At 44.2% G+C, this 72,089-nt stretch overlaps 1 protein-coding gene across 1 annotated transcript; it reads left to right on the forward strand.

Annotated features, from left to right (window-relative positions):
- Positions 1 to 4,985: 4,985 nt before the first annotated feature.
- On the forward strand, positions 4,986 to 46,620 carry LOC147106242 (F-actin-capping protein subunit alpha-2). Its single transcript, XM_086009174.1, has 10 exons — positions 4,986 to 5,092; positions 23,073 to 23,136; positions 35,973 to 36,024; positions 36,911 to 36,974; positions 37,972 to 38,178; positions 39,674 to 39,753; positions 42,248 to 42,326; positions 43,693 to 43,764; positions 44,525 to 44,587; positions 45,635 to 46,620. Exons 1-10 carry the CDS (start codon positions 5,054 to 5,056, stop codon positions 45,773 to 45,775), a joined length of 861 nt encoding a protein of 286 aa, XP_085865300.1. The 5' UTR covers positions 4,986 to 5,053; the 3' UTR covers positions 45,776 to 46,620.
- Positions 46,621 to 72,089: the final 25,469 nt, after the last annotated feature.

The following is a 72,089-nucleotide window of genomic DNA, read 5'->3' on the forward strand; positions in this document are numbered from 1 at the left end:
TGAGCGCTTGCCCAACGGAGGTATCTGCCAGCAGCATGGGAACCATTTATTTCCTTTTACCATGGACCTCAGATTCGGATGAGGAGCAGCCATGGCAGCAGCAAAACCAGGCAGCTCAGCAGTAACAGCAGCAGGAGCACCAACCTCCTGCTCACCCACCTGATGCTGCACAGGGCAGAAGGCGCCAGCGCATGGAAGCATGTCGCCGCAGGAGATAACCCTCTCTCAGGGTTTACAGACAGAGGATGAGCTACCTCAACATGACTGAGCAGCAGTGCCAAAGGAGGCTGAGACTTTCGTGAGAGGTTGTTGGAGACATCTGCGCACTGTTGCACCAACACCTGGAGCCCAGAGGAGCGGGTGGACACCCCTTACCAGTGGCTGTCAAAGTCACCACCGCACTCAACATTTTTGCCTCAGGCTCCTTCCAGGGATCATCAGCAGACATCAGCGGCATCTCCCAGTCGGCCGCCCACAGTTGCATCATGCAGGTTACCGATGCCCTTTTCGCAAAGGCACACAATTACATCCACTTCTCAAGGGATCAAGCAAGTGTGACCGCGCGTTCAGTTGGCTTTGCAAATATGGCAGGCTTGCCAATGATGCAGGGCGTCATAGACTGCACACATGTGGCCCTTAGGGCACCCGATCAAAACCCAGCTAGCTTTGTCAACCGCAAGGGCTTCCACTCCCTCAATGTACAGCTGGTGTGTAACCACAAGAAGGAGATTTTGCATGTTTGCGCCAAGTTCTGTGGTAGTTGCCATGACTCTTTCATCCTGCGGAACTCTAGTGTTCCTCCGCTCTTCAATCCGCCAAACCAACTTAATGGATGGCTCCTTGGTGACAAGGGCTACCCCCTGAAGAAGTGGCTAATGACGCCGATCAGGAGGCCAGCTAACGAGGCTGAGGAGCGCTACAACGCCAGCCACATTTCGACCAGGTCCATCATTGAGCAAACCATTGACTTACTGAAGATGCGATTCCGATGCCTTGATCAGGTGGAGCCCTGCAGTACTCAGCAGCCAGGGTCTCCAGAATGGTCGTGGTCTGCTGTGCACTGCACAACATGTCACAGCATCATGGCTTGCAGCTTCCTGATGAGCAAGTGGCTCAGTTCATAGCCTCCTCAGATGAGGAGGAGGAGGAGGAAGAGGACCGAGCGGCAGCGTATCGACCAGCAGCAGCGGCAGTGATGCCAGGAATGCGCTCATCCTGGCCAGATTTGCATAGGTTGCCCATTGTGGCACATGTGCTTGGCTCCTTCTTAACACATGATAGACAATGGACATTCTGACTCTCTGGCCTCCTTTCACTCTGACCACCAACCTGACCATGCAGGTGTCGCGGAGCCCGCAATGTGGAGCTGCCTAAGCTGAAATAACAGATGCCATCACGCCAACAGTTTGCCATCACCTAATTTTAATACATTCACACAGGGATGGCATTTCATCAATAAACAGAAACAATCACCCAATCTGGAGGTTATATCCCTTGCCAGCTGGACCCACACAGCCTTGGTTTCTTTCGGAGGCCTCTTCCTCCCAGATGAGGGGAAGAGCACCTCCCTGCTAGCTCTCGTCCCCTCAACCAGCATACCCAGCGCCTCATCCGAGAACCTCGGGGAGGCCCCTGCCTTGGAGCAGGCCATTCTTCACGGGGATAAAAGTTTGGAGGTGGTGCACCATCGACCAAAAACCAGTGGAAGAGCCAAGGCAGCAAGCAGCCCGTAAATGAAGCCGGATAAGTGACGTCAGCAGAGGCGAGTTTCAGTCCCAAAAGACTAATTGGACCAGGGGAACCCACACCTCTGAAATTAACTGGCCAATTAGGGGATAATCGCAAATTTTTCCCACCTCACAGTGGAGGCGGGTTTGGAACCCACTCAAATCGAAACCCACCTCCAACGGGAAAATCACGCCCAAAGAATTTGTTGGATTCAGAAAGGGTAATAGGACAGAAACGAGGAAGTGTGGCTATATTTGTTAATGAGAATCTAACTGTGATTTTGTTTCCTAAATCCTTTGTAATAAAAAAGTCACGTATATATTCCCTCTGATGACACTGGGGCAACCCAATGTCTCCTTATGGGTTCATTAGAAAAGGCGGGGTAGAGTTTCTGCTTCTTCCTGTTAGTTTTGCACCCAGATTCCAACGCAACTGGCTGAACCAATGCAAAAGGTCAGGGAATTTTAAACGTACATTACGCCCTAAACCACTTACTTTAGGGTTTTCTGCGATCTTTTACGTTGGTTTAAGATTCAATTCATCCAGATCAGGCCCCACCCACAAAACTGGCCACGCCCCCCAGGATGACGTTGTGAGTTCCACCGATTGCTCAGGTTCGGGAAGGCTCTTCAAATTGCGCTCAATTTCTTAAGTGCACAGGTACTAGTAGGCATGTTTTTAAAAATGTTACACATCAAAAAATATTTAATTTACTAAGAAACTGACTAATGTACACCAATGAAACTAGTAAATGGTTCAGTATAGTTTTTTTAAGTCATTTTCAGTCTTTCAAAATCAGGTTACTCACAGGTGGAGGACTAGACACAAATATTAAATTTCTGGTGATAAACCCATTTTCAGCTGTATTAATCAAACTGCACCAAGTTACCACTCTTAAATGCATCAATGATAATTTTTAATGCAAAGGAAACAAATGATTACGTTCTGTTATCCGATTGCGCTGGTTCATGGACGAATTTGGCCACGACCCGCGAAACATTTACAAAATTACCTGCTGGCGCCCAGGCTGTGAAGAATTGCGGTCTCAAGCCTCGAGGCGGAGGGCAGCATATTGGTCCACGGATCCCAGGGACACAGGCAGTTCGGAAGGGTACCTGGAATCGTGTGGGCCTGGTCCTCCAATGACAATTCCATTGCAATCATTTATGAAGGGATTCCCCTAATGATATGCAATAGAATCCCCAAATAATTATACACTGTACAGAATTGCAATTTTATTCATAAGTTCCTTCATTGCACCAACCTCAATAAAAATGTAATTTTTTGATCATTTTAAACATCATTAAGACTGTAATCTGGGCCAATACTTGCATAAACTCATTTAATAAAGAGTATGCGCATAATTTCGGATTTTTAAGGGGGAGAAATTCGGTATCGCCCCATTTGGGGCGCTATTATCAGCCGGGCGCAAAGTTTAGCTAATTATCGCCTCCGACTGCAAACTTAGCCTCTGTTGCCTCTGAGGTGATTTGAGCACTAAATCAGGAGCTACACATCTCTCTTAAGGCGTTAACGTCGAGGAGCGAGGTGCTACCTCAGAGCACTGGCGAAGCTCATGTGATATCAGTTAGCAATGGAACACGGACAGACTGGTGCCGTCCAGTTCTTAAAGGGGAGGGGCCATCTTGCTGGCCAGCCACACCCTGCTCATTGCAGCCTTGAATCTCGGCCTGGAGAGACCTCAAAAGCAATTGTGTTGGAAGCACTAATGGATAGGCCCAGGGAAAGAGCTTGGCACTTAGAAACCTCAAAAGTGGTGCTGAGGGCCAAAACTCCTTAGGATAGCATTAAAACCAAAATTTTTGCTGACAAAAAAAGGCAGGAAGCGGCCCCTTTAAATAGCGCTCCCCCAGCCCCTTCCCAACTGCAAAACATTCCCCTCTACCTGTCGTTGCTAGCGGCAGGCGGAAAGGCAGGGGGCGCGACTCAATATCCGGTCCGGGCTGCTACCGGGGCGTTGCACGCTCGACTGACGTCACGATCTGCGGGCGCAGGAGATCGTGGTGGTAGTGTTTAATGCCGCCACAAAATGTCTGGTCAATTTCGCGAGCAGCGCAAACATCGCCGTGCCCGGGCGCTAGTTGCTTTGTGCCCCATTAGCGTCCTCTTTTTTTCCCCCTAAATGTTTAATTTCAGCCTTAGATATCCCCTTACGCTGATGACCGTAAGACTTACGTGGGCAATTGCTGGCCAGTCGCTGGTCAAATAGCCTAACTCTGCGCCAGCAATACTCAGTTTGCAGGCGGTTCCGATGAGCTGTCAAGGCGTATCTTGACAGATCGCAAGTTCTGGATTTTGCGCGTGCAGAAATTCGGAATTTGCAGAGCGTTTCAAAGGCAATACGATGGTACGCCATTGCAGACACCTGTACTCTCAGGGCCTTTATGTTTGTGATTATGCAAATGCATTTTAGCAGAAACTTGAACCCTAACCTAACCAGTGCAATTTCTCGAAATAACAACAGAAAATGCTGGAAAAACTCAGCAGGGCAGGCAACATCCGTGGACAGAAATTTGAGTTGACGTTTCGGGTCGAACCCTTCTTCAAAACTGGAAAGAAAAGATAGATCGGAGGCAGGGCTGCGATCGGACGGCGCCCAAAAGAGGGCGCTAATGGATGGCGCCCAACAGCAGAAGCTCCACCTGTGGGCCCCCCAGGATAGTGCGTTAAACCCCGATAGAGCGATAGCAAAATACTGCAGATGCTGGAAATCCGAAATAACAACAGAAAATGCTGGAAAAACTCAGCAGGCCAGGCAACATCCGTGGCGAGACATTAGAGTCGACGTTTCGGGTGAACCCTTTTTCAAAACTGGAAAGGAAATGAAATAGATCGAAGGCAGGGCTGCGATAGAACAAAAGAAGTAGAGACATTAAGAGGTATTCAAAACCAGACGAGATGGTGATAGGACAGTGGAGACAAAAGACAGCTCAGATTAGGTGTGAAGTGTACTGGCAGGATGAGAGACAGCTGCCATGTGGGGGTGGAAAAAAAATATATAAGTAAAAATATAATAGGGGCCGAGGTTATGATCTGAAATTGTTGAACTCGATATTGAGTCCGGAAGACTGCAAAGTGCCTAATCAGAAGAAACCCCTATAGAGGGCGCCCTTGTACTTTCGCCCCATTCCACAACTTTGCTCCAGGAGAGGCGCGAGCGCGTGCGTCTGGCCGTGCGCGCGAGCGCGCGAGCCGAGCCTAAAGCGGCGGAGGAGGCGCGTGCGCGCGATGGAGCTTTACCCAGAATGCGGCGGGAGAGCTCGGGGCCGCGCGTCGCACTCAGTTATTTACAGCCCGGCCCAAGATGGCGGATCATGAGGAGCAGGTATCGGAGGAGGAGAAGGTACGAGCGGCCGGGGGGCGTGTTTGTGTGTCCGTGCTCGCTCACTCCCGGGCCTGCCTAGCCCAGCTCACACCCGGTCACCGGCCGGTAAAAGGTGCGAGGAACGCCGGGCGGCGGGTTGTTCAGCTCTGTTCGGCTCGGTTGTGCCCTGCCCGGGGCGGGTGGTTTTGGGCCAGACCCACTTTATTTTTAGCTTCGTGCAGCCGGACGCAGTCCTTGTAAGGTCGTCGTATGGCAGACGCCTGAGCAGTCCCCCCCAAAAAAAGCGACTGGCCTGAAGTAGGGCCTGGGGCCAGGGCTCGGGGTGGGGTCCCTGACCTCTTCCCCCTCCTCCTCGCCTCTCGGTCCCTACTGCTGTGAGACTGAGCCACAACCAGCTCACAGACCAGGCTGCTGCATTCGGGGATCCGTCCTGGGGGAGGCTGGTGAAGAGGAGAGATTCTGCCGGTCCGTTTGGGGGGCCAGTGACCGGCAGTCGGGGCGTGGCGCGGAGCAGCACCCACTGATGGCCGGTGTCCGCCTGCTTTCACCCGGCCGCTGGTGCCCTTCCCGATGCTGCTGCACTTGTTTGTAATCTCTGTACAAATTGTCACTCCGATACATACCCGATTCTATCGGCGAGGAACCTGAAGCAGCAGCTTTAGGGTAGCATAGTCAGCAAGTACTGAAGAGAATATCTAGGCTGCATTTCCCATCGTTTTTGTCTCTTCTATCTTTTAATACATTTCCTGCTGGCTAATATTACAAAGTTCTGATCTGCTAAACTCACTGGGTTTGATGTCTATTGTTCCAAGTTACCAGAAGTAACAGCTTTGCTGAAAGCTCTTTCTCTCTCTCCACCCCCCCCCCCCCCAAAAAAACAATAAGCACCATATAATCAGAATCATGTTAACTTCTGAAGGAGAGCTCTGCCAAACAGCCTGCAAAAATAGAACTGCAGGCCTTAAGTGTCAGCTGTGGCTTGGTTGGTAGCACCCTTGCCTCTTGAGTCAGATGGTTGTGGGTTCAAGTCCTGCTCCAGAGACTTGAGCATAAAAATCTAGGCTGACATTCCTGGCATGGACTCGATGGGCTGAATGGCCTCCTTCTATGACTCTATGCAATATTGAGGGAGTGCTGCAGTGTTGGAGATGCCATCTTTCAGATGAAACGTTAAACCGAGGCCCCGTCTGTCCTCTCAGGTGGACGTAAAAGATCCTATGGCACTATTCGAAGAAGAGCAGGGGAGTTATTTCTGGTGTCCTGGCCAATATTTTATCCCTCAATCAACATCACTAAAACAGGTTATCTGGTTATTATCACACTGCTGTTTGTAGGAGCTTGCTGTGTGCAAATTGGCTGCCGTGTTTCCTATATTACAACAGTGACTATACTTCAAAAGTACTTCATTGCTTTGAGATGTCATGAAAGACGCTCTATAAATACAAGTCTTTTCCATATACAGTACCTCAAATTTTGCTTTGGGTCAGAAGTTCACTGAGCATCATCCGCATTGTTTAGGATGTCATTGGGCACTTAAGTAAATTTTTTGCAACTTGATGCCAGTCATAAATTATTTTAAGACCTACAAGAGTGACTATCAAGTTAGTTAATTTCAGTTTTCCTAGTAACACTTTGTTCTTGCCACTTAAAGCCTTCATCAGAGCCTTGTACACGTTTGTTCCTGTCACATGATGTAAATAGAATGTTGACCTTCACACAAGGGAACCAAACTGTAGACCTGTGATATTCCAGTTTTGTTAAAAGTAGTTTGAGTATACTGAAGATATTTTCCTCTACTTATGGTTTAATAAGCTCTCCCGCTGTAACGCATACACTGTTTCTGTGACATCTACGTGCAAAGCAGGACAGTAGCAAATCCAATTGATTTGTTTTCCTTAACAGTTTGGGAGGGAGCAAGACAGCTTAATATAATGGTCTTTGAGAGGTTAAAAGGATTAACTGGTTAACTAAGATCAACATAATGGCTGCTTCCATATTTAAAACAAAAAGCTGAATTGTTTAAGCTTCAAATTTCTTGGTACTGTATTAGATTGCTAGAATGTGAGGCAGTACTGTTTTGTAATTTCTTTGTTCACTGCACCTGTAAATATGTGATTAACTAATGTCATGTACCAGTCTGAAGTCCTACAGGATGTTGGTTTTCGTAAGTAACATTAACATTCTTATCGCAAGCCAAGTACTATGAACTATGTCAATACAGAAATTTCAAAATCAAGTTATAAGCTGCTGGGTATAACCATTGTTTTTGTATGACTATTCAGGATGAATCCATTTTACTTGTGTACTGCAATGGAACACTGTCCAAGGTCGTCACTAAGAATTTGGTAGATTGAAATTGTGGGTGTGCTGCCTGGCATGTCATATACATGTCACATTTTCTTCCTTTTCTGTCCTCTTTCCAGTCTTTGAAATATAGTTTCATGTGCATGATGAGAGTTCACTTGCACTCCTTAGCAAGAATGAAACCGCTTTAATCACCTAAGTTAGAGAGCAGTTTCATCTGCTGAGCGACATGGGTAATTTTTGCCCCATTAATATTCAACAAACTCTATCTGTAGCTAGAGAAAGACAGAATGATGTACCACACTACTTTACTTTCAAAGCATGTCCGACTATTTGTAATTTGTAGTGTGCCATGACTGATGAGTTTAATGAACATAATGACGGTATATGTAGTATTTGAGATGAAGAATGTTTTTTCGTGCTGATTTTTAAAGGATTTGTGGATGCTCCCTAAGTTTTTTTTATTTATATTTCATGATTTGGATCACACGCTGAAATATACAGCGCTGCTTCTTAGATAAAATTGCCATCTTGCCTGACTGACTCTGTTGGTCTAGGTCTTGGGACTGTATGCTGCAGTCACAAGTATTGATCGATAGACTTTCATTTATGATCTATTGTTTGCCATTTTCTTCGCGAAGAAAATTTAGCTTTGTAAATTGCATCACGTATCCTCCTCATGGGGGAATCTATTCTAAATTTGCAGCAAACACAACTTCCCCAATCTTTAATATCGGTTTAGTGCTAATGGTGGGAAAAACTTGTCCGGAGAGAGAGAGAATTATATACAGGTAAAGAAAGATCATTGCGCCTGTCCCATCCTGCCATGGTGTAACTTCTACACACCATTTTCCCTTTTCCCTCCCACACAGCCATGCAATCTCTCAAAAGGCAATAAAAAACAGAAATGACCATCGGCCAATTTAGGGGGGAAATTTTACCCCCACTTTCCCAAAGGCAATCAAGCATGTTCCAGGAGCCCATGATGACTGAGGGATAAATCAACTAACCAAATCTAATCTGCACAGGAGTTCTATGCCCTCCAGTGTCCTATCCAAGTTGGGGGAGGTGGCCATCCCTCGGGAGTCTGGTAGTTGAAGTTGCAGTGTAAATACATCCCTTCAATTTTTTTTTAAAACTGAAACTCTCTGTTTGAAAGTCAGTCAGAAGAATTGTGTTTGCTTTACTCAATCCTGGCTATTGTGTTCTCTTTTTATAAAGATTAATTAGGAACCTTTCTTTTTCTACTTACTGTAATTATTACTGAGAATTGCTACCAGGTTTGTAGTAATGAAACAATATTCTGTGTCTGGTCTACATCATGTGACATTTATAGTCCTTCTGAGCATTGTTGACCCAATTTCTGAAAAATATATTCTTGCAGCTTTTTGTTGATATATTAGATGGTATTTATTATAGATGTTCATTTTATAATGGGCAATACTATTTTGGAAATTGGTATTTGATGAATCCATAATTGCTTTGGGATGTTTCAACTTTCAGTTGATATCAATGACACCAACAAACAAGAGGCTTAAGGGAGAGAGAGATTAGCAGCACAGCTAGAAATGCAGTAGTAAAGGAGATTCAATAGTTAAGAGGGCTTGACACACTTTGTTGGAGCCCCGACTGACAGTCCGGATGCTTCGTTGCCTGCTAGGGTAGGGGACACATTGAATAGACTGGAAAAGATTGTGCAAGGGGAGAGAGCATGCCACTAGATATCATGGTCCATGTAGGGGGGGGAAAGGCCTGAAGTCCTTCAAGGTGAATTTAGATTAGAAAATAAGCTTGGGAGCAGGATCTCATGGGCGGTCTTGTTTCCCCAGCCATGTGCTAGACTAGGGAAGGACCAGAAAATTGGAGAAATCGATGCATGGCTAACGTGTGTTAGGGAGAGGGATTCCACTTTGTTGGGTATTTGGCACCCGTTCTGATTTAGCCTGTCTGTGGCAGGTTGCTAATGTACTGGCAACATGGTTAAATAGGGAAATGACTAAGGAAAATAAAACCAACCAGGATCATCAACTAATAGATTAGGATAATAATGCAGAAAGCAATTTAGCCAGAAGGATGTGGAGTAGAGGAATAAAATCAAATGGGCTAGTTCTAAATGGGGGGAAAGACTGGAGTAAAGGTAGGGGGTAGCTTAGGCCAAAAAAAATGAAAAGGAGTTTTTTTAAAAAGGTTAAAATGCATGCGTTACAATAAACTGGGGGAATCGGAAGCAATTATTTTAGTGAAACATCTAGACTTTATAGCATTAACAGAAACCTGATGGTCAATATGGTCGGAGCGCAGGGATTTTTAAAGTGCTTGTTATATTAGATGGGGCGTATGACAGACATACAGATTGTGGGAATGAAATGGAAGGGGAAATCTTCAGTCATAGGGAGATGAACAGGTATAACTAAATTATCCTGAATGGTTTTAATTGAGACAGAGGAAATGGAGAAAAGGGAATGGAATTCCTAAAATGTGTGCATAGGATTCCTTCCTCAAGGAGTATGTTAGCCAACAAGGGAAGAGGCATTGCTAGATCTGGTTATGAGTAATGAAATAGATCAGGTAGATAAGGTAAACGTGGGTGAGCACCTTGGAGTATTGACCACAATATGACGAGGTTTAAGGTCCAACTTGGAAGGGAAAAAGTTATTACAAAAACTAGACTGGATCAGGGCAGATTTTAGAAAGTTAAGCGCACTAGCTGATGTAAGGTAGAAGGATAAATTGGCACACAGGACTCTAGAGCAACAGTGGATATTTTAAAAAGGAGATTGCCAAGTTATAGGATATGTATATTCCATTAACAAAGTAAAATGCTAGAAGTTTTATAATGCCATGGATAAATCAAGAGCTTAGGAAGCTATTAAAGTTGAAGAGGGCCTATGACGGCTCCTAAGAATAATGGAAATAACGAGAGAGAAAAAATAAGTGGTTAAGGAAAGTTTAAGAGGGAGTAGGAAGAAAATTTTTCAAAACATCTAAAGCAACAGTAAATATTTTATAAGTAAGTCAGTGAGGTGGCACCCCTAAAGAGGAGAAAATTGTCAATTTGTAGATGGTTTTAAAAATTGCAGACGTATTTAAGTACATTGCATTGGTGTTCAGCGAAGGATATTGGAGAGGTGAATTCTGAAGTGGTTGAGTGAGATTAACAATATTATGATAAAAGGAAAAATGTGGATACGTTAGTTAAGCTAAAGGCTAACAAAGCACCACGGTCCCACAGGATACATCCGAGGATCCTGAGGGAGGAAAGTGAGTACTCTAGAAACGATGTTTCGGGGCTGCATTGAGTGAATGTCGGAGGACCAGCGTGGCCAATGTAGGGCCTGTATTTTAAAGGAGGATAGATCTAATCCAGGTAATTGCAGGCCAGTTAGCTTAACATTTGTGGTAGGAAAAATTTGAGTCTTTTAATTAAGGATGAAATTACCAGATAATTAGATAAATAGAAGTAGCCAGCATGGATTTCAAAAGGGATAGTGGTGCTTGACTAACCTCAGAATTCTTGAGTTAACAGACGTCTTAGCTGGGGGGGGGAAATGCAGTGGATGTACTGTGCATGGACCTCGGGAAAGCCTTTGACACAGTACCATACGAGAGATTAATGGAGAAGATTAAGGGGTATAGAGTTTGGGGGTGGGGGGGGGGTAGAAAACTGGATTAAAAAATTGGTTAGAAAGGAGTAAACAGAGTACGAGTTGCACTTTTTTTTCAAGGTGCATTCTTGCCCAATATAAAAGTGCCTCTACAAAAGTTTTGATGGCTTTAAGCTGAGGCAGTGCTGCTTTGTACTTCACACCACACATTAAAAAAAAATGACCAGAGCAAAGCAGTAACTTGTGTTTTTGGAAGGGGCTGCTTGGAGTCGGAGGGGTGATGGGATGTGATCACCGGTGCTGCCGAGAAGATATAAAAAGAAATTAAGGTGAATTTTTGATGGTGATGTAGTCAAAGGGATTTAGGAAGGAAGTTTGAGTGTGCAGGCAAGATGATTGAAGGCTCTGTCACCATTAGTGAGCCAGGTGTTTTTGGTGGGGTGGGGGGGTGGGGGGGGGGTGGGGGGGTGGGGGGGGGGGGGGGGGGGAAGGTGCTGTCGACCATAGTTAGATGAAGAAAGCGTCTGGTGCATGACACCAGGCTAGAGAAGTTGGAAAGTAGGGAGGCCATAGAGGGATTTGCAGATGTGATGGGGAGGCAATGGAGATCAGAAAGAATTAGGTGATGAATGAGTAGGATAGGATGAAATGACTGAGTTTTGAATGAGTTGGAGTTTATGCAGGTTGGAACGTGAAGGCTCACTGACCTGAAACGTTAACTCTGTTTCTCTCTCCACGGATGCTGCCTGACCTGCTGAGTGTTTCTAGCCTTTTCTGTTATTTCAGATTTCCAGCATCTGCAGTATTTTGCTATTGTAACATTGGAAAAGTTCAGTATATAGATGACCATTTTAGTAGCAGTGAGGCAGGGATAGAAGTAGACTGTTTGAATGAAAATAAGCTGTCATAGTGACAGACTGGATATAGGGTTTGAAGCACTGGATTTCAGTGAAGCATAATGGTGTATGTATGAAATGTCATACTGTGTTCACTTGAAGCATGATGAGCCATCCAGCAGTGTTTATATATGTCCTTCCAAACTTGGTGTGCCTATATGTAATGCTGAAGTGATGTTCTGGCACAGGTAGTGGTACTGTCAGGAGGATTTTGAGGTGATGAATTAAGTTACCAAATATTGTAGTACACTGCAAATGTGACTCCTAAGTACTTGCTATTACTGGTCAAAATACACTAAGGGAAAAATGTTGTGTGTCAAAGAATCCCCCCCCCCCCCCCCCCCCTCCAGGCCTGCAGTTTTCTTAGTGTCATGTTCGGTTATACGTCCATTCATGCAGGCATCTTGCTTAAATGCCCATTCTTCAGTTATAAACCTAGACAAGTGTCAGTTGATTTGATTGTTGGGGCAGGCATCATAGCTTTATCTAATGCTCACATATACACACTTTGCAGTTCTTGTTTATTGATCAGGAATCTTTTCCTTCCCCAACATCCTAGAAAGCTCAGACATTGTAGCACACTGACCACTCCCCTCCTGAGATTAGCCAACTGAGATGAGCCGCCTTGATTTATTTATGGGGTGGGGGAGGGGGGGAGATAATTGATAAACTAATCAAACTTCAAGAGGACAAACCCCTTGGTCTGGATGGATTGGATCCATGCATATTAAAAGAAGTTAGGGAAGAGAGAGCGGCACTATTGCATGTATACACAGCTAATGTGATTCTCATTTATGAAAAGGGAGATGGAACAAGTCCAGGGAACTGTAAACTGAAACTATAATGGTGGTCAGTACAGATTCCAAAGGGAAGGTCGTGCTTGATCAACCTTACTGAATTCTTTGAATGGGTGATCTTTAAGGAGGAGATGTTCCAAGTACAGGCTAGGTACATTCCAACAAGAGGGAAGGGAACCAAAGCGAGGGTTTCTTGGATGACAAGGGAGATAGAGGAGATGATGAACCAAAAGAAGAGGGTGTATGATGCATGTCAATACTGTGGCTGCAGTGTGTACCATCTACAAGATGCACTGCAGCAACCTCCAAACCCGCAACCTCCTCTACCTAGAAGGAACAAGGGGCAGCAGGCGCATGGGAACACCACCACCTCCAATTTCACCTCCAAATCTCACCATCCTGACTTAGAAGTATATCGCCGATCCTTCATCATCACTGGGTCAAAATCCTGGAACTCCCTACCTAACAGCACTGTGGGAGTACCTTCACCATACGGATTGCAGCGGTTCAAGAAGGCAGCTCACCACCACCTTCTCCAGGGCAATTAGGGATGGGCTATAAATGCTGGCCTTGCCAGTGATGCCCACATCCCATGAACAAATAAACAAAGTGAATTCTTCAAGGGAGAACCAGACCAAATACAATAAGTTGAGAGGGGAAGTGAAGATGAAAATAAGATTGACAAAGAGAGAATAAGGGAGTAGAATGGAGGTTAACATAAAAGGGAACCCAAAAATCTTCTATCGGCATGTAAGTGGGTAGTAAGAGATGGGGTGGGGCCTAGTGGAGCCAAAGGTGGTGATATATGCTTAGAAGTGCAGGGCAAGGCTAGATTACTCAATGAATACTTTGTATTGGTTACTAAGGAGGTGGATGTTGATATATTTCTTAAGGCTAAAGGGATCAAGGGATATGGGGAGAAGGCAGGGACAGGGTACTGAATTTGGATGATCAGCCATGATCTCATTGAATGGCGGAGCAGGCTCGAGGGGCCGAATGGCCTACTCCTGCTCCTATCTTCTATGTTTCTAAAATATCGGTAGAAGTGGAAAAGGTAGAAGCAATGGAAGGGGTGGAAATTGATGGACAGGATGTACTAGAAAGGCTGGGTATGCTTAGAGTGGACAAGTCGCCTGGTCCAGATGGCTTGCATCTCAGGTTGCTAGGGGAATTGGGGGAGGAGATAGCGCAAGGGCTTGCCATAATTTTCCAATCTTCCCTAGATGCGGGGGAGGTGCCTGAGGACTGGAAAGTGACAAATGTGACACCATTGTTCAAAGGGTGTAAGGACAATCCTAGTAACTGCAGTTTAACATCAGTGGTGGGTAAAGTTTTAGAAACAATAATCAAGGAAAAAATTAACGGGCACTTGGAGAGGTTTAAGCTAATTAAGGAGAGCCAACACGGGTTTGTAAAAGGCAGATCGTGTTTTGACTAATCACATTGAATTTTTTGATGAAGGGAATGCAATGGATATTGTCTACATGGATTTTCGGAAGGCGTTTGACAAAGTACCACATAGAAGGCTGGCTAACAAAATTAAGGCTCATGAAATAGGTGGGTCAGTGGCAGCTTGGATAAGGAATTGGCTTAAGCATAGAAAACAGTGAGTTGTGGTAAATGGCTGTTTTTCAGACTGGAGGATGGTACAGTGGTGTTCCCCAAGGGTCAGTGCTGGGGCCACTTTTTTTTGATATATATAAATGACCTGGATATTGGAATACTGAGTAGAATTTCTAAGTTTGCCGATGACCCCAAACTTGGGGGTGTGGCAAACAGTGAGGATGATACCAATCGACTGCAGCAGGACATAGAAAGGCTAGCAAAATGGGCAGACAAGTGGCAGATGGAATTTAATAGAGAAGTGTGAGGTGATGCATTTTGGCAGAAGGAACAGGGCGAGGCAATATACACTTAATGGCACAGTTTTAAAGAGTGTGCAGGGACAGAGGGACCTGGGAGTTAATGTGCATAGGTCCCTGAATGTGGTAAGGACCTATTGAGAGAGTGGTTAACAAAACATATGGGATATTGGGCTTCATAAATAGAGGTATTGAGTACAAAAGTAGAGAAGTTATGCTGAATCTTTATAAAGCACTGGTTAGGCCACAACTGGAGTATTGTGCCCAGTTCTGGTCACCACACTTTAGGAAGGATGTGAAGGCCCTTCAGAGGGTGCAGAGGAGATCTACCAGAATGGTTCTGGGGATGGGGGAATCTTAGCTACAAGGACAGGTTGGAGAAGCTGGATTTGTTTTCATTAGAGCAAAGGTGGTTGAGGGGTGATTTGATAGAGGTGTACAAGTTTGACGGATTTGGATAGGCTAGACTGGGAAAGGTTGTTCCCACTAGTTGGTACAAGGACTAGGGGACACAGATTTAAAGTTTTGGGCAAGCGATACAGGGGGGGATGTGAGGGAAAACTTTTTTACACAACGAGTGGTGAGGACCTGGAATTTGCTACCGACGAAAGTGATGGAAGAGGGGAGACACAATGGGGTCGATTTTCATTCAGCAGTCGGGAAGGAGGCGGGACAACAACTTTCGTGTTTTAGTCCTGCCTCCATTGAGATGCGGCCAATCCACGCGATTTTCCCTTGATTGACCTTGTTAAGCCCGCCCAGCGGGCTCAGCAGGCCAATTAAGGGCCACTCGGCAACAGGTGACGTCACAGACTGAAATTTCATGTCAAGACATGTTGGCAGATGAAATATCAGTGTTTCACAGCTGTTTGAAGCTGTCAAACACTGACGGTCTTCTAACCTGAGTCCTTCTCCACAGACTCAGTTAGAAATCTCGCCGGCACTGAAAGCTGTCACTTTTGACAGCTCGCGGCCATTCAGCTTTCCGTGCCGGCTGAATGATGGACTCCCGAAGCCTAGAGGAAGGAAGGCTGTAAAGGTAGTAAAGGTAATTTAAAGTTCTTTACACACTTTAGACACACCACACACACTTACCTTTGCACTCATGCACCCATCACTCACCTGAACACCGACATCTGGACCCCTCCAAGTCCTTCAACCCGACAGCCCGCCTCCTCTAACTTGCGTGGTTTGGAGCCGTCTGGAATCCCACACGACAACCTTCAAAATAGGGATTAGGCTAAAAACTGCCTGTTAACTATCTGTTAACAGGCAGGTAATTGGCACTAATCCCTTCCCATCTCGGGTCAGCGGGTCCCAGTGCGGGGTGGGTACCCGCCTCCTTTGAAACTTGCGTGGAGGCGGGATGGTGTCGGGACCCCCGAATTTGGGATTTTTGCCCGCCTCACGGCACACTGAAAATTGACCCCAATGTTTTCAAGGGGAGACTGGATAGGCACTTGAGGGAAATAAACTTGCAGGGCTACGGGGATAGAGCGGGGGAATGGGACTGACTGATTGCTCGAGAGAGCCGGCACGGACGCGATGGGCTGAATGGCCTCCTTCTGTGCCGTATGATTCTGACTCTAAGTAACAGGGCAGATATGGGTAATGCAGTAGATGTAATATATTTGGATTTCCAAAAAGCCTTTGATAAGGTACCACATAGGAGACTCATGGCTAAGGTCAGAACATGTAGCAGAATGGCTAGCAAGCTGGATGCAAAACAGAAAACAGATTGGGAATTTGTATTCCACGAGGATCAGTGCTAGGACCACTGTTGTTCACTATTTGCATAAATGATTTGGGCTCAGGAATTGGACGTACAATTTCAAAATTTGAGGATGACACCAAATTGGGGGTGTAGTTAATACAGAGGGGGACTGCGACAAAATACAGCAAAGAAGCACTGAGGTTTCTTTCTAGAGGGGTAGAATTGAAAAGCAAAGAAGTTATGTTAAACTTGTATAGAACCTTGGTTAGACCACACTTGGAGTACTGTGAACAGTTCTGGTCTCCATATTATATGACGGAAATAAAGGCACTGGAGAAGGTGCAAAAAAAATTTACTAGAATGATACAGAACTGAGGTTATACTGATCAGGAAAAACTGAACAGGCTGGGGGGGTCTTTTTTCTCTAGAATAGAGAAGACTGAGGGGTGACCTGATTGAGATCTTTAAGATTATGAAAGGGTTTGATAGTATTGATGTAGACAAGATGTTTCCACTTGCAGGCGAGACCAGAACTAGGGCCATAAATATGAGAGTCACTAATAAATCCATTGGGAAATTCAGGAGAAACTTCTTCACCCAGACAGTGGTTAGAATGTGGAACTTGCTACCACAAGGAGTAGTCGGGGCAAATATCATAGATGCATTCAAGGGGAAGCTAGATAAGCACTTGAGGAAGAAAGGAATAGAAGGATATGTTGATGGAGTTAGTTGAAGTGGGGTTGGAAGAGGCTCATGTGGTGCATAAACACTGGCATGAACCTGTTGGGCTGAATAGCCTGTTTCTGTGCTGTTAAATACTTTAATACATTTTAGCTAGCTGGAACGAATTACATAGAAACAGGCCATTCAGCCCTTGAGGTCCATGCTGATGTTTATGCTCCACACGAGCCTCCTCCCACTTTACTTCATCACCTTATCAACATATCCTTCTATCCCTTTCTCCCTCATTTTGCAAGGAGTACGGGCAGGGAAGTGGCTTTGAGCCCAAGATCAGCCATGATCTTATTGAATGGCGGAGCAGGCTCGAGGGGCCAAATGGCCTATTCCTGCTCCTATTTCTTATGTTATATTTACTTATCTAGCTTCCCATTAAATGCTTCTATGCTATTCATCTCAACTACTCCATTTGGTAGCAGAGCAACATGATAATAGAACAACAGCATGTATTTATATAGTGCCTTTAACATACAAAACGCTCCACGGCACTTTACAGAGGAGTAACGGGAATGGGACCTCAAGTCAGGGAAGAGAAATTAAGGTAAAGGAAAGCTTGGGAGAAAAGACTCTTGACTGTCGACCTCCAAAGTGGGCTTTGTTCATTTAGAGGTATAGACTTGAAGGTGATGTGATTTGAGGTTTTTTAAATGATAAAGGGAATAGATTCCGTTTGGCTGAACAGGTTATTTGGGCTAGATAAATATGGAGGCACTAAACGGGCAATGGTATAAAATATAGTTAGCTAGATCTCAAAATATTTCTTTTTAGTGAGTCATTGACCTCTGAAATTTGCAAAACATGCACTAAGTGTGGATTCTTTATGTATTGAAGGGTGGAAGGTAAAGAAATGTATGTTTAACTGCTGTACTGTTTACTGTTCACTTGTTTTATGTAATTAAAACTTTGTTGGTCCAAAACCTGTGTCTCGATTTGATAAGAGTGCATATCCAATCCTCTGGAAGAGAGGAGAATCATGTGGTACAATCCAATAGCTGGTCTACAGAGTATGAATTCTCTGTTCGATGCCTGGGTCTCGCTATCATTTACCTAAACATCATGAGGCCTGTTGACAGCAGTGCCTGGTCACACTGAACCTGAAGATACCTAGTGTACAAACCCCAAAACATGACTAGGGCAGAGGACTCTTGAGGAGGGGGGCTCGGGAGTCTAAGTGAAGGTTTAAGTCACCAAGGGTCAGGAGTTGCTCAATGCAAAGGCAAAAGGAGAAGATATTTCTGAGCACGTTGGTATGGAGTTTGGAAGGGTGGTAAACAAGGGATGGAACAGGGGGGAGATGCTGCAAGGAGACTGGTGCCTGAGGAATAGGGTAAGAAATCAGCTTATTTTGGTGATTGAGGCTACCCCACCACCATGGTGATTTGGATGGGACAAATAATGGGCAGTATTGGGCAGAAAATGAAGGGGAAGGAATTGCCCCTTGAGCCATGTCTCAATTAATGCCAGAATATCGATGGGCTTATCCAGGGCTAATCTGACTAGCCTCTCCAAAATATGAAATGTATGCTCCTGATTAAGTTTTCAATCATAGTTTGATTATGATGGTTAAATGATCCAAAATTAGCATCTAGTCTAAATATTGGAAGTGTTTATAGAATGTGTTTTGGTGTTTGGATTTTCCTTTTTAAATGTTAAACAGATGGTGTTTGCAACACATTGGTACCATGGGATCTTTTATGTCAATATTCAAGAAAGAACTGGGGGCTCTCCCAAAGTCCTGGCCAATATTTATCCCTCAGTCAACATCACTAAATCCGATTATCTGGTCATTATCTCATTGTTTGTGTGACCTTGCTGTGTGCAAATTGACTCTCTTGTTTCCCTACATTACAACGGTGCCGATACTGCAGAAATATTTAATTGGCTGTAAAGTGCTTCAAGACATTGAGGTCATGAAAGGCAATATATAAATGCATGTTCTTTAAGAAACTTAATATAGTTTTGAGGTAGAAAATCTGTTTGTGGGATATTCTAGCTTTAGTTGTCACTGCAACATTTTACCCAAGTAATGAATATGCTGTAGTTGAAAGCAAATCTGAATAAGTGACTCTTCCCCCTTTTGGAACAGTGTCCTTTTAAAGTTATTAAATCTTGTCCACTCAGGCACGAGAGGACACATCCCCTCCCCCCCCCCCCCCCCCCCCCCCCACATACAGGAAACTCTCGTTTAAACGGCACCTAAATATTCAGAATTCTCTATTAACCGGCAAAATTCATACCCCGAAAACAACACCTCAATAACCGGAAATGTTGCCGAGTCTGAGTCACCCGCGGTGGCCGAGTTAGTCAGTGGGGTAGTTCTCCAAACTGCCACTACTCGGCTTCTTGGCGCTGTCGGAAGTCCGAACACCTCAATAACAGGAGTCTGACTCTCCCGCGCTGCCGGTAGTCTCTTCCGATCTGCCATTTTTCTGTTTAAGTTTTGTTTTACTGTTAAGTAATTAGAGTTATGGATTACCCTCAACTGGCAGTACTTAATCAAGCATCTTCCACCATCCATTTAACACAACATTCTGTAGGTGAATACCCAATTACTGTATACTGCACACTTCTTGATTTTTTTAAATTTTTGTTTGTTAAAAATAGCCTCGGTAGATAACCCTCTCCGTCATCCGGAATTTTTAATCAATCGGCACCATCCCGGTCCCATCGGTGCCGGATACCAAAGAGTTTCCTGTATTTATAAAGCACCTTTAACAGAGAACACCCCTGTGGTGCTTCAGAGAGAAAGCATTTTTAAAAAGAGCTCGACGATGTTCAATCCTTTACCCTAACGGGAGAGTTAAGAAAGGTGGCCAAAGGTCAGGTCAAGACGTTGCGTTTTGAGAGAGTTTTTAAAGGCAGAGGGGATTTGAGGAGACAGTTGAAGACTAGAGCTGAGGCAGCTGAAGGCACACACAAAACCACAGTTGGAGGACCAGAAGGCACAGGAGGAGATGCAAGGGTGGAGGAGGGTCAATAATGAGTGTGGAATTTGAACAGGAGAACCAGGATTTTAAATTCAATGTGTTGGGGGAAAGGGGGCCAAAAATGAAGCACAGAATGGAGTAATTGGATTTAGTGCGTGACAAGGTGCCAGCTGCTGAGCTTTGGTCTCGAGGCGGCAAACGGGTAAATTTCAGTGGCGGTGGGGCAGAGGAAGACCAGTGTTGGAGAAGTGCAGGTAAACGGTCTTGGAGATGGGTAGGACGTGGGGTTTGAAGTCTGGCTTGGAGTCAAACAGGATGCCAAGGTTTTGCATGGTCTGGTTCAGCCTGAGTGAGGGTGATTGCTACCAATTCTCTGAAATATGTATATTTAGATTCTGGACCCCAGGTTCACTTACATTTTGCCTAAGTAGACCCACATTTAAATTACCCTGCTTTAAAAGATCCACAAATAACCTTTGTGCCACCACACTCTCCCCCATTTGTAACTCGGAGAAAAAAACTGCGGGGGAGTGGGACTAACTGGATTGCTCTTTGAAAGAGCTGGCACAGACTCGATGGGCCGAATGGCCTCCTTCTGTGCTGCACTATTCTATGATTCCTCAGCCCTCGAGACATACAGCAGCACTGCTTTCAACTTTAAAATGCAGTTTGCTGGACCACCTTTATATTGTAATAATGTTAAAAAAGCTGAAGACTGCTGGCTGGCAGTGGACCTCTGCTCAGTGTTTTAAGTATGCTTTTGCAGAGCTCTACTTTTCCCTTATTACAGCTCAATATGTAGCCAGCAGTACAACATGATGCACCACTCAAAGCAGATATTGGCCCTGCATGGTACCTGCATTATAACTACAGCATAATATGCACATTTAGGACTCCGAACAGACATCTTGATGAACCAGTATCAAACATTCATTATCTTTGGTCAAAGCTGCTTTTGAAAATATTCTCAGAATAGGCAAGTCCCAAGACTCATCTATGATGAGTTACTATTTGCAGCCAGGATGGCAGCAAAGGTGTGCTAATTGGCCTAAACAACCCAGGTTAAGGTGGATGGCAATAGATCAAGTGTACAGCAGCCAACTGTTCTCCAATAACCTGCCTTGCTATATGCGTATATGGACTTCCGTTGAGCACAGGATCAGGCTCATCTGCAACGCTCCTTGTTGCTATATAATCCACTGATGCATAATGATCACTTGGATGAAAGCACTGAAATGCACCATGCTGATAATGATGTGAATAGTGTCATATAACTTACCTATGCAAAACCCTCTAGCTCCCTTTCCGGATCAAGTAAACCTCCTGTTCCCTCCTTGGTAAAAGCTAAGGCAAAAAAATATTTAGCACTTTGCAGCCTGTGGGGCATAGTTGTCGAGCCCTCACCCGATCCCACTTTCAGTGGCCCTACTCCATCCCTAGTTTTTCTTTTTCTTTAAAAAAAAAACAACTTCTTACCCTTTTCTTGCCATATTCAATTCAAAATTTTTCTTTGCCATTCTGGTGCCTTTTTTACACTCCTGGTGTGCTCTTTGTCATTGCACCCGTCTTAATTCTGTGCCATTTTTCTTCATGGCCTTCAATGCATTTATTTTCTTCTTTACAAGTTCTTTGGCCATCCCGTCAACCAGGCAGGAGTGCCTTTTAAGCTAGGTACCTTTGATTTGCATGGGTACACATTGGTCTATTCAGAATTACCTTGAAGGAGCTTTAGTTTCTCCACTACCCTAGCTATATTCAAACCTGCCAAGCCTACTCTGAAGACTTCTCAAGCATAGAACATTGGTTCTCTTAAACCCAAACAAAATTGCCAAATTTTTAGAATCACTCCAATCCTTGTAATGTCAAATGTGATCACATTATGTTCCCTGGTACTTAAAGCCTCAACCACCTTTATGCTGGGGATTTGATTGTCCAATTACTTAATAAAATCCAGGGTTTTTTCTCCCCTTGGCCTCTTTTACAAAGTGATCCATTAACTCTAGAAATCCCTTCCCCATCTTGCCTGTACAGATATTATCCCTGTCAATTTCTGGCAAGTTAAAATTTCCAACTACTATAGTTGACCCCTTATTAGTTACCTTTCTCATCTCATCGCACAATTCCAGATCAAGGCTTTCACTCCGGCCTGGTACTATTGTTGGGTTCAAACAACAGCCCATGGCTTCAGTTTTATACTTGGCCAAATTTCACAAAATTAGAATACTTTTGAAGGTTTAATTTATCAATTCATTTGAAGATGGAGTGAGAATTCACATACTTGAGACTAGAAACGTATGATTCCTGTTTGAGGCGAATAGTGTGGGTGAGGGGGTTATCTTAGACACAGTTCTTGTGCTCAGGCACTCTTAAAGTGTCATGGGTTTCAGCCATGGCTCAGTGGCAGCATACTCGAGTCAGAACCTTGTGGATTCAAGTCCCACTCCAGAGGTTTGAGCATATAATTTAGACTGACACTTCAATGCCGTACTGAGGGAGTGCTGTCTTTCAGATGAGACATTAAACTGAGTCCCAGTCTGCCTGCTCAGGTGGGCATAAAAGATTCCATGATACTATTTGACGAGCAGGGAGTTTTCTTGGTGTCCTGGCCAATATTTATCTTTCAACCAACATCACTTAAAACAGATTACCTGGTTATCATTGCTGTTTGTGGGACTTTGCTGTGTGCAAACTGGCTGCTGCACTTCCCTACATTACAACACTAACTACAAAAGTAATTTATTGGTTATAAGGCGCTGTATAAATGCAAGTTCTTTTTCCCCCTTCAGTAGTAGCACCATAGCAGTGTTCGACCCGAAATGTCAACTCAAATTTCTCTCCACGGATGTTGCCTGACCTGCTGAGTTTTTCCAGCATTTTCTGTTATATAGGAATACAGTTGCTGTTAATGAAACCTGATTCATTTTCCTCTTCATTTTGGTATTTTATAAATGATCAATAATATGTTAAAGGTTACAAAATGATAAATAGATGAGCCATTTAATTCAATGAAGACTTGCTTTAATAAAATTCCAATATCATTTTTCCTACCAAAATTGTCCTAGATTAAGATTTGTAGGAACATAAAAGTTAAGCTATTTTAGACTTGACTGCAAGTTGTGGATGAAAATTAATTAGAAACTCTCTTTTAATTACAGGTGCGCATAGCAGCAAACTTCATTATTCATGCTCCACCAGGAGAATTCAATGAAGTTTTTAATGGTAAGTTCTGTTAAATTGCTTATAAGGTGACTACTTTATTTCTTTATTTGTAAGGCTACAACGTGAGTGTGAGATTGTTAACTCTTAATTATGGTTGAGAATTAATGAATGCAAGTTTGCAGGAAACCACAGCATGACCATTCTGTATTTACAGTAGTGAGCATATAAGATTGTGGAAATATAGCATGGTAACCTAGTGTGTTTGCATGCCAGCATATTGCACCACACAGATGCGTTTCAAGTTCCTGTCAAGCTGCTTGTGTGAAGGGAAAAGGCATAGTCTTTCAGAAGAGGGAGGGAATGTGGGCTGTGCTATTCTTGTCTTGGTGGTAGTTCATCAATATTGCACGTCTGGGAATGGGTTTTCTGCTCTCCTGATTGTGGTAAACCACTGTTATAGTTATCACTGTATATTGTTCTCACTGTTCTCACTGTCACATCACTACACGAGGTCGCCTCTTGTCGCACTGTTATACCTGGGCTGACCACCTCCGACTCCGCCCATTACCTGCCCAGGTATAAAGGTAGCTGACTGGCTAGTATTCCTCCCTGTTGGATCGGATCACCCACGAGGGTGGGCTCTGTTATTTAGCCAATAAAAACCTTCAGTTACGTTCTTAACTCGTCGCCTTTTATTGGACTAATTGATAGGCATATCAATTTTATTGACTAAATTTTAAAGATGTCTGATAATGAACAGCAACAGCAAGGAGCTCACCCAGCAGCACAGCAACAGCAGCCTCCAGACAACGGGCCACACCAGCCGGCTTGGCTGCAAGCCTTGAAACCACCATACCTGGATCTAAACCCACAGGCACCAAACTCAGCCAACGACTTCAAACACTGGCTGGACTGCTTCGAATCGTACCTGGAGGAAGCCGTCGTCCCTCAGAGATCCAAACTAAGAGTCCTGAAAGCCCAAGCGAGCCCGAGAGTATATACACTCATCCAGGACATGACTACGTACGACGACGCCATCAACCTACTGAAACAGCAGTACCGGAGCCCGGTAAACTACATGTACACTAGGCATCTCTTAAGATCTCGCCAGCAACAGCCAGGAGAATCGATAGCTGAATTTTCACGAGCGCTGAGACAACTCGGCAGGAACTGTGACTTTAAAGCGGTGACGGCTACTGCGAACATGGAAGACAATGTCCGCGACGCCTTGGTGAGAGGCCTACGTTCCGACTACACACTGCAAAGACTGCTTGAAGCTAAGGACATAGACCTGGACAAGGCCGAAGCCCTCGCCCTCACCCTAGAGGCCACCCAGCAAGACCAGGAAGCGTTTGCCAGGTACTATTCGCGACCCTGGGACTCGGGCCCGACCCCCACCCCACCACCCTTCACAGCGCTGCCCCCGGGACCTACCTCAGCGTCTGCATCACGGATCCGACCGGGCCCGCTAGCCCCGGTACCCGGCCCCGACATCAGGCAACCCCGATCGGGCCGCTGGCTGCTTCTTTTGCGGCCAGGAGAAGCATCCGAGGTCGCGCTGCCCAGCCAAAAACTCGACCTGCAAAACCTGCCTCAAGAAAGGCCACTTCTCCAAGGCCTGCAGAAGCAAATCCTCAGAAGCCAGCAGTGCCTCATGCGAACCCTGGGGGCGGCCATCTTTGTGCGGGGCAGCCGAAGCCTGCAGAGCCTCATGGGAAAACCAGGGGCGGCCATCTTTGTGCGGGGCAGCCGAAGCCTGCAGAGCCTCATGGGAACAGCAGGGGCGGCCATCTTTGTGTGGGGCAAACGATTTAAACAGAGCCTCATGTGAACTACGGGGGCCGCCATCTTCGCCGCCATCTTGTCATGACAACGACGCGCTCATCTACACCCTAGCTTCCGTGACCCTGGATCAAGCCCGCCCGCACCACCTGGCCAGCTCAATGATGGACATCAAAGTCAACGGCCACGCCACGACCTGCCTGTTCGACAGCGGAAGCACGGAGAGCTTCATCCACCCAGACACGGTGAGCCACTACTCCCTCCCCGTCCTGCCAACGCGCAGCCGCATCTCGATGGCATCGAGGTCGCACGCCACAGACATCAGCGGCTACTGTGTCGTGACATTGTCGGTTAAAGGGACAGAGTATAAAAATTTTAAACTCCTCGTACTCCCCCAGCTGTGCGCTGCCGTCATACTAGGGCTGGACTTCCAATCCCACCTCCAAAGTGTAACCCTAGCATACGGTGGACCCCTCCCCCCACTCACAGTCGACAACCAGCGAAAGTTAAACCGCCCACCGCGTAACACCTGCAGCCTATCCACCCTCAAGGTACCGCCACCTTCCCTGTTCGCTAACCTCACCCCCGACTGCAAACCTGTCGCTACTAAGAGCAGGCGGTACAGCGCTGGGGACAGAGCCTTCATTAGCTCTGAGGTGCAGCGACTCCTGAAAGAGGGCATTATTGAGGGGAGCAGCAGCCCCTGGCGTGCCCAGGTGGTGGTAGTCAAGACCGGCGACAAAAATCGCCTGGTTATCGACTACAGCCAGACCATAAACAGATACACCCAGCTGGACGCATACCCCCTCCCCCGCATATCGGACATGGTCAATGAGATTGCACAATACCGCGTATTCTCGACCATCGACCTCAAGTCGGCCTACCACCAACTCCCCATCAGCCCGGAGGACAGCCAGTACACCGCCTTCGAGGCGAATGGCCGCCTCTACCAATTCCTTAGGGTCCCCTTTGGTGTCACCAACGGGGTCTCGGTTTTCCAACGGGAGATGGACCGGATGGTTGACCAGAACGGACTACAGGCCACTTTCCCCTATCTCGATAACGTCACCATCTGCGGCCGCAACCGGCAGGACCATGACGTGAATCTGGAGAAATTCCTCCGTACGGCCCAACGGCTGAACCTCACCTACAATAAGGAGAAATGCGTGTTTAACACAGCGCGCCTTGCCATCCTTGGCTGTGTAGTAGAGAACGGAGTCATCGGCCCCGACCCCGAAAGAATGCGCCCCCCTCATGGAGCTACCCCTCCCCCACTGTCCAAAAGCACTTAGGAGAACCCTGGGGCTTTTCGCCTACTATGCCCAATGGGTACCCAATTATGTGGACAAAGCCAGACCCCTCCTGAAAACCACATCCTTCCCCCTCACGGAAGAGGCGTGCGCGGCCTTCTCCCTCATTAAGGGAGACATAGCCAAGGCCACAATGCACGCAGTGGATGAGTCAATCCCCTTCCAAGTGGAGAGCGATGCATCCGACTTCGCCCTAGCCGCTACCCTTAACCAGGAGGGTAGGCCGGTAGCCGCCTTCTCAAGGACCCTACAGGGCCCCGAGACCCGACACTCGTCGGTCGAGAAGGAAGCCCAGGCAATTGTGGAGGCAGTACGGCGCTGGAGGCACTACTTGGCAGGCAAACGATTTACCCTCCTCACCGACCAACGCTCGGTTGCCTTCATGTTTAATAACAAGCTGAGGGGCAAGATCAAGAACGACAAAATCTTGAGGTGGAGAATCGAGCTTTCCACCTATGATTATGAGATCTTGTACCGGCCCGGTAAACTGAACGACCCCCCTGATGCTCTTTCACGCATTACATGCGCCAGCGCGCAAAGTGATAGACTTCAGACCCTCCACAATGACCTCTGCCACCCCGGAGTCACCAGACTCTACCATTTCATTAAGGCCCGCAACCTGCCATACTCCATCGAGGAGGTCAGGACCATGACCAGGAACTGCCAGATCTGTGCTGAGTGCAAACCGCACTTCTATAAGCCGGACAGAGCAAGCCTGATCAAGGCCACCCGCCCCTTCGAGCGTCTGAGCATCGACTTCAAGGGGCCCCTACCGTCATCCGACCGTAATGTGTACTTCCTCAACATCGTTGATGAGTACTCCCGTTTCCCCTTTGCCTTCCCCTGCCCAGACATGACCAGTAACACGGTCATTAAATGCCTGAACAAACTCTTCGCCTTGTTCGGGTTCCCGAACTATATACATAGTGACCGGGGCGCCTCCTTCATGAGCGAGGAACTCCGTCAGTTCCTATTGGAGAGGGGTATTGCAGCAAGCAGGACCACCAGCTACAACCCCCGAGGGAACGGCCAGGTGGAAAGAGAGAACGCGACGGTATGGAAGGCCACCCTCTTAGCCTTAAAGTCTAAGGGCCTCCCAACCTCCCGCTGGCAAGAGGTCCTCCCGATTGCGCTGCACTCCATCCGGTCACTACTTTGCACTGCCATTAACACCACCCCCCATGCTCGAATGTTTGTCTTCCCCAGGAAGTCGACTACGGGAACCACCCTACCAACCTGGCTGACCTCTCCGGGACCCGTCTTGCTGCGAAAGCACGTGAGGGCCCATAAAACGGACCCCCTGGTCGAGAAGGTGAACCTCCTGCACGCCAACCCCCAGTACGCCTATGTGGCTTACCCAGACGGACGGGAGGACACTGTCTCCTTACGAGACCTCGCACCCTCACCCCCCCCTCCCAACCCCCCGAGTCCAGCCGAGGTAGACGGCATGCCGGAACCCCACGAGCCTTTGCCGACTACGCAGACACCAGCTTTAACACCGGATAATGTAACACCGCCGCTGCGACGATCGGAGAGGCTAACGAAGCCTCCGGACAGACTGACATACCAGAGCTGGTAATACACTTCACCCCGCCGGACTCTAATCTAAACAAGGGGTGAATGTGGTAAACCACTGTTATAGTTATCACTGTATATTGTTCTCACTGTTCTCACTGTCACATCACTACACGAGGTCGCCTCTTGTCGCACTGTTATACCTGGGCTGACCACCTCCGACTCCGCCCATTACCTGCCCAGGTATAAAGGTAGCTGACTGGCTAGTATTCCTCCCTGTTGGATCGGATCACCCACGAGGGTGGGCTCTGTTATTTAGCCAATAAAAACCTTCAGTTACGTTCTTAACTCGTCGCCTTTTATTGGACTAATTGATAGGCATATCACTGATCAGGAGGTAAGTTCCATCTGGTCTACTTTTTGTTCATGTGCTCGGTTATTCATGCAACCTGAGCAACTAGACTAGTGTCTGAAACAGTCTGTTTTGCACCACTTTAGGTAGACTCTGCTTCAACAGAAGTTCCTTGTGGTGGAACATCAGTATGTCTCGCTTGTTCCCTCAACTCATTGGCCCGGATTTTGTGGTCAGTGGCAAAGGAACGGCGCTCACCATTCTATCCTGACAGCTGCTCACAAAGTTTTGTGGGCTTTTGAACTGAGACTTGCTCTAATCCAGTGCCTTATCTAGCACCACACCCTCTACAGAGCACCTGTGGCGTGAGAGAGCGGGGAAAGAAACAGCGAGGCTCTTCAACCAATCAGATTGAAGAATCTGCATTGAGACACTGAGTCTAACCAGGAAGTACAAATTAGATTTAAATCCTGTACAGAAAGCAAAATAAAGATTGGGAAAGACAGATGGGATTAAGAGAGGTGAGAGACAGACGCAGTTTTTTTTATTTTTTTTTTTTATTTTAATTTTTTTAAATCTCCAACACTAATTAACTTCTGCAAGAATGAGACTCCACGCTTGTAAAGTTAAATTTTCAGGGCCAGAGAGCTTGTTTGGCAGTAATTCTCACTTCTCACGTTAAAAATTCACTTACTCCTAAATGCACCAGCCCTAACTTTTTCTGGCGTGCTTAGTGGGGTACTAGTGGGCAAGTACCTCAACTTCATGCCATTGCATGTATTTCAATGGCGAGTCTATCGGCAAAGTTCTGTTCTAGCGCAACCTGTGGAGGAGCAGGGTAACTCCGACCACAACTTTCGAGTTTCCACATTTAACTGCGCATGTGCAGACTCCAGAGGTTGCTGTCTGATTTACTCCATATTAATGGTGAACGCTGATGGCCACGGCGTTTATTATTAACGCAAAATCCAGGCCATTGTCTTTGTTGCCACTGATTTCTTTTGATAGTGACCACCTGGGTGACAGATGGACAGAGTACAGGAAACTTTGTTATATCCGGCACCGACTGGACCGAGCTGTTGCCGATCTATCAAAACTGCCGGACATACCAGCGTTAACGTTGAAGCATACGGAGATTTGCAGCGCCGTATCTGGCAACAAACACTGTTGCTTAGCAACAGCTTCTAAACAGTCGGCTGTACCTTAGAAGCGTCTCTGTAGCTTAGCAACAGCTTCAGAGACTCTTTGCAGAGCCTGACTGTTGGGGGAGAAAAAAAGCCACGAGAAGAAAAAAAACCTAAAATGGCTCCTGATTTCTGCCGGTAGATCGAGGTTTCCGGACATACAACCGCCGGATAAACCAAAGTTTCCTGTAGTTAGCTACTAGAAAAACCTGGTGTGTATCTGGAATTGCAATGTTGTCCAATAGGAATTGCTGACTAGCCACAGGTGTGGCTACTGCAACATTGTTTTAGCCACATACACTAATTTTAGTAGAAAACACTTTACAAACAATACAGGTAAATATACTTCATGTACTGTATATGTTTACTCAGTGAACATTTTAAAAATTAATTCTCTGGATCTGGGCGTCACTAACAAGATCCACATTTATTGTCCATCCTTAGTTGCCCTGAGAAGGTGGTGGGCCACCTTCTAGAACTTCTGCAGTTAGTGTGTTGATTCTTTGTAGAGGTTTGATGCAACGGAGTGGCTTGCTAGGCCACTTCAGAGGGCAGTTAAGAGTCAACCAAGTTGGTGTGGGATTGGGTCACATATAGGCCAGACCGGCTAAGGACGGCAGTTTTTCTTCCCTAAAGGACATTAGTGAACCAGGTGGGTTTTTACAACAATCTGACAACTTCATTGCAACTTTTACTGATACCAGCTTTATATTTCCAGTTTTTTTTTTCAACGGAATTCAAATTCTCAAACTGCCATGAAAGAACTCACATTCTTTGGATTATCAGTCCAGGCCTCTGGATTACTAGTCCAATAACAACCACTACATCATTCAGTAACCAAGGATGTAAAGCACTCGATGATGAGAAAACACTCGCACACTCTGCTATTCGGTTTACCAGCAAATGCATAAAAAGGTTAAAAGGCGAATGAGTATTGAGATCACATACCCAATGATGGTGTCCATTACTAATTTTTTTTATTTACTAATCAGAAATCAATTAACTGCATCTGGATTTCCAATTAGCAAGTGACTGATGAATCTCAAGCTTTTGCCAGTCACTTGTGCACAGACTATTGTTGGGTACTGTTGAGTCTGTTTCCAAATGTAGTTATGCTGAATAACTGGACACAGACTACAGAAATAAATAAACAGGTCTTTAGTAATTGAGGGTCAGGGCTGAACTGGAATACACTTTGCTCCACAGGGTTTATATACCGGTGTGGTCACCACCGGTACTACAATGTACAGGAGCCATCAAAAAGTAGTCCATCCCTTAAGGTATCCTCTTAAGGTGGTACAGGTTACATACACTACAATTCCTCCCCTTTTTAGCTTAACAGTGTACACCCCAATTTAAACATTACATGGATAACATATATACAACTTTCTCACAAAACTGTTCAAAGATTCAGTCTCTGAGGAGGCCTCCTGATCCGGGCCGGATAACGCCTTTCAGGGGTCTCTGGTTCTCGTTGCTGGGGTGACTCAGCCATTTGATCTCCTATGGATTGAACATCATCATGTACGTTCGAGTCTGAGGTAGATGCTACAGGCTCAATAACTTCTTCAACTGGTGTCTCTGCCGTAGACATGGGGTCGACCCTTGTTCTCGATTCCACAAGTTGGTCAGCATGACGTCGTATTACGTTCTCTCCAACGTCTACCGTGTACATCAAGGGTCCTTGTCGGGCACGAATTGTTCCGGATTGCCATTTATCATTCCTATAGTCCCTGGCCAACACTGGTTGTCCTATTTCGAAACTCCGAGTGGCCTTGTTATTTACGTGCTGGAATTGCTTGTTTTCGACTTCCCTACGCACATTGGGTTTTAACAAATCCAACCAGGACCGCAACCTCCTGTTATAGAACATTATGGCAGGGCTTTGATTTGTCACTGCATGCGTGGCGTTTCGCTATGCCATCAGGAAATTGTCCACCTTGTGTTGTAGTGGAATATGGTCTTCGCTCATGGCCTTTATCGCCTTTTTGAACGTTTGTACAAATCTCTCGGCCAACCCATTTGTAGCCGGATGATGGCAGATGTATAGTGTTTCACCCCATTCTTTTTCATGAATTTCTGGAATTCTTCTGACACGAACTGTGGTCCGTTGTCTGAACATATTTGTTCCAGCAACCCATTCCTTGCAAATATGGTTCTTAGAACTGCGATCGTCTTTTCAGAGGTAGTGGTCGACATCTTAATCACTTCTGGCCATTTAGAATGTGCGTCTACTGCTATCAAAAATATGGAATCCATGAATGGACCTGCAAAGTCGATATGCACACGTTGCCATGGGGTTGAAGGCCATTCCCACGGATGCAGCGGTGCAATTGGAGGTGCGTTTTGAACTTTTTGGCACCCTGAGCAGCTTTTAGTCAGACCCTCTGTTTGTCGATACCTGGCCACCACACATAAGCCCTCGCAAGGCTTTTCATCTTGACTCCCCCCCCCCCCCCCCCCCCCCCCCCCCCCACAGATGACCTTCATGCAATTCCTTCAGAACTCTCCCTTAATTTAGGAGGAATAATCACCCTTGTTCCATACATCAATGTTCCTTGACAGACGGACAGCTGTTCTCGTCTGGCTGAGAATGCTGGTAACAGTGGGTCGCCATGTGCTGGCCATCCCGTCACTGTCAAATCGTAGACCCGAGACAGTGTCGGGTCGTTTCGGGTCTCTCAATACCCGCATTGGTGACTAGTAAGCATTCGATGATGGTCGAGTGAAATATCTCGACAGGGTCAACTGCTGGTGCCTCTTCCGCTGTAGGTAGTGGCAGGCGCGACAGCCCATCAGCATTACCATGTTGCTTTGTACCTTTGAATTCGATATCATATTGATGTACCCCTAGGAAAAGGGACCATCTCTGAAGCCTCTGCGCCGTCATAACCGGAACACCCTTCTTAGGGTTAAAAATGGAAACCAACGGCTGGTGATCTGTCAGCAGTGTAAACTTTTGGCCTTGCAGGTAATGGTTAAATTTCTTAACTCCCCACACGAGGCTGAGAGCCTCCCTATCTATCTGAGCATAGTTGTGCTCTGCGGAGGTCAATGATCTGGATGCGAACGCGACTGGCCTTTCCAAGCCATTTGGAAACTTGAGAGCACTGCCCCGATACCATATGGAGAAGCATCACAAGCTAAGCGAATAGGCAGCGTTGGGTTAAAGTGAGCCAACACTTCCTTAGAGGTGATCAGTGCCTTGCTTTTTTGAAAAGCCCGCTTACAATCATCGCTCCACTTCCATGGTATTCCCATTTGCAAAAGAGTGTTCAGCGGGTGTAACACCGTGGATAAATTTGGAAGAAACTTGTGGTAATAGTTAACCAACCCAAGGAACGACCTCAACTGGGATACATTTTCCGGAGCGGGAGCTTTCACAACAGCTTCGATCTTGTCAGGTGACTTATGGAGCCCCTCCTGGTCAATGACGTGGCCGCAGTACAAGATTCGCTTTTGAAAGAACTCACATTTCTGGCGATTAACTCTGAGCCCATATTCTTTCAATCTGGCGAGCACCTGCTCCAAATTCGCGAGGTGATCCTTATCATCATCTCCTGTAATCAGAATGTCGTCCAGGTAGCATTGTGTGCCTGGAATTCCCTGCAATACCTGCTCCATGGCCCTTTGCCAAATCGCTGGAGCCGATGCCACTCCAAAAACCAGTCTATTATATCGATATAAGCCCTTATGTGTGTTGATCGTGAGATACTGGCGTGACGCTTCATCAACTTCCATCTGTAGGTACGCCTGCGCCAGGTCTATCTTAGTGAAGTGTTTCCCGCCAGACAGCGAAGCGAAGATATCTTCAATCCGCGGAAGCGGATATTGCACCGTGTGAAGAACCGGATTAACAGTGATCTTGAAATCGCCACAGATGCGAACCTTCCCAGGTTCCCCCGGCTTGTTGCTCAACGAACGCTTCATGACAGGAACAATGGGTGTGGCCCATTCGCTCGAGTCCACCTTTGACAGTACTCCTGAACGTTCTAGCCCTTCCAGCTCTGCTTCCACAGCAGGTCGTATCGCATAAGGTACCGGTCTGGCTTTGAAAAATTTTGGGTTTGCATGTTCTTCAGCCTTGATGTTTGCCGTAATTCCTTTGTGTTCCCAGTCCCTGTTGGAACACCTCCTTAGCATCGTCCAATATTTTGGACAGTCGTTTAAGTTTGACGTCGTCCTCTTTACAGGAATCTACAGTCAGTGCTTGTATGGAATGCCAGTCCACATTTATTCTCCGGATCCATTCCCGTCCCAGTAGTGGCGGACCTCCATCAGGTAACACATACAAGTCCATTTCCTGACTTTCTTTACCATTGTAGACCACATTTACTTTTATCTTTCCGATGGGGTATAATATTTGCCCCGTGTATGTTTTCAATACAATCTCCGTGTCCCTCAGGGGAATGTGCGAGAATAACCTTTTGTAATCTTGCTTATTCATGACCGTCAATGCCGATCCAGTGTCCAATTCCATCTTCACTTGGACTCCTGCTTTCCGAAGCATGACCCAGATAGTTTGGTGGTCTGTTGTGTTACCCACTATGTATTTTTAGACAACCCAGTTCCTTACTGCTGGAGTCTGAATCCATCTTCTGTTCATCCGAACTGTTCTCTGTCACCTTGTGTACTTTTTTGTACTTCTCCTGCGGTGACTTTTTGCTGCTGGTCTTCTTTCCTGACCGGCATACTCTCGCTATGTGACCAAGTTTGCCACATTGCCTGCATTCTTTATCTTTGAACCAGCACTGGTTCTGGTCATGCGTTGTCCTTCCGCAACGATAGCACTTTACTGTGCCCAATGCCATTTCATTGGTGCTGAATTCCAATGGCCTTTGCTGTATCTCTGCAGCGCCTCGTGCTGCTGCCTCGTGCGATGCTGCAATGCTGAAAGCTTTGTCCAGCGTAAGATCCTTTTCCTCTAGCAGTCGCTTCTGGGTTCCTTCCCTTAGGAGCCCACACACAAACTTATTTCTCAGTGCGTCTGCTAGTCCTGTACCGAACTGACAGTACTTTGATAACTTGCGCAGTTCGATTAAGAATTCAGCGTTGCTTTCCTCTTTAAGTTGAATTCTTTTGTAGAATTTAAATCGTTCCGCTATCAGCAGCGGCGTGGGGTTTAAATGCTCTTGCAGGATAGTAACAATATCCGCGAAACTCTTTCCTACCGGTTTATCTGGTGTTACAAGGTTCCTTAATAACCCGTACGTCTTCGCACCCATCGAGTTTAATAGGGTTAGTGCTTTCTTATCCTCCGGTACCTCATTCGTTGTACAGTAAACTTCGACGTGTTCCACATAAGTGGCCCAATCTTCCACATCGCTATCAAAAGCAGTGATGTTACCTGTTTTTGGCATCCTTGTTGAGTTTCCTTTCCTTCGGATATGATTTTTTTTTTCTTTTCAAAATGGCGGCTTCCCGCGCTTGTCTTCTTACCCCGCCGACTCAATGGCGATTACCGCGCTGTTGCCGTTCTCGCCTCCCAGCGGTCCTTTATTTTCCCCTACGCTGCTGCTCTTGTTCCCCGCCGCTCCCGCGGTCCTTGTGGACATAAACGCTTTTCTGGCTGCTGCGCGTCTCTGCCCCGATTGCAGTCCGGCCCCTGACACCGGCTGCGGTCGTGTTCTCCGCCCTTTTCGTCGTTTCCCTCCCCTCCTCTTACTGACAACTCGGCCGACTTCCCCCCCCCCCCCCCCCGTGCTGCTCGATCGGGCTTACCCGCCGCTGTCGTCTAAGGGATGTGCACTGATGTTTGACTTCGTGGACAGAAACCAACCCGGGTTCCCGATTTGCCTCCCGTGCTATGCAGTGCCCAGCAGGATGTTGAGGGTGGATGTCCTTGATCGACGCCCGTTTCAGAGGCGAAGCTTCCTTTGATGCAACTGCCGCTAGGTAAGATCAGACTCGTCACCACTGTTGAGTCTGTGTTTCCAAATGTAGTTATGCTGAATAACTGGACACAGACTACAGAAATAATTAAACAGGTCTTTAGTAATTGAGGGTCAGGGCTGAACTGGAATACACTTTGCTCCACAGGGTTTATATACCGGTGTGGTCACCACCGGTACTACAATGTACAGGAGCCATCAAAAAGTAGTCCATCACCTTAAGGTATCCTCTTAAGGTGGTACAGGTTACATACACTACAGGTACCTCCAGCAATTAAAGGGGAACAAAGTGCAGATGATGTATGATGACAAAAAGCTAGAGCAGGAGACTCGAGGTCTTTGTGGCTACATTGTGTGTGACCAGAGTTAAACTAACTGCCAAATTTGCACAAGCATGCCATTGGTTGGTGGAGAGTTCCTTTCCGGTGAGTGTCGTTACTGCATTAGCCTTCTCTTGCATAGCAAAGGAAATTTGTGTTTTCCTGGGACCATTTCTTCCTCCCCCAAAATGTGTTGTCTATTTGAGTTTTCTTGTACATATCTTCCTCCACACTTCACCCCCTCCCCATATCGTCTTTGTGCCCATGGCAGTTGAAATGGGCATGCAGAAAGGCCAGGTCTTAATTCTTGTGTTCCTACAGCCTTTATATTTTAGTAACAAGGTGTTATGCTCATTGCAAATACCACATGGGCATGTAGACCATGTAACATACTGGGTTTTTTTTTTTAAGTAAGATACTGTTTTCAGATTTGTTTTTCTTGAAGTAACTACAGTTCCCACACTAACTTTTTAAAAATCGGTAAATAGTGAAATAATTCTTTATTTTTAATATGTATTTTGTTGTATTAAATTTCCCTCCAGATGTGCGGTTGCTGCTCAATGAGGACAATCTTCTCAGGGAGGGTACAGCACAGTAAGTAGAGTTGAGGCTTAACTGTTCAAACAAATCTGCAGCAATTACAGAAAAAGCTTCGACATTTTTTAGCCAAAAATGTGATCAAATGCGAACTGCATAAGACACAACCTTTCAAATATAGGGAAATTTTCTTTTTCAGGATTAATTACATTCTCCTCTGCACCAATTTTTTTCCTAGTTCTGTCTACAATGCTTACAGGCCTTTACTGGCTTTTGGCCAATTGCTAAGAAGCACACAATTAGTAAAGATCTACAAAGTTTTTAGGGACTCTGACTGTGTAGTAAATTCGCTGCATAAAACAAGGTCCTTAACAAGATCAGTCACTGCCCTACCCTGAGTACTGTGGCATTAAAAAATAAATAAATAAATAAAATGCAGTGCATGTAACAGGAATTTGAAGTGTACATGAAAGCCAGATAAAATGTGAATAACAGCTTTATCGGCACCTTTCTACCCTCAAGGCATTGCCATGTTGCTGAATACTGCGCCGTAATGGGCATTGGCTGACTCTGAATGTTGACAGGCAATTCAGTATAAGGGGCATCACAGCCCAGCCTGAGTGTGTCCTTGTCTGATTTTTACACGTACAGTTCCAGCAGTATTTCTCTCTACTTTTGTATTTAGAATGAAAGTACTTCACCACTGTGTAATGCAGATGACCATTTTAGTGTTCTAAAAATGAAAATTTCAATCCTTAGTATTACAAGAATTTGTTAATGCTCTAAATTGCTTAGTGTTTTCCATCAATAGAGCTCAGGAAAGTTTTTAAAAATTTGATTATTTGGGGAACTGACTATTTTAGCTACACATGCTATACTTGGGTATTCTGGACTTTCTCTACCTTTTTAATCTGATATTTGATTCTTATTCATCTCATTTCAGTGCCTTTGCACAGTATAATGTGGACCAGTTTACTCCAGCAAAAATTGATGGGTATGATGATCAGGTATGGATTATGTGTATGTTGTCTTGGAATTGCTAATAAATTGGCATATGAACATGTGATATCACATGTATTGTAGTTGCTAATGTCCTTGCATATCTGTGTGCTGTACTTTCCAAAGCAAGTATACCAATTCATGTCTTGCGGGGAGGGTAGAAGAGGCAATCTATGGGTGAGCAAGTTTAGCTGTCTGTATTGTCAACAGAATTAGAGCAATGGTCATTGGCTTTTTTAAGTTGTATTTGAGAACCTGCGGTTCCCAGATGGTGAGCTCCAGATCTAATATCTGATTAACCAGTTAAGTACTTCAATAGGATATTTATTTTGATTATTTCTTGCAAATTTTCTCTCTGGCAAAAGAAAATCAACAACATAAAATGAAGCTAAAATCTTTTTCATTTATACTGTTTCCAGGATAAGTGACCAAGCTAATGAACATTTTGTATTTAATTAGTGAGGTCTAAGACCATTCCTGTAGCAGCCTGCTGATTCTGTATTTGTACAGAGGGGATAATTTAGCTGCCACCTGCTATTTCTTAACTGGAAGTGGATGGCTTAGCTATTTAAAACATTGTTTTCTATTCTGTTGCCCATTTTGTTTTTGAAAACTGGAATAGTTGAACCTTATGAGTTAATGAAATTCATTCTATTCTGATCACAGTGGTGCTAACTTAAATTATTTTGGTTACCAACTCTGCCAAGTCGGTCTCCTAGCAGATCAAAATGGCCAATTTCCAGTATTTAACAAAACCTAATTCTACTGACTATGCCACTAGTTATGCAATTTATAAGTATGTTGCAAATATTTTCTAAGTGGTAGTGAAAAGTATTAGAATAACTGGCCTGTTTAATGAGTAAAGATTTTGATAATGCACGATCTTGCTGATGGATATGATTTCGCAATGAAAATCTGTTTCACATGAGTTGAAAAATAAGATGCTTCAATTTTCCTCTGCCTGTCTGTTTTAACATTGTGCTGTTTGGTACTGCTATATTACAGGTCTTAATAACAGAGCATGGTGACCTTGGCAATGGTAGATTTTTGGATCCCAGGAACAAGATCTCATTCAAATTTGACCATTTACGAAAAGAAGCAAGTGATCCCAAGCCCCATGATGTTGAGAATGCATTGGAATCTTGGAGAAGTGCTGTGGATAATGCCATGAGAGCATATGTAAAAGAACATTACGCAAATGGTGTCTGCACTGTAAGTATTTCATTCTGGATTTATTCTGAATTAGTAGTGGCCAAAAAATGTATTCACGTGTATTACTATTCCCTTTTGTTGTACTTGAAACTTGCCCATCTGGAGCTTTCAGTCAGTGTGATTTTCTATGGTGAAGATACTAGGTATCCATTTGAGTATATTCCTTCATCTCGCCTGGTTTTGTCACAGCATGTCACCGAAGATTGTTCTTGATATGGTTTTCTTCACATGCTTCATCCAACACCGCTGTTTTCATTCTAGGATAATGCCTGTTATTGGCCTGCCCCATTCCATACAAATGCTTTTCCCCTTGGCTGACCTTTTTAAATCTCTCCACAACTTGGTTGCTCCTTACTACAGTTTTGCGTGATTGTGCTGCTACATTTTCCTATTTCTCACTCCAATTTAGTCAGTAGCTTACATTCAATTTTTTTTTAAAACAAGGGTGTCTGGATTCAAGCATTCAAATTAAATTCAACTGGCCCTTCATGAGTGACAGATGGCCATTATGCTAACTATTTATGGTCCAAACACATTGTGCTACGTAATGTATGGGATTTTTCTTGGGTACCAGACTCGAATGCCTATATGGGAGGCAGTCTTCCAAGAAGGAGTGAGTGGGATACATGCTCAATTGATGGCACTAGGTCTGTCTTTTCTGTTTGCCTATTGTAAACACAGGAACTAGTGCCCATGAGGCATGATTTGGAGTCTGCCCTCCTCTGCTTTTGCATCACCATTTGGTAAACAAGTGCCATTGCTACTCATCAGTCAAATTCTGCTTGTTGGTCCAGCCACGGGCATTAGACAACTAATGTCAGTCGTTGTTGTTACTGGCTGACATTCTGTTGTTGTCTGGTAAAATATACTTAGAGACCCTCTTCAGATTGTTTCCTTCCCTGCCATTGCTCTTTCTTCCAGGCCATGTACCAACTACCTTGCTGATGTTGCTCCAAAATGGTTGCTATATGTTAAGGGCTTATTTGGTGGCCCGGTTGAGGGACTGCTGGACTATGAAGGGCAGCAGCAAAGTCTCTAGGCTATCCCTGGGTTGGTTCTAGAAGTAGACAAAATCTATACTCTTGAAGGGTTTTGCCTTGTGTAGTGGAAACTTTAATGAAGTTTATGCTGCCAAGAGAAAATCTATCATCTGTCAGGTAACTCTGGCATATTGAAGTCCTTTTGATCTGAAGTCGCCAACACTCAATTTGTGAGTGAAATCTCATTCCTTCAAGGGCTGTGCTGCAGCTGCTGCTTTCCTCGTCATTGAATGATGGTTTGCTTGGGGAACATCCAATTATATTTTTATCACCAGAACTTGGAAAATCTATTCCTGATACCCCAGCAGATTTGGATTTAATACTTGATCCTGAAACTCGCTAACTCATCGGGGGAAGCCTCAGATTGTTTTTTTAGTAAAACATTACTTCATCCAGTATTCGCATTCTATTTGAAGCATCCTAAATTTATTAACTTCTGTATAATCTCTTTCCAGGTATATGGGAAGACCATTGACGGACATCAAACCATCATAGTATGCATTGAAAGCCATCAGTTTCAACCCAAAAATTTCTGGTATGTTGACCTTTCTTGCTATAGTGTTTGGAAGGTATTTTTCAAATGAAATCCCCCGAGGAGAAAAAGTCACCAGCATCGTTAAAACTAAATAGAGGGTATCTGTGGCAATCGGTCATAAGTGACATTGTGGAAGGTATTGACACAGCTGCCACGTTCACTAATTTGAGGCATATAAAGCACAAAGCAAACCAAAAGGCGGATGGCCAGAAAAAGACTTGTATTTATATAACTCCTTTCACGATCTCTGGACATCCCAGATTTTACAACCAATGAAGTACTTTTTTGGAGTATAATCACTGTTGTAATTTAAGAAACGTGGCAGCCAATATGCACACAGCAAACTCCCACAAACAGCGATGTGATAATGACAAGATAATCTGTTTCTTGGGGTGTTGGGTGACGGATAAATATTGACACTGGGGAGAATGCCCCTGCTCTTTGAAAGAATGCCATGGGATCTTTTACGTCTACCTGAGGGCAGACTTAAGACCGAGTTAAGAGGGTTATTTGAACTGGATAGCGAATAGAGCATGTGTTGAGGATCCATAGGTTAGAATTTATCTGCTGATCTGACAACCCAAGAGTGAATTGTGTTCAGATTGTGCTATAAATTATATATATTTTTTTTTTAAGGCGTTTAATGGTGCATCAAGTATTCCTTTCTGGTTTGATTCAGTATAGCTAGAGGCAGTATGAGTGTTAGAGTATTGTAGGATGTTTACTGAACATTCTTTTCAAACCTTTTCAGGGGAACAGTAATTCATGTAATGAAAGATTAAAAACATTTGACAATGTGTGTTGAGATATTTATTATTCACCTGGGTTTAAATGCAGGACTACAAATGAAATAAAATGTACTTATTGTTGTAAGGCCCCTAAGCCAAATGAAGTCTCTGCAGTTTTAACTCAGTTTCCCATGTACAGTAGCAAGATTCACAGCAATGGTCTCCCATCACAGTTTGGTTACATTTGCAAGTCTGACTACAAAGATGGCTGGTGTGCCAAACTGTTGCAATGGGCAGGTAGGGCATCTGATGCTAAAGTTAAGCATATTGTTGGCTGTGTACAGTAGCTTTACCCTGCTAACTTGTGTAGCAGACCTGCAATGCTTGATGCTGACAATTGATTCAAAGGTAAAACAAAAATGTTTTTCAAGCAGTAGTTTGAATTACAATGGGTAAAAAATCCATTAAGCTGGGGGTGAAACATTTGTTGACATGGTGTGCCCTATCTTACCCAGCATGTTCTATATATAAACAAAAAAGTTAACCATTGCATAATAATTATTTATACAGGGTGGGACAGGTACTTAAGCAAGATCCTGTTATACACTGAGAGCCATGTGATTACCTTAAATATAACACTCACTGATTTTTATGCAGAAAACAATATTAATTAAAATCTGATTCCAAACCATCCTAGCTCAGCTATTTTGCAAAGATGTGACATTCCCATAGATTCAAACAATTTTTTTTTTCTGTTCTTGCCAATCTTCTCTTCCCCCCCCCCCCCCCCCCCCAACTGCACCTCAACACCTTTTTTCAAAAAGGGATAACTTCTTGCTGGGGTATGAGTCTACAGTTGCTGGTCACTCTTTTTGCTACCTCTCCAAGCTGTATCCCTGGCAGTGCGTATTGGAAGGTTCTTCGACTGTGTGCAGCATTGCCCCAGTCCAAATCTGTCCTTGCCTGATGTCCACACCCCAAATATTTCCAGCTGGCTAGCAATTGCATTTGGTAGCCATGACTGATATTGCTCTCATTTTAACCCAGAGGGCACTGAGGCCAATTATAGCACACCTACCCTCTCCCAGACTAAGATCAACTAACTTGGCACAGATTGGGAATTGAAGCTGGAACCTCCCTTGTCTTTAAGGCTGAGCTTATCCATTGGATTAAATTGCTAAACCATCAGGGGGATCAAAAGTCTCAACATTAAAGAAATGTTTTAAGAACTTGCTTTAGTGGCAGACAGAATGGAAAATCTTGGCTGTGTGAAGAAAAATCAGAGCCAAGGGAAGTAGTAGATGGAATTCTTAGCTCAATTAAACACATCTTTTTGTCTTTTATATCTTTAACTATAAGTTTACATCTTGTTAAATTGAAAATAGCGTGTGCTTTACATTATTGACTTTTTCTGAGAGGCTGATTGTTTCGGTACTTCGTTATCATCATGCCTAATTAAGCCATTGATGTATTAATTCATATCGTTTCCATGCATTTCTTTACATTAGACTTGCAGTCTTTTGCAATGACTCCCCAGGGATTTTAACATTTGTTATCCAGTAAACTAAACTTCTCTAATGTAACCCAAGTAGTCAATATTACACTCAAAAATATTTTTGAAAACAAATGCTTACAATTTGACTTATCAAAATATGATCCAAGCTGCCTTACTTATTTGCAAGAGAAATACCAATTGTGATGACAAATTGTATGTTTGTGACACTGTTGTTTGAAAACCGTCTTTAATTTCTATTAATTGAATAAAGGAATGGACGTTGGCGATCAGAGTGGAAGTTTACTATCACTTCTTCATCAACTCAGGTGGAAGGCATTTTGAAGATTCAGGTTTGTAGTAACTGTTAGATGGCTGTGGATCATGCATAATCCACGTGACCAAACTCATCCAAATGGTTTTTTTTTAACTTTTTTGCCCACCATCCACCTAATGAACTATGCTGGAGGCTCAACCCATTTTAATGTCAAACTTTATTCAAGTATTATCCGTAAACTGCCTGCGCGTTTGAAGCGAAGAAAAGGTGGGAAATCACCTGGTTCCTTTGCAGAACTGAGCCAGCAGTTTTCCTCTTGAAGGGAGGGCCAGCTGGTTGTTGTGGGGGTGTCCATGGGGCTTGGCAGTGGGTGGATAGATTTTTGTGGGGTTAAGAGGAGCATTAATTCCCCTCTGGACCTTACAAAAAACATTTATTAAAATTTTTTTTTTTAAAACACTTACCTGAAGCATTTTCTCAGCAGGCTCTAGTGGCCCTTTTGAGGACCGATCGTTTGGCCATTTTACGTTAAGAGGTCCAGCGTTCTTGTGAAACTCAGTTTCCCAGCTCGCTCCAAAATTGTGATGGGCTGCACATCAGCTAACAGAAATGTTTCACTGTAATTTTGGTCTCCCTACCACCCTGTCTTTTCCCAGCATATCCTTGCGCAGCAGTTGACCACCTGGAAGCTTATTCTTTACGAAAATCACGAAATATTTTTAAAGTGTTTCACTATCACTGGAGTCACTGGAAGGTGGGAAATAGCCAGAGAGTGGATGCTTTGCAATATGCCTACTTCCTAGGTGGGACATGAAGAGGCAGTTACATTAAAATTGCCCCTTTTAAGCTCTTGCCCTAACTTTTTAGCACTAAGGCAGTAAATGACCAACAGGTGCTATTGTCAATGTTTTGAGACAAAAATTCAAATGCTGACCTAAATGGAAGCCTTGTGCTTTAATATTATGGCTACTAAATCACCAACAATGGATATTTTTCGCTGGCAGTTTTAAACCTGTGATGTCATTAATTTCTGTAATTAAAGTCTTTTAACAAATTGCACATATGTTTGAGAAACAAATGTAGGATGCATATGATGTATTTAATTTCTTGTGACTGGGAAATTCTAGTACTGTGGTAGAGATGTAATCACAGATTAATCTGTATTGCTGAGCATATTCAGTAATTTAGATTCTTATTGTGCTTGATTGTCCATTAAAAACAGTGTTTTGTTTGAAGATGGTGTACAGCTTTTTAAAGAATCAGGCACAACTGAACAGCTTGGTTACAAATCTAAATACTGAATTGTAAGTTAGAAGTGCCTGGAAAAATATGCATTGCTGGAGTACCGTGAATTTTTTTTAAATTCCTTTTTTGGTAAAATTAGATGTTAGTAAATGTAATAAGAATTGCAATTCCAAATCTTTCACAAGTTTTTTTTTTAGGTTCACTATTATGAAGATGGCAATGTTCAACTGGTCAGCCATAAAGATGTACAGGAAACTCTGTCTGTCACTGTAAGTAAAGCCACTGTTCTACATTGAGAAAACTAACCATTGCAGTTTCTCTCTATTCCATGATAACATTCTTTGATGTAGCTGCAAACCTTTTACATAAATCTTGACTTGTGTTTTATGTTTTCTTTTTATGGCACTATCTTTTATATATTAATGAATTATCTCTGCAGTTTGCCCCCTGCCCCCCCCACCCCCACTTCTTTCCCCTTCTGTTTTCTCTTTTCTACCCCACATCTTTCCTGAAAGCACTGAATGTTGTTGATGTACTGTTTGAGGTGCCAACAGTTCTCTGGTACCCAGCCCAAGTGGCTGTTCGTCATTTGTCAACCTAGATGGCGTGTCGGCAGACTACTCTACTGGGAAAGGCATCAAACCTCACCCGATCCTATCCCCACATGGATTTTCCAGTGGGGCTTTCCAAATAGCAAACAGAAATTGCAGCTGTCGCTGGGTTTTTTCCCCTTTGGTTCAAGAGTACGGAGGCCAATTTTAGACCACCTAACTCCTCATAGACCACAAAGTTGGTTTTGCTTAACACGTTTAGACCAGCTAACTCATTGTAGATTACCAAGTCTGTTTTGCTTAATAGTACACCAAGTGCTATCTATACCATCTTGGCAATCAAGGGAGTCTTTATGAATCTAATTGAAACTTTAATAAAGCTCAAGTTAACTTTTTTCACTTGTATCCATGTACACATAATGTGCCATAGGACACAATTTATATTTTCACATCTAGATTGTTCTGCTTTCTTTTACAGAATGAAGCTCAGATGGCAAAAGAATTCACAAAACTTGTAGAAGCAGTAGAAAATGAATACCAGGTATGAATGCTGAAATGTATATTTGATTATCCCAAAGGCTATTTGGACTGATTTCTAGTATTCCAAGACCTATGTTTAATTGGTCTTGTGTAAATCAGTTTGGCACTCCGTTATGGCTGCCCTCAGGCAGGTGCCATTCTGTCAAACCGATCAGTTGAAGCAGAGAGAAACTATGCAGCACTCGCTTGGCTGGAGCATCACTTTGGATTTTATGTGTGTGTGTCTTGCGGATTTTCAAATTCCTTTGTTCTTGGATGATGAGTAAAATACCCATCCCAATTGTTACAATTGCCTGATTGAGCAGTGTCTGAGACTTCAGGCCAGGAACTCATGAATCAGTTTAGCACATTATCATCACCGTCACAAAACAAACTTAAAAAGCAAATAGCCAAGTATTTACAATCTACAGGAAAAAGTCCACCCTGCAATGGAATATAGCTTCTTATTGACTTCAGGAATCATACTAGTAAACAAAGAAAGCTAGTTTGGCCTCTAATTGAACTGAAGATCTGCTAAGTTGCACACTGCTGTACTTTAACAGCAGAATAATATATTGTGCATGTAATGCTCTTGACCTTCAAAACAGTGAATTTTCCAGTTTACTGTGAGCAGTGTCATGATAAATCTGGTAAATTCAATAAAGCCAATTCTGCAGTTAGATATCACCATTGATGGCTACTTGCCCATAGAGGTACTCTTTGTTTTCCCAGGTTTCAATTTTTGAATAGAATTTAATACTGACGCTCATGGGGATGGTGGTGGACATCTGCTCCATAGACAAGGGATTTGTTTTTACTGGTCCAGTAAGCTGTTTCAGGCTCAGTTCTTTTCCCCCTTAAAGTCAAAATATTAGCTGATACTCAGTAAAAATTGCAAATCTGGAGCTGATTCGTCGGCACAAGTGAGGAACTCAATGGGTGAGCACCTATTAGTGATCGTTATTTGTACTTGGCTTCCTTTTTAAAGGGCTTGTAGCAAATGATTTTATTTTGCTTGTGGCGTTGTGCTCTTTTGTTCACATTATCTAAATGTGTTTACTTTTTCCAGACTGCTATCAATGAAAACTATCAGACCATGTCAGACACTACATTTAAAGCCTTGCGTCGGCAGCTGCCAGTCACCCGCACCAAGATCGACTGGAACAAAATCCTGAGCTACAAGATTGGCAAAGAAATGCAAAACCTTTAAGAGGAAGTTTTGCATGACTGGATAATTTTCGTGTCTGTTTTAAAAAGGTCTGGTCTCACGTGTGAAATGTTGAATTACATTTATAAATAATTTGGGAAATTGCCTCATCTTTTTTAATACACTTTCAGTTGAACACCACTAGCGCTCATGATAGATTTACTGTGCACAAAGCACACGGCTTTCAATGCAGCATTTCCCTTTCTAACAATGTTAAAATAGTTTAACTCCTTGGTTTACTCATTAATGTGACTCTTTTCATTTTACTGTATGTTCACTTTCTAAAACAGCCATCATGTTTAGTTGCCATACTTGTGTTTACAGTACCATGGTGAGACCATGCCTTTTTTAGGTTTTTCTTTTGGTTCCTGCTTAGTACGATTATGTTGCTGAGGATCCAAGCAAATTTTAAATTTAACAGAATGGGCCTATTTCTTCCCAGTACCTTTATTTAGATGAACGGTTGACGGTTACTAATCATTTATATCTGAAATATATCCCTTCATAGATTGCAGTTACTTCCACATTAATTTCTGAATTTGCCTTTGTTCTCCATAAAGAAGTATTCTGTTCAAGGGTAAATGGCATGGGACAGAAAATCACTGAGTTAATGGGTAAATAATTCAATGTGGTTAGTAATGTTTATGCTTTACTGACATGGCACTGTCTCAGATGTAGTTAATATTTCTTGCAAAAATATACATAAAATGCAGTTACTGCTTTGTGCCCACATAAACTCCTCCTTCAATGAGCTGTGTATTAAAAGTTACCCCATGAGTTATTTTTTATGAAGCAGACACAACTGTACCAGAACAAGACACATTGTAATATAAACCTGTATTCATTAATTTGTGTGCCAGCCTGTTTTATTTCCTCCTTTCAGTGACATACATTTAAGCATTAAATTCCCTTTTTTGTACATAATTAATTTGTAAATGACAAATTGTCATTTGATAAATCTAGGTCAGATTTCTAAAGAAAGTGCATGGACATGCTATTTGTTACAGTGCCAAGTACTCTCTTCCCAAGTTTGCTGTAATTCAATTTAAATATTTTAGCAATCTAGAAAGTAAGGCTGCAATTATACTGCCATTTTGTGAAAAGGTTTAGGATGCACTTTGACACAAGGTTTAGTAAAGCTTTGGCATCTGGTCCCAATCTGGCTCGCGTAACTTGAAACCAAGTGGTATGAAACCCCCCTACAGCAGTGGTTGCATCATAGAGCTTGGTTTTCACACTGAGTGAAGCTAGACCTAAAAAGAGCTCAGATGGTCTGCTGGATCTGTTGAGTACTTTACTTTATAACTTAGTACTGAATCTTATTAATATTGTAAATAAGTAGTAGTTGTACCTGCTCTTTTCCAATATATTAAAAAGTGTCATTTTGCACATAGTACCCACATGCAGAGTGCGCTCCTGGCAGGCATAATCGGGCACAGCCTACAGTATAATTCTGGTTTTGACTGGGCTTAATGAGTGCAATTGATGTTGAATAAACCCTGGTCATCAGTGCTGAACAATATTGAGACAGTAAAATAACAAGTGCATTAGTGTCTATTAGTTTAATGTTTGACCTTCAGCAGCTTGGGAGATGAGCGGTTTAAATTTCCCACAGCAGTGCGCCCACATTAATAGGGAGGGGGGGGAAAGAGATGGGGGCCCTGATTTTGAGGGGGGAGGGGGTGGTGAGGTTGGAAGAGATTGGGGCTCTAGGGAAGGGAGATGGGGGCTCTGAGGGAAAAGATGCCCTGGCACAATTGAAAGCAGGGAAGTCCTGGACAAGATTTATCCCTCAACCAACACCCCACCCCCCCCCCCCCCCCCCCCCCAGCCAGAACCACTTTCCTCTGAGCCCATCCCTTCTTCCAATCTCACCCCCTGCCGTGTTTTCACTATCCTCTCTGACCTTCCCCGAACGATCAGTCCTCAGTAAAGGTCTGAGCTTCATCCCCTTACGCCCCCATCTGAATGAATTTCGAGCGCTTCTTCCGTCTCCTTCGTCTCCGTGCCCACTTCTCTGGCCAGGAGTCTTCCCCCAGCACGGCTGTTCCTTTCTCCCGCTTTCTAAATTCTCGTTCTACTTGGACCCCTCCCTCTGGCCTCTTACCCTCTCTAGATCTTTTCATTGCTAACTGCCGACGTGACATCGGCCGTCTCCATTTCTCTGCTCCCCTCTCTCACTCCAACCTACCTCCCTCTGAACTTGCAGCACTCCGTTCTCTCCAATCCAACCCTAACATTATCATTAAACCTGCTGATAAGGGTGGTGCTGTTGTTGTTTGGCGCACCGACCTCTACCGTGCGGAAGCTGAACGCCAACTCTCCAACACTACCTCCGCCTGGACCATGACCCCACTAGCAAACATCAAGCCATTGTTTCCAAGTGTGTCATTGACTTCATCTCCTCTGGAGATCTTTCTTCCATGGCCGCCAACCTCATAGTCCCCCAACCCCGCACAGCCCGCTTCAACCTCCTTCCCAAGATCCACAAACAGGACTGCCCTGGTAGACCCATCGTTTCAGCCTGTTCTTGCCCCACAGAACTTCTCTTCCTATCTCGACTTTTTTTTCTCCTTGTCCAGTCTCTTCCCACCTACATTTGCGACTCTTCAGCACCCTCCATCAGTTTAACAGTTTCCTGGCCCCAACCGTCTCCTTTTCACTATGGACATCCAATCCCTCTACACCTCCATCCCCCACCAGGACGGCCTTCGGGTGCTCCGTTTCTTCCTTGAACAGAGGCCTAACCAGTCCCCATCCACCACCACCCTCCTCTGCCTGGCTGAACTTGTTCTCACATTGAAGAAATTCTCCTTTGACTCCACTCACTTCCTCCAAATTAAAGGTGTTGCTATGGGAACCCACATGGGCCCTAGCTATGCCTGCCTGTTCATGGGATATGTGGAACATTTTGTTCCAGTCCTACTCGGGTCCCCTCCCTCACCCATCGATGACTGTATTGGTGCCGTTTGCTGCTCTCGCCCAGAACTAGATAAGTTCATTCACTTTACTTCCAATTTCCACCCTTCCCTCACCTTCACATGGTCCATCTCCGACTCTTCCCTTCCTTGACTTCTCTGTCTCCATTTCTGGCGATCGGCTTTCAACAAACATCCACTACAAGCCCACCGACTCCCACAGCTACCTGGACTACACTTCCTCCCACCCTGCTTCCTGTAAGGACTCTATTCCATTCTCCCAGTTTCTCTGTCTCCGCCGTGTCTGTTCTGACGATGCCACCTTCCATACCAGTGCTTCTGACGTCTTCCTTTTTCCTCAACCAAGGATTCCCCTCTACTGTGGTTGACACGGCCCTTGACCGTGTCCGTTCTATTTCCCGCACTTCTGCTCTCACCCCTTCCCCTCCCTCCCAGAACCACAATAGGGTTCCCCTTGTCCTCACCTTTCACCCCACCAGCCTCCACATTCAACAGATCATCCTCTGCCATTTCCGCCACCTCCAACATGATCCCACCACCAAACACATCTTCCCCCTCACCTGCCCTTTCAGCATTCCGAAGGGACCGCTCCCTCCACGACACCCTGGCCCACTCCTCAGCATTCCGAAGGGACCGCTCCCTCCGCGACACCCTGGCCCACTACTCAATCACCCCCAACAGCCCTTCTCCTTCACCTGGCACCTTCCCGTGCAAGCGCAGGAGATGCAACACATGCCCTTTTACCTCCTCCCTTCCCATTGTCCAGGGCCCCAAACACCCGTTCCAGGTGAAACAGCGATTTACTTGTACTTCTTGCAATTTAATATACTGTATTCGCTGCTCACGATGCGGTCCCCTCTTCATTGGGGAGACCAAACGCAGGTTGGGCGATGCTTTGCAGAACACCTCTGTTCAGTCCGTAAGGCTGACCCTGAGCTTCCGGTTGCCTGTCACTTTAATTCACCGCTTCATTCCTGCTCTGATCTCTCTCGGCCTATTACATTGTTCCAATGAAGCTCAACGTAAGCTCGAGGAACAGCACCTCCTCTTTCGATTAGGCACGTTACAGTCTGCCGGACTCAACATCGAGTTCAACAATTTCAGATAATTACCCCTGCCCCCATTTTTCATGCAGTATAGTTTTTGCCATTCCCATTTGCAACATTTTATCTTTCCTGCCTCTTACAAAAGTACAAGATGTTCTTTCAATTTCTTCCTACCCTCCTAACCCCCCCCCCCCCCCCTCCCTGTCTCTGCACCTGCTTAATATCTATTACATCTCCAGCTTTTTCCAGTTCTGATGAAGGGTCCCAGACCTGAAACGTCAACTCCGTTTCTCCACGGATGCTGCCTGGCCTGCTGAGTATTTCCAGCATTTTCTGTTTCAGATTTCCAGCATCCGCAGTATTTTGCTATTATACCACAGAATGGATTAACTAACTAACTGGTCATTTATCTCATTACTGTTTGTGGGACCATGCTGTGGGGAAATTGGCAGTAGCATTTGCCAACATAAGTAACACATCAAAAATCATTGATTGACTTGGAAGCTCTTTGGGAAATTCTGACAATGTGAATGGTACTAATATAACTGCAAATTCTCTTCCTATCCACATTGAATTGCATATGCTACCTAGTGCTCCAGTTACCTAAAAGGTCTAAATCCTCTATTTGGTTGGACTGTAGCTCATTATTTGCCCTGCTTCTCATTTGCCTTGTCCTATTTTGGTATCTTTTGCAAATTTACAGAATTTTGCTTACTACACAAGTGTGCAACTTATTAAAATATGTATAAAATATCAAGGTTTCTGAGACCCAAAACTTTGATATCTTGCTCATAGCCTCTTTCCAAACTGTAAAGTACTTATTTGCAGCTACCCTTCATTGTCATTTTTCTATATTCTATCTCCTATTCTGTGCCTCCTTAGCCATTAATTGTTGATATGGAACCGTGTCAAAGTCTGTGCGAATCAAAGTAAATCTGTCCTTTAATTCAGTGTACTATTGTATTCTGGAGAATACTATTTTGTGTGGCTCTCCAAATTATAAAGCACAAGCTCCCACCATTAATTTCTTGGATTGCCATGTTGTAAGTTTAATTGGAAGCTCAATTGGACACTACAACCTTATTACAGATTTGTGATTGCCTCGTGAAGTCCATAAAAGTGGATTATATGTACTACTAACAAGAACTACTAACAAGAACTTCTCCCAGAAGCACACCTCTGGTATTGAACTCAGCAGCTAAATGAACCACTAGGGTGAGACTTTTTTTGTGTACATTGCCAATTAACTTGTCTGGAGATTCTAAATCCAACATTCCATAGTGTAGCACTGTACGTGCTGTCCAGTGGGGTCAGCTTGACCCTTCTACAGAGATTATGTATAGGCGTGCACAAGAACTGCACAAAATGTTTGTTGCGGAGAGTCACTGACTAAAATGTTTACCTAGTGAACATGAGATGCTTGAGAAATGAAGAAGAATTGTTCCGGTTATATTTTTGAATTTGTGATGTTACTACATGCAACAGTTCAAGTTCAACTCTTTCCATCAGGTGAACTATATCCCAGCTGACGCAGAGTACCCAGGATCATTCTCTTGCTGCTGCTCACCTTTTACAGATGTTTATTTTGCCCCCACAAAGAATCAGCAATGAAATGTCTGTGTTGCAAAGCATATGACCCGCTGCTATTTTTCTTTAACACTCAAAAGTAGCGTTACACTGAGGGACATCTGTGTACTGTATCTAGGATCAGAAATTGCTAGACAAAAGGTGGCCAGGGTCTGGCTATTCACATTCTACCATCCTGGTAGTTGCATGATGGAACAATAATGGTGCTGTTGACTAATCGTGGTAATCTATCTATTAGCCTACAACAGACCCAGGCATGAATAGAAACATAGACGATAGGAGGAGGAGTAGGCCATTCGACCCCTCGAGCCTGTTCTGCCATTTACTGAGATCATGGCTGATCATCCAAATTCAGTACCCTGTCCCTGCTTTCTCCCCATATCCCTTGATTCCTTTAGCCTTAAGAAATATATCTAACTCCTTCTTGAATATATTTAGTAAGTTGGCCTCAACCATAGGTCCAAAGTCACCTGTTCCCCCTCTTTCACAGCCATGCCCCCCCCAAAAAAAACCGGCTTGCTATGTCTCAAATTACTCGTATACTGTATCCCAAAATATCTGACAAGGCTGCCTAATTTGCATAGTAATTGCATTTCCAATGTCCACTGTTACATCCATGCTGACCTTTAACAAGTTACACATTTCCAAATATTCATCCCTGCTAAATCTCTCGAGCTCTTTTTGGAGATTTTCCATACAAATGTTAAAACTTGCTTAATAATTTTGAGTACATTTCTTTACACTTTAAATAATATGGGTTATATTGGACACTTATCAATCCTTGGGGGGTATCTTTAATTTAGCGTATATAGAAAAATGTCAATTAAAAGGGGCAAAAACACCCACAGCAAAAGTCCAGGCCTTTTGTGTCTTTAAAAATACTGTCCGTATGTTCAGATACATCCATCCTGCCTCAAATTATCGCTGGAGATGGAAAATGCTTAAATAGCAAACATATCTTAAATAGCACTCTGCCCTTAAAAATATTCAGCACAGAAGACAACCGTTTTGGCCTATTGTCTGTATTAGCTCCACAACTACCTACTCCAATCCCATTTTGCTGCTCTTTCCCTGTACTTTTTACTATTTTCCTCTGTTTATTTCCCTCTCAAAGACTGCTACTCAGCTTCAAATTAGGTATGTGATAATTATTTTAATATTCTAATAACTGAAGTTAGAATACTGAATCCATAAGTCAACAAATAGACATGAATAGTTTATTGTAAATGGCTACTGAAGCAGAGAATACAAAATAATTTGACTGGGCATTGGATAAGTATTTGAAAAGGAGGAATATAAAAGGATATGAGGAAATTGGATTGGAGTAGATTAGTTCCAGATGAAGAGCTACAGTTTTCTGTGTGAATAATTTAAATCATTTCAAAATAGTGGTCTCTGCATTTTTTAAATCTCTGGCAATAATAGTGCATTTACACCCGAGTACTCACGGGTCAGGCTACTCTCAGGAAAGATCCAAGAAAACTGACCAGGAAATGGCAACAACTTTTAAGTCCGGTAGGCCAGCTGGTAAATACAGCAACCCTATGTGTTTGTCTTTCATTGACAATGTTTTCGCCTTTGGTATTTATGAAAGGGTGTTGGCTATTGGACTTCTTTACGGTTGCCTAGTGGTTCTGGTACTGGGCTAGCAGTCTAGAGTTCAAATTCCACCATGTCAGTTAAGAAATTGAATTTAAATGGTGGGGGAATCCAGAACAAGAGCTAGGCCATTTAGGAGTGAAGTGAGGAAGCACTTTTTTCCACACACAGGATAGTGGAAATCTGAAACTATTTGCCACAAAAGACTGTGGATGCTGGGTCAATTGAAATTTTCAAGACTGGGATAGATAATATTTTGATAGGTAAGGGTATCAAGGGATATGGAGAAACAGTGGGTAAATGGAGCTGAGATACAGATCAGCCATGATCTAATAGAATGGTAGAACATACTCAAGGGGCTATGTTCCACATTCCTCCTGAAGCCACAGCTCCACCCTGTGGTTGGAATTGGATAATTTTGTATAAATTCATTGAACCTGACTAAACTAATACTTCAGGTGAAATATAACCATTTTCCATTAATTGTAGTCACTTTTAAAATTCACCTTCCACATACCACTGCACTCAGACCCCACTTAAACTGATTTTGACAGTTCCTTTTTAGGATTACAACTGCATTTGTTTTATAAACTCAAAACTTTCAATGATAAAACGTGACTAATCAGTGCTCAGAAGACTTCGGCCAGGGTTGTTTATTTTCCTTTTTAATGTCAAAGTGCTGTTTTGTTGTTGTGTCCAGGTTGTACTAAACTTGTACAAGTGAGACCATGTAAAGAAATTAATCTACTCAACTTTGTTTCTGTAATGTAGATGTGCCTCGCATTCACAAAGCATTGATTAAAAGTGTTCACTAAGTTAGGGGATAAATAGCTTGTGCAAGATTGTAAGATTTCAAATATTCCCTGCAGAAATAGTCAATTGCACTGGTACTACTGAAACTTTTTGCTATTTGATCAATTCAGTTCTGAACAAGTCCTTGATTTTAGAGGAAAATGTCACAATGATTGAAGATGTTAAAATCTCAAAGGAAGAGGTGATGCTCTAGTGTTGGTCACAATTCAGGCACTCTCCAGATAGTTTTGTTCATGCCCAGTACAAAACATAGCTTCCACAGGAAGCCCATGTTCCTATGAATCAAAACCTGACCTTATGCACAAAATGATCTGGGAAGTAATGTGCCTGATTGAATAAACCCATTTGACAGTCAGTCTGTATGCTGGAAACCGTATATGGCTTCTCCAGCTGACTGGCATTGAATAGGTGTATCTCGGGTGGCAACTTTGAATTGGGTTTATTAATAACATTAGCAGAAGCAAATGTCAGATAGCAGTAGTTAGATTGGATTCATTTAATTTACAAAATCTGTTACAAAACAAAAAGCTAGGGGTCTCGTGCAGTTCTCTGCAGCATTTTAAACTTATTTCAAAATAACATATCTTCAAACCTCAGTACTTGTAATTTGGAAGACACGTGTGATAAAAAGCTTTTATGTGAAACTGGTTTTCACTATTTCCAGCTTGGTTACCTGTCTGGTAAAACCAGAGATTCATTTAAAAAAAAAACCCTGATAGAGGGCAACAGTTATATATATATTCTATGCTTTGAAATTTCAGCCAAGAGAAAGGAATATTAAAAAGGTGGTTGCCTCAGCTCATCCACTGCTGAAACCCTCATCTATGCCTTTGTTACCTCTAGACTTGACTATTCCAACGCGCTCCTAGCTGGCCTCCACATGTTCTACCCTACGTAAACTGGGTGATCCAAAACTCGGCTGCCTGTGTCCTAACTCGCACCAAGTCCCGTTCATCCATCACCCCTGTACTCGCTGACCTACATTGGCTCCCGGTTAAGCAACGTCTCGATTTCTAAATTCTCATCCTTGTATTCAAATCCCTCCATGGCCTCGTCCTTCCCTATCTCTAATCTTCTTCAGCCCCACAACTCTGCCCCCCGCCCCCCAGAGATATCTGTGCTCCTCTAATTCTGCCCTCTTGAGCATCCCTGATTATAATCGCTCAACCATTGGCGGCTGTGCCTTCTGTTGCCTAGGCCCTAAGCTCTGGAATTCCCTGTCTATACCTCTCCGCCTCGCTACCTCTCTTTCCTCCTTTAAGACGCTCCTTAAAACCTACCTCTTTGACCAAGCTTTTGGTCACCTGCCCTAATTTCTCCTTATGTGACTCGGTGTCAAATATTTTGTCTTTTAATACTCCTGTGAAGCGCCTTGGGACGTTTTGCTACGTTAAAGGCGCTATATAAATACAAGTTGTTTTCCTAATTAAACATGGCCGTCAATCACAATAGGGCTCATCTTAAGTTTAAAAATGCAAGTTATAATTATTTCCTCCTACCTAGATAAGACTACATTAGGAAGCAGCAGTGAGCACTGCAGCTTTTAGAGAGTTGAAATGCAAAATTAAGGCCTAGAAATTGGAAGGCCTGTTTCAGACCTCTTTGAGAAATTGGATCACAACTCGCCACAGCATGCGCCATGTCTAAAGCAACCAGACCAGTGGTCCTTCAAAGGGACCACTGGAGGTTGCCACCAAAAATGTAAGTACATTTATTTTTTTACCTGAATGTGAAACCAGGAGGAGGAGCGCCGGCCACCCCTCACCATTAACCGCCCCCTGCACCACAACCCCCCCCCCCACCTCTTTTGGACTCCGTGCAGGCTCAGTGCCAGCACCATCAGCCAACCTCCCCACACCTCACAACCGGCCCACAGCCTTTTGGGGTGTGGCTAGTGCCACCAGCACGCCGGTTGTGTCCTGATTATGCAGAAGGGCTGATTTTGCATAGTCCTCTTGCCCATCAGTTCCGCCCAGATTTGGGTGCAATCCAAATTCTAGGCCAAAATATCACCACAGCCTTTGGCTTATGTTTTACAGCTGATTTACAAGTTTTCTAGTAACATATCATCTGAATTCATCTGAAGCACATAAATCTGAACAGCCTAAGGAGAAAATATAAGAAATGCAAGAAACATAATTAATTATTTATGGCTAGATAAGTTAATGTATCTTTGTTTTCTGGAAGAACTCTTCTAATACTGCCATTGATCCATCACAGCACAGCTCTTCAATTTCAATGCATGAATAGACACCTTGTGAGGATCCCATTATTATGATTAATGTTGTGATCAATATTGCAAACCTTAAACCAGCAATATCTTGTCCCACATGCAACCCTCCAGAGCACCGTTTAACCAGAGCGAAAAAAACAGTTGATACTTGATGAATCAAAATCTGTTTTGTTTCAAATCATTAAAGGCATCATTTTTTATGGGATTTTGATAGCTGGCAATCACTTTAATTTGATTACTGCTTGCTGAAAACTACCTACATATGCATGAAATACATATTATTTGTATTATGCCACAAGGTCAGACTTAGCAGTGATACAACTCTCGCCTGCGAGTCAGAAGAAGGGGTTTAAGTCCACTCCAGAGACTTGAGCACATAATCTAGGCCGACACTTCAAGGCAGCACTGTCAGAGGTACCATAAGAACATAAGAAGTAGGAGCAGGAGTAGGCCATACGGCCGCTTGGGCCTGCTCCGCCATTCAATAGGATCATGGCTGATCCGAATCTAGACTCACGTCCACTTCCCTGCCCTCTCCCCATAAACCCAAATTCCCTTATTTGCTAGGAAACTGTCTATCTCCATTTTAAATGTATTTAATGTTGCAGCTTCCACAGCTCTCTGGGGTAGCAAATTCCATAGATTTACTACCCTCTGAGTGAAGAAGTTTCTCCTCATCTGTTTTGAAAGCGCAGCCCCTTATTCTTAGATTATGCCCCCTAGTTCTAGTCTCACCCATCAGTGGAAACATCCTCCCCGCATCCACCCGATCAAGCCCCCTCACAATCTTATATGTTTCGATAAGATCGCCTCTCATTCTTCTGAACTCCAATGAGTAGAGTCCCAACCTACTCAACCTTTCCTCATACGTCAACCCCCTCATCTCCGGAATCAACCGAGTGAACCTTCTCTGAACCGCCTCGAGAGCAAGTATATCTTTTCTTAAATATGGAAACCAAAACTGCATGCAGTATTCCAGGTGTGGCCTCACCAATACCCTGTATAACTGCAGCAAGACTTCCCTGTTTTTATACTCCATCCCCCTTGCAATAAAAGCCAAGATTCCATTGGCCTTCCTGATCACCTGCTGCACCTGCATACTAACTTTTTGTGTTTCATGCACCAGGACCCCCAGATCCCTTTGTACTGTAGCACTTTGCAGTTTCTCTCCATTTAGATAATAACTTGCTCTTTGATTTTTTTCTGTCAAAGTGCATAACCTCACACTTTCCAACATTATATTGCATCTGCCAAATCTCTGCCCACTCACTTAGCCTGTCTATGTCCTTTTGCAGGTTTTTTATGTCCTCCTCACTCATTGCTTTCCCTCCCATCTTTGTATCGTCGGCAAACTTGGATATGTTGCACTCGGTCCCTTCCTCCAAATCGTTAATATGGATTGTAAAGAGTTGGAGTCCCAGCACTGACCCCTGCGGAACACCACTAGTTACTGATTGCCAGCCCAAGAATGAACCATTTATCCTAACTCTTTGTTTTCTGTTAGATAGCCAATCTTCCACCCATGCCAGTATATTACCCCCAATCCCGTGATTTCTTATCTTGATCAGTAATCTTTTGTGTGGAACCTTGTCAAATGCCTTTTGGAAGTCAAAATACACTACATCCATTGGTTCCGCTTTATCCACCCTGTATGTTACATCCTCAAAGAATTCGAGCAAATTTGTCAAACATGACTTCCCCTTCATAAAACCATGCTGACTCTGTCCTATTAAATTATGTTTATCCAAATGCTCTGTTCCTGTTTCCTTAATAATGGACTCCAACATTTTGCCAACCACAGATGTTAGGCTAACTGGTCTATAGTTTCCAGCTTTTTGTCTACTTCCCTTCTTAAATAAGGGTGTTACATTAGCAGTTTTCCAATCTGCCGGGACCTTTCCTGAGTCCAGGGAGTTCTGGAAAATAATCACCAATGCATCCACAATCCCTACCGCCACTTCTCTCAAGACCCTAGGATGTAGGCCATCAGGTCCGGCGGATTTATCCGTCTTAAGTCCCATTATTTTACTGAGTACCATCTCCTTAATGATTTTAATCGTCTTTAGCTCCTCCCCCCCCCCCCCCCCCATTGCCCCCTGTTTGTCCAGTGTTGGGATATTTTTAGTGTCCTCTACTGTAAAGACTGATACAAAATATTTGTTCAGCGTCTTTGCCATCTCCATGTTCCCCACCACTAGTTTCCCGGTCCCATCCTCTAAGGGACCAACATTCACTTTAGCCACCCTTTTTCTTTTTATATAGCTGTAGAAACTCTTGCTATCTGTTTTTATATTTTTTGCTAGTTTACTTTCATAATCTATCTTCCCTTTCTTAATTAATCTTTTAGTTATTGTTTGCTGGCTTTTAAATGCTTCCCAATCTTCTATCTTCCCACTAGATTTGGCTACTTTATATACTCTTGTTTTCAGTCGGATACTATCCTTTATTACTTTACTAAGCCACGGGTGGCTGTCTTTTCTTTTACTCCCCTTTTTCCTCAGTGGAATATATTTATCTTGAAAGATGTGAAATATCTCCTTGAATGTAGACCACTGCTCTTGTACCGTCTTACACTTTAATCTGTTTTCCCAGTCCACTTTAGTCAATTCTACTCTCATACCTTCATAGTCTCCTTTATTTAAGCTCAGTATGCTGGTTTGAGATCTAACTCTCTCACCCTCAAACTGAATTTGGAATTCAACCATATTATGGTCACTCATTCCAAGGGGATCCTTTACTAGGACATTTTTTATTAATCCTGTTTCATTACACAATACCAGATCTAAGATTGCCTGCCCCCTGGTTGGTTCAGTTACATACTGCTCAAGGAACCCATCCCTAATACACTCTATGAACTCTTCCTCAAGGCTGCCATGCCCAATTTGATTAGTCCAGTCAATATGAAAGTTAAAATCCCCCATGATTATAGCTGTTCCCTTATTACAACCCCAACTATTTCCTGATTTATACTCCGACCAACAGAGTTGCCACTGTTAGGAGGCCTATAGACTATGCCCACTAGTGACTTTTTCCCCTTCTTATTCCTTATCTCCACCCAAACTATTTCACTATCCTGATCCTTTGACCCAATATCATTTCTGACTATTGCAGTGATTCCATCCTTGATTAACATAGCAACCACACCTCCCTTTCCTTCCTGTCTGTCCTTCCTAATTGTCAAATACCCTTGTATGTTTAGTTCCCAGTCATGATTATCTTGCAACCATGTTTCCGTAATGGCCACCAGATCATACCCATGTGTAGTTATTTGTACCGTCAACTCGTCAATTTTGTTACGAATGCGAGCATTCAGATAAAGAACTTTCAAATGTGTTTTCTGACCATTTATTCCTGCTTTTACCCCTTTTACTACTTTACCTTTATCATTATACATTCTGTCCCTTCCTGACACGTTCTGGTTTTTAATTCTCCCACTGCTACCTTGCTCTATTGCCTTCTCCGCTGTCATTTTTATTTTTTGCTCTCTTAAAACCTCCCCCCCACTAATTAGTTTAAAGCCCTCTCTACAGCCCTAGTTATTCGATTCGCCAGGACTCTAGTCCCAGCACTGGCCAAGTGAAGTCCGTCCCAACGGAACAGCTCTCTCCTGTCCCAGTACTGATGCCAGTGTCCCAGGAAGCAAAACCCATTTCTCCCACACCAGGCTTTGAGCCACGTATTTATCTCTCTAATTTTATTTACCCTAGCCAAATTTGCACGTGGCTCAGGTAGTAATCCAGAGATTATTACCCTTGTGGTTCTGCTTTTTAATTTGACCCCTAGCTGCTCAAACTCCCTCAGCAGAACCTCCTTCCTTGTCCTATCTATGTCGTTGGTACCAACATGGACCACGACAACTGGATCCCCCCCCTCCCACTCCAAGTTTCTCTCCAGCCCAGAGGAGATGTCCTTAACCCTGGCACCGGGCAGGCAACACAGCCTTTGGGACTCTCGCTCTCGGCTGCAAAGAACTCTATCTATCCCCCTAACGATACTATCCCCTACCACTACAACATTTCTTTTATCTCCCCCCACTTGAATGGTCCCCTGCTCCACGGTGCTGTGGCCGGGTTGCTCATCCTCCCCGCAGTCCCCGCTCCCATCCTCACAGGGAGTAACAGCCTCAAACCTGTTGGACAAGAGCAAGGGCTGCGGCTCCTCCAACACTACCCCCTGGATCCCCGTACCTGCCTCACTTCTAGTCACACCATTCTGACCCTGGCCACGGACTACATCTGAATTAATTAATCTAATTGGTGTGACTACCTCCTGATACACAGAGTCCAGGTAACTCTCCCCCTCCCTGATGTGTCTCAGTGTTTGAAGCTCGGACTCCAGCTCTTCAACACGGAGCTGGAATTCCTCGAGCAGCCAACACTTACTGCAAATGTGATCACCGTGAGCATCAATGGTGTCCACCAGCTCTCACATATTGCAGCAGCAACACATCACCTGTTCTCCCATTCTATGTAATTAATTAAATTTATTAATATTATTCTTAAATACCCTCTGCCCCGATTCTAGAAACCACAGAGTTTAAGCTTCAAAAGAGAGAAATACTCACCAACCAATCACTTACCCGCTTTCTGGTGACGTCACACTTGGATTACTTTTTACCTCTCTCCTTCCCTCTGAGGTCCAAGACTGGAGATTGGTAAGCCTTACCTGGGTCTCTGAAGCCTTTTTAAGCTTCCCGCTCGCGCCTCTCGCCGACACCCGCGGTCTGAGGCCTTACCTGGGTCTCTGAAGCCTTTTTAAGCTTCCCACTCGCGCCTCCCGCCAACACCCGTGGTCTGAGGCCTTACCTGGGTCTCTGAAGCCTTTTAAAGCTTCCCGCTCACGCCTCCCGCCGACACCCGCGGTCTGAGGCCTTACCTGGGTCTCTGAAGCCTTTTTAAGCTTTCCACTCGCGCCTCCCGCCAACACCCGCGGTCTGAGGCCTTACCTGGGTCTCTGAAGCCTTTTTAAGCTTCCCACTCGCGCCTCCCGCCGACACCCGCGGTCTGAGGCCTTACCTGGGTCTCTGAAGCCTTTTTAAGCTTCCCACTCGCGCCTCCCACCGACACCCGCGGTCTGAGGCCTTACCTGGGTCTCTGAAGCTTTTTCAAGCTTCCCGCTCGCGCCTCCCGCCGATACCCGCGGTCTGAGGCCTTACCTGGGTCTCTGAAGCCTTTTAAAGCTTCCCGCTCGCGCCTCCCGCCGACACCCGCGGTCTGAGGCCCTATCTTCCCTCTCAAGTGGACATAAAAGATCCCGTGGCACTATTCGAAGAAGAGCAGGGAATTCTCTTTGGTGCCCTGGCCAACATTTAGCCCTCAACCAGAATCATTAAAACAGATTATCTAGTTAATTAGATCAACACTCATTAGTGTTTGTGGGACCTTTCTGCGTGCAAATTGGCTGCTGTGTTTCCCTACATTACCACAGTGACTACACTTCAAAGGTACTGTAAAGCGGTTTGGGTTGTCCTGAGATCATGAAAGGTGCTATATAAATGCAACTTCTTTTTACGTGCCAAAGCCACATCAAAGGTGAGAGGAGTCACCTCTGTCTTGATGGACCACTGTGTTAGTTGCCAAAGTGTCAGAAGCACTTAATATTGATTAAAAATAGAAAATGCTGGAAATACTCAGCAGGTCAGGCAGCATCTGTGGAGAGAGAAACAGAGTTAACGTTTCAGGTCGATGATCTTTCATCAGAATATTGATTACCTGGCTGTGAGAAGGAGACAAAGCTAATTGTTTGGAATTGTCTCAAACAGTGGGTGTTCTGCTTACCACTCACCTCTGTCTTGATGTAGATGTATGGGTGGAGACATTTCTAGGAGGTGGCCCTGATGTGAGGTTTGCAATGTTGATTACAAAATTGACTCTAATAATGGGTTGCACACGGGTTTTTATTCATGCTTTGAAATCAAAGAAGTGTGCTGTGATGGATTAATAGAATGATTGTAATAGAGTTCTTCCAGAAAACAAAAATACATGAACTCATCCAGCTATAATATTATTTTGTTTACATATCTTATATTTTCTTCTCAGGCTGTTCAGATTTACTTGCTTGAGCTGCTGCTAGAAACCTTGTAAAAAAAAATGTGAGCTGTGGTAATATTTTATTTTGGTGACTTTAAGGGCTCATTGGCCTCGACCAATGGGTTTGAAATGACTAGTGGAAGAATTGCCAGAGCAAAACGGGTGTGCAGAGAATCCAGATATAACCTTTTCGCTCAGTTGTTGAAGCCTCAGTTTATGGCTTGTCCTGCTGACACTAATTTGTTGCTGGGCTTTGTGCCAAAGATCAACCACAATGGCAAACTTGTATTTATATATTTCATGTAAAAATATGTCCCAAGATGTTTTACAGCGGAGAGAAACAGACACAGGGTGTAACCGGAGGAGTTATGAGATACTTGAATTGGTAGGTGTGGAGAAACATTTAAAGGGGAGAGGGGATGTGGGGCGGGGGATTTGGGAAGGACGTACAGAGAGCTGAAAGCTCTACCAATGACAGTAGAATGGGGAATGCTCAGGAGGTGAGTTAGATTAATGAAGGGCTCGGTGTGGGCATTAAAGTAGGGTAAATAAGGCAATGGATGGATTTGTAGATGAGGATGTGGATTTTGAAGTCAATACACTGGGATTAGGGTGCTAGTGCAGATCTGCAAGGATTGGCAAGTGGGACTTTGTGCAGGAAAGATGCAATTGGAATTTTATACGAGTTTGTGGAGAGTGGAGTTTGGGAAGCTGGCAAGGAGAGCATTAGAGAAATTAAGTTAGGAGGTGACAAAATCATGGATTAGAGTTTAAGCTGTGGTGGAAGTGAGGTAGAGGTCGAGGTGGGTGTTATGTCTGACATTGGTGATAGGTACTCGATTGCCTTGGCCTGAGCACATGGAGTTTGATAGTGCTGTTATCATTGTATTGTGTATAGGTATTCGATTGCTTTTGCCTGGGAGTGTGTGTGTGGAGCAGCCATTAAAAAGCAACATGAACTGAACTCTGCTTACGGCCTCTGGATTATCTTTGCAAACGCAACATTTGGCGACGAGGATGGCTGAAATCTCTCTTCCACCACCTCCTCCCTTCCTTGCACTACCCGGTGAGCTGCTGATCCCATGGGTTCGCTGGTTACAGTCCTTTGAAACCTATCTCATTGCTCTTGGACTAGAAAATGTGAGTACATCACGGAAAAAGGCACTGTTATCCCATTGCTTGGGAGCGGAGGGCCAGCATGTTCTTGGGACATTATGCACAGCAGACTCAATTCAAACATATGATGAGGCTGTGGCTCTGTTGGGCATAGTGAAGCTCAAACAATGATGCCGAGACCTAGTGTGGTGGCTGGGTATCGACAGGGAAATCGAGGCCCTGGTCAAGGACTGTGCACCCTCCTTGTAAGTGGCAAGACTGGCCACCAAGCTCCTCCACCCCTGCAACCCCTTGCCTGGCCCTCTCAGCCCTGGGAGCACCTGCAGCTGGACGTCTGCGGGGAGATCCATGGTGTCCCCCATCATCAACGGTTCCTAGTGGTGACCTATGACCTGCACTCAAAATGGCCAGAGGTCACTGCCGTGGGCTCCGTCACCTCTCGGGTCATCATTGATATCCTTGAGTCCCTCTTCTCCCGCTGGGGGCATCCAAAGGCCATCACCACAGACAATGGCCCCCAAATGGTCTCTTCGGAACTCTCCTCTTACCTTGAGAGCAAGGGCATCCGTCACAGCGTACTACCACCCCGAGTCAAATGGGGGGGTGGAGCGTTTTAACCAGACACTGAAAAACGGCCTCAGAGCACACCTATCCCAGGGGTGTGCGTTTGACAAGGCCCTCCTCCACACACTGCTGCACTACAGAGCCTCCCAGCATTCCACTACAGGGGTCTCACCCGCATCCCTCATGCTAGGCCGTGAGCTCATGCTGCCCCTTGGCAGGCTCCGCCCCTCGCTAGCTCAGAGCCCTGCTTCACCGGCTCAAGCCACAGTCGCTAGACAGCAGGAGAAGATGAAACTCCGCTTCGACCAGTCGAAGAGTGCCAAGGCGCCCAACATCTCAGTCTCCGATTGGGTCAGAGTCTGCAGGCCACACCGCAACAATAAGATGGCGTCATTCTAGTCCTCCCCTCTCCAAATCAGCCGCCAACTTGGACCAGCCACTTTCTGCCTCACTGACGGCTCTCGGTGGCATGCCAGCCACCTTCGGAAGGTGCCAGCACCCCCTGATGTGGGATTATACGGACCTAATCCCCAAGCCTTACCCCCAGAGTGGTGGGATGCACATGTGGCTCAGCCAGCCAACCCTCAAGCAGATATTGTGCCTCAGCCTGCTCCTCACCAGTCCCCACTTCGGTCTGCTCTTCACCAGTCCGCACCTCGGCCTGTTCGTACACGTTCTCGCCCTGGCCACCTACAGGACTTTGTCACTACATTTCATGTTTGAAATTCTGTGAGGGGGGAGGAAATGTTATGTCTGACATTGGTGATAGGTACTCGATTGCCTTGGCCTGAGCACATGGAGTTTGATAGTGCTGTTATCATTGTATTGTGTATAGGTATTCGATTGCTTTTGCCTGGGAGTGTGTGTGTGGAGCAGCCATTAAAAAGCAACATGAACTGAACTCTGCTTACGGCCTCTGGATTATCTTTGCAAAGGCAACAGTGGGTGATGTTGCAGAGGTGGAAGTAAGTAGTCTTAAAGGTGGTTAGGTTATGGGATCTAATGTTATGTTCCTGGGTGGAGCAGTATTCCAAGTTTGCAGACTATCTGATGGGGCCTCAGCAAGCAATCGGCGGGAGAGATGGAATCAGTGATAAGAGTTTAGAGGTTTATGAGGGCTGAATATGATGGCTTTGGTCTTCCCAGTATTCAATTGGAGGAAATTCTGACTCATCCATGACATGATGTTGGAAAAGCACAGAGGTAGCTTTGCACCTAGGGGAAGTGGTGGAAGTAGTAGTGCTGGATGTTGTCAGCACAAATATGGAAACTGGCCCTCTCCCTACAGATGATGCCACGTGAAATGGTGCAGAGAAGCTAAAGAGGACAAAGGGAGGCCAATTAGCCGTTTAGTGTTTGTATTCATGAACATTACTGTTGTATGTTTCTACTTGTGGGAAGAGCAAAATTAGAGGTCATCAATATAAGGTAGTCACCAAGAACTCAAATAGGGAATTCAGAAGAAACTTCTTTACCCAGAGAATGGTGAGAATGTGGAACTTGCTACCACAGAGAGTGGTTGAGGCGAATAGTATAGACACATTTAAGGAGAGGCTAGATAAGCATATGAGGGAGAAGGGAATAGTGGGTTATGCTGATAGAGTTAGATGAGGAAGAATGGGAGGAGGCTTGAGTGGAGCATAAACGTGGCATGGGCTGGTTGGGCTGAATGGCCTGTTTCTGTGCTGCATATTCTATGTAATTCTGGGTTTTGTATTTCCAATTAACCTGCACTTCTGCGTATGGTAAATTATGTTTTGATGTCTCCACTAAGGGTGACATATTAACACGAAGGGAGCTATCTTTTGTGACCAATGCTATGAAAAGGAACATAAGTGATCCTTTTGCTGAAACCTGTTTTACTGAGGTAAGCTAATAGAAATGCTTTGATCACTGGCCAGCTGGAAGCCTTTTTAACCATAATTTTAATGATATTGATATTTAACATTAAAGTGTGTTGACAAAATATTCATTCTTTAGCTAACAATAGAAACTTACTGGATTTGTGATATCCTCTCTCATGGTGTACTGACTATCCTCAGCTAAGTAAATATTATAAAATAGCTGAATTTGAAAAGATATTCAACAGATTAAACAGCTGCTATTAACTTATTGGAAACTGACACCACAGTAAATGTTTTGCTCTTGTCTCTACAGGTTAATGCTTACTCATGAAAGAAACGGGGCAACTTATTGTCAGGCAGTGATTTCTGATAAAATTACCTGTGGTTGCACAGGTATGCAAGTGTTTTGAGGTATACAACTGAACATGTCCAAACAGCAACATCATTCTTTTATGCCATTAATAACGCAGAACAAGCAACACTCTAATTATATTCTCTTCAGAAACTCCATCTATATTTGTCAACTCAAAGGTTCACACCATTTTGTAATTAATTACTGAAAGCATTAAAATCACAGATGCTTTTTTGAGCATCAATTAACTGTCTCAATGGAGGCAGAGTGACTCCAATTTGCCCTGGTTTTCAACTACTGTTGTTATGAGCATGTCTATGCTCAGTATACGATTATCATAGCGAATTTGCAAAGAACAGTGCATGTAATGAGCAAAGCCAGGAGGGAGAGCAGCTCAATATTAAGCAACAGAGACTCCATGATGAAGCCATTGAGGCAGTTGATTAATTTATGGGCCTGAATTTCCGATCGGAGGCTTTGTGCGGGCAGATGCCTCCGATTGGAAAAAATCTACGAACTTACCTGTACGTCCCGAGACTTCCGATCCTGGGCCTCTATCTACGAAATGCGCAGAGGCCCAGGTATCCTAGGGGCGCATGCGGTTCGCAAGTGTCCCTGGGATCACGTGGGCCATGGGGAACCAATCAAAGAAGGGAATCCCCCTTCACACTTTTGACAGTTCTCTATGCATAGATCTGTCAAAAGTATGAGTGGGGATCACTTAAAAAATACAGTAAAACATTTTTTTTAATGTAAAACTCACATTTAAAATTAATTAAAATGACATTAAATTAAATATTTTAAACAAATTAAATTTTTTGAAAAAAATTAAGGTTTTTTACGGGGCTAAAAATAAACTTTTTTAAAAGTATTTTTTAATTATAAATCAGTGAAAAAAAATTATTTTTTTATTTTTTTAAACTCTTATGCTGGTAAAAGCAGGCCTTACGCGTAAGATATTTAAAGGTTTTCAGCGGACGGAAGTTGTGCAGAAAGCGGCACTCTCTGCCCGCGGAGGCCCTTCTCCTGGGGATGCGTGCGATCTGTCAAGAGGTGACAGATCGCAAGTGCCGGGTTTTGGCGCATGCGCTTCACATGCCTAAACCCGACGCCTGCCTGACCCCTATGGGTGCGTACACACTTCGTACGCACCTGTGTGGGTTGGAAAATCGGCCCATTCTTGGTATAAAGAAAGTCAGTTAAAAAAAAGTTCACATGCACAGTGTGTTCTGGAAGCTAAATGAGATCTAGAAATAAACAGTTCCAGGTTTGAACTATGGTAATGGAAGTTGGGTCCTGGTATAGGGGCTTGGAAAAAAACAGTTGAGCAGTTATATGCTTCATTATCATCTCTGATATGGGGCTATGCTGTATAATATGAAAAAAGAACTACAACTCCCAGAGTGTAGGTTCAGCAGATTCTGCTGGAGACAGTAGGCTCTGATAGTTACCGGGATCATCAGTCTTCCATGTAAGCTCCATTAAAATGATGCTATTGCAATGTTGTGGAGTTCTCAGGCAGGTTAAATGCTGGAACAGTTTGTTCTTTAAGCTAGTCGAAGTTTGTTACTTTGGCTGACAAAGGTAACCTTGTGTTGCAGTTGACCACACTATATCGGCTAACGTGCAAACTTTAACAAAGTTTGGTTTGTTTTTATTGTTAGATTTGAATGAAAAGGACAAAAAGGTTGTGGTGTGCCCTTGATCGTATCATTTCACACTCAGTTGGCAACGTTGCTAAAGGGTCGAGCAAAGACACAGTTCTAATGCTGTACTGACGATGCTCCTTTAGCTTTTCAATTTGTAGCATGCAGTTTGTCACATTTGACTAGGATCTAGGCATCAAATTGCAAACCATCAAGTACCATCAGATAAAAATAATACACATTTTAATTTTTTATTTGGAATTTCCAGGAAGCAATTAATTTAAAAGTTCCTGTTTGACCTCGTGGCTTCCCCCACCTCCCAAGCTACATACTAGTTTGACCGAAAACATTACCCGAACGCATTATTGATTTAAGTACAGTAATGGTTTTGATGATGCATTGCAATAAGGACACAGGCACAAATAAATGTCAAACTAAGTTCCAAAAAAACAAAGTTAAGAAATACTAACTTCCTCCACTAATCTTTGCCAGACTTATAAGGTTCTACATTTATGAAGAGAACACTGCCACAAGATCTTCCAACTTTACCTTTTAGAGCCTGTTTCTGTTGCTGATTAGTTCTTTGGAGTTTCTTATTTCTATACAACAGGTGTCACTACATAAATGTCCTTATTTGTTTCTCATTTCCTGAAAACATCTGTTTACCTTAAAAAAAAAGTAAATTGTAAAAAAAAATCCTGGAAAATTGCCCCCAAAATTTAGATGTAATGAAGTCAAAATATTTTTTTTGTTGAAACCAGATGATAACTTTCAATGACAAGTTGTGGTTCGATAGGAGCTCTCCATAACAACAACAATTTGTATTTATATAGCGCCTTTAACATAGTAAAACGTCCCAAGGCGCTGCACAGGGGTATTTTAAGACAACAAATTTGACACCGATCCACATAAGGATAAATTAGGGCAGATGACCAAAAGCTTGGTCAAAGAGGGAGGTTTTAAGGAGCGTCTTAAAAGGAGGGTAGTGAGGCGGAGAGGTTTAGGCAGGGAATTCCAGAGCTTAGGGCCTAGGCAACAGAAGGCACGACCACCAAAGATTGAGCGATTATAATCAGGGATGCTCAAGAGGGCATAATTGGAGGAGCGCAGATATCTTGGGGAGTTGTGGGGCTGAAGGAGGTTACAGAGATAAGAAGGGGCGAGGCCATTGAGGGATTTGAAAACAAAGATGAGAATTTTGAAATCGAGGCGCTGCTTAACCGGGAGCCAATATAGGTCAGCGAACACAGGGGTGATGGGCGAACGGGACTTGGTGCGGGTTAGGACACGGGCAGCCGAGTTTTGGATGACATATGGCACCAAGATTTGTGTCTGATTGTTGCGAAATATCTTTGTTCTTTCTTCAGTGTAGATTTTTATAACTTGGAAGAAACTTATTGCAATTTTGTCAGCTGGAGGATGAACGTGCTCTCTCTGACCACAACAAACCGGCTGAGATTTTGTGGTGGTACCCAGGAGAGGAAGAAGTCTTACACCACTTCAAAGAAGAACCAACATAAGCGGAAGAAGGTCAAGCTTGTTGTCCTGAAGTGTTACAAGGTTGATGAATATGGCAAAATCCATTGTCTGTGGTGTGAGTGCCTTTCTGAAGAGTGTGGTGCTATGTTCATGGTCGGTCATTTCAACAAGCGATACTGTGGGAAGTGCTGCCCTACATACTGCTTCAGCAAGACTGAAGAAACATAAATGTATACATTTTAATAAGCTATGATGGAAAATGAAAAAGTATTAACCATTTTCTTCCCCTCAGTGACATGTACCAACCTCAGCAAAGAGGGCACCCTGCTCCCAAGCCTCTGTCTTCAACCCTTCATTAGGAAGTGTAGGAGAATAATCCTGGTTACTCTCATTTTTCCATCTTGTGGTGAAATGTCTGACTTCTGCTCAGCAGCAACCTCCATTGGGACTGCTGGGATCCATAACTTATTGTAGTTAATTATCAGTTGGAACCCATGTCCAGCAAGTTTGTGGGTCCATATAGGAACTGATTCTTCCTCATGAAAATTTCATTCACAGATATTACAGCAAAAGTAAAGTCTTAGGCTGAAATTTCCAGGGTGGTAGTGGGCGAGATCGGTGGCGGGTAGGGTGGGAAAGTTGTTATTTTTGACAGTGGGTCGGAAACATCTCTAACTTTTTCCAGTTCTGACGAAGGGTCATCGACCTGAAACGTTAACTCAACTCTGTTTCTCTCTCTACAGATGCTGCCTGACCTGCTGAGTATTTCCAGCATTTTCTGTTTTTATTATAAACAATTATTAGCTTGTTGTCAGACCCTTAAGAGTGTTTTTAAACTTACCTTTTAAATTTAACTGGATGCCCACGCGGACCACGCTGCTCAGGAAGCACGTCTGTAAACCTGAGGCGGGAGTTGACTGACCATTGCTCCAGCTGATTAGTTGACAGGATGAAATGTACAATAAAAGCTCCCACCTGACAGCTGATCACTTTCCTCAGGCAGAAGCAGTTTCTCACTGCATTTGCAACACAAATTGAGCTTTCTGCAGGCTGCAAGTCTTTCAAGCAAAGTCTCCATCCAGTGTCACCTCATTGTAAGAACCTCTCCCACCACTGACAGATTGCTTCTGTTAACTCTACTTCACCTACCATCTATTCTATCAATTTGGGTGCCGTTGAAACTGTCTCACCTTGGTCCTCAGAATCAGACCACGATGAGCCCCAACACCAGCAGCACCAGGCACACCAGCAGCACCAGCATTTTCCGCAATCACTTGATCACAGGACAGAGGGCATCAGCACCCGAGCACATTGCTGCCCGGGAGGCCAGGGATGGCCTCACCATGGCCAGATTAAGTTAACTTGACGCTGTACACCCTGGCTGCCACATGATGTGCCAGGTTGGCACCACCCCACACCAACACCATAAAGCATCCCTGCAATGCCCAAGCCATTCCTTTCACACTCATCACCATTGCGGGGGGTACCGTTATGTCTCACCATTCACTACAACTCACCAAGCCACTTCCAAAGGTGCACACAAATCTGTCCAAGACCGGAAAGTGTTGAAAATAAAGATTTTTATGTTTCACACCACATTAACAGAAACTTTACATAAACATGGATAAAATATCTAAGTGCCTTCCCTTGTGTGTTGTTAGTGGGTATGATTGCACTAGGATGAGGGTGAGATGGGGATGTGATAATGTAGATAGAGAGGGATGGGTGGAGGTGCAAGGTAAGTTGGTGTAAGGATGTGCAGGAGTAGGGTAGGGAAGGCAGAGTGATGGGGCTGTGATGAGTGGCATAGCAGGATGAGGTTGAGTGTGGCTTTATACTAATGTTTTCTGATCTAATGAGATCATTGAAATGTTTGCGGCACTGCACCCAGGCCCTCCTGACCACCTCCCTGCTTGTGACCTCTTCTGCAATCTGCAACCAGGCTCTCTTTTTGTCTCCTGGGGATTTCTCTTCTGCCCATTGGAAGGGATGAGGACCTCCCTGCATGCTCTGACTCCCTCCATATCATGGGAGAACCTGGGTGCAGCCCTCTGCCTCTGTGCAGTCATTGTCAGTGTTTGCAGCACTGTGTTAGAGTAAACATCAAATCTAATGTGGCCATGGTCCCTTTAAAGTGCCCAGCTGAAAATGCGTCATGAATGACGTCACCAGACCCGCTCCGTCTCATTGGGCTGGGTAATGCACTGGGCGGGCTTAATAGGCCCCATTAATGTAAGTTAATTTTCAACAGTGGGATGGAGCCAGCAGTGGGGTCGTGACCTGCCATGGACACCGCCCGCACCAGACCTGCCAAGGTAGGGAAAAATCAAGCCTTAGTGTGTATTTGTATTGTGAACAGATTTCATTATAATTTATTGTAAATAATTTTTGCAAAGGAACAGGATATCCTTCTCATAACATCATCCAGCAGTGCAGGGAGACACCAGAACACTTGGGAAAATGGCAAAAAATGTTTTTACAGAAATCTTCAAAATACAAGCTATAATTTCCTATATGTACTGTAAGCGTGTTAGAGGCAGGAACCTGATCTCAAGGCAGTAGTCAAGATGGATGCCTGTACACTAGTCCACATGGCTGAATAAATGACTAGCTCAAGCTAGCTGTTCATAATGAAAACGTCTATTTATTTATGAACATAACATGGTACCAGGATTGGTAATATCTGCTGAATATTGTGAAACGCGACATGGAGAATTTGAAGCCACCAGAGGGTTTGAAACTCACGGGGAATGTCGACTGCAATTGGTGGACTTTCAAACAACAATTCAAACTCTACATTGCTGCCATCGGGTTCGGTACGAAGCCAGACGCAAGGAAAATAGCATTACTGCTCATGGTTGCAGGCCCGCAGGTGATAGAGGTATTTAATACATTTGTATTTGATCAAGAGGAGGACAGAGAAAAAATGGACGGTGTGCTAAAGAAATTTGATACACATTGTTCTCCCAAAAAGAACGAGACCTATGAGAGGTATGTGTTCTATTCACGGACACAGCAGCAAAATGAGACTTTTGATAGCATTGTGACTGATCTGAAACTGAAAGCACAG

Source organism: Somniosus microcephalus, chromosome 16, assembly GCF_052327205.1.
Source record: "Somniosus microcephalus isolate GS21.2 chromosome 16, FLI_Smic_1.0, whole genome shotgun sequence".
Classification (NCBI taxonomy): Eukaryota; Metazoa; Chordata; class Chondrichthyes; order Squaliformes; family Somniosidae; genus Somniosus; species Somniosus microcephalus.

Excerpts from the sequence above, each read along its gene's own strand:
- LOC147106242 (XM_086009174.1), top strand. The coding sequence starts at position 5,054 with ATGGCGGATCATGAGGAGCAGGTATCGGAGGAGGAGAAG. Across the intron at positions 23,137-35,972 it reads ATTCAATGAAGTTTTTAATG|ATGTGCGGTTGCTGCTCAAT; the intron begins GTAAGTTCTGTT and ends ATTTCCCTCCAG. Across the intron at positions 38,179-39,673 it reads ACGCAAATGGTGTCTGCACT|GTATATGGGAAGACCATTGA; the intron begins GTAAGTATTTCA and ends ATCTCTTTCCAG.